Source organism: Pseudochaenichthys georgianus, chromosome 22, assembly GCF_902827115.2.
Source record: "Pseudochaenichthys georgianus chromosome 22, fPseGeo1.2, whole genome shotgun sequence".
Lineage (NCBI taxonomy): Eukaryota > Metazoa > Chordata > Actinopteri > Perciformes > Channichthyidae > Pseudochaenichthys > Pseudochaenichthys georgianus.
The window spans coordinates 16,694,270-16,766,358 of record NC_047524.1 but is presented as its reverse complement, the minus strand read 5'-3'; the positions used below and the strand labels follow the sequence as shown (position 1 = coordinate 16,766,358).

The 72,089-nt window shown below is 43.1% G+C and overlaps 1 protein-coding gene across 7 annotated transcripts; it reads right to left on the bottom strand.

Annotated features, from left to right (window-relative positions):
- Positions 1–12,898: 12,898 nt before the first annotated feature.
- esrrb (estrogen-related receptor beta) lies at positions 12,899–58,063 on the bottom strand. Of its 7 annotated transcripts, none has more exons than XM_034112160.1 (8): positions 57,884–58,063; positions 56,000–56,264; positions 41,204–41,625; positions 34,545–34,670; positions 28,577–28,687; positions 27,927–28,088; positions 18,980–19,249; positions 12,899–16,005 (listed from the first exon to the last, which is right to left on the bottom strand). In XM_034112160.1, the coding sequence occupies exons 3-8, from the start codon at positions 41,610–41,612 to the stop codon at positions 15,761–15,763; spliced, it is 1,323 nt and encodes a 440-aa protein (XP_033968051.1). In that variant the 5' UTR covers positions 41,613–41,625; positions 56,000–56,264; positions 57,884–58,063; the 3' UTR covers positions 12,899–15,760. The 7 variants fall into 7 exon arrangements, with proteins under 7 accessions (XP_033968051.1, XP_033968047.1, XP_033968048.1 ...); XM_034112156.1 differs by lacking the exons at positions 56,000–56,264; positions 57,884–58,063 and adding exons at positions 50,839–50,907; positions 54,491–54,889; XM_034112157.1 differs by lacking the exons at positions 56,000–56,264; positions 57,884–58,063 and adding exons at positions 50,839–50,907; positions 54,491–54,889 and having other exon boundaries at positions 34,554–34,670.
- Between the last annotated feature and the right edge of the window lie 14,026 nt (positions 58,064–72,089).

The following is a 72,089-nucleotide window of genomic DNA, read 5'->3' as shown; positions in this document are numbered from 1 at the left end:
TCAAAGAACCGGAATCGAGAACCAAAAATAACCGGAATCGAAAAGCAGAACCGGAATCGTTAAAATCCAAACGATACCCAAGCCTATGTGTGATGCAGTAAAATCTTACCGCTCACTTACGTTGAGCGGTGTCGTATAAACCGTGGGAAAATGTAAAATACGATGACGAAGAAGAAGATTCCAGTGGCCCCAATTTTTGGCCATTCTGGACAAGTGAAAAATGTATTCGGACAAGTAAATTGCCAAACTCACTTGTCCATGGACAAGTACTCTCTAAACACTTTTTCTCACACTGAATACAGGGCTTGTATAAACAATAGCATTTTCATTTGTTTCCTACAATCGGATTTAAAGGTTTAATTCCCCATCTTAGTATTGTTATCGCTGCCAATAAGGATAGAAAATAATAACCTGTATGTGGATATCTATTGAGGAACATCCCACCTCGGGCAAAGACAGACACGCAGTTATTCTGTTGCTTAATAAGCAGCGAGGACCTGGCTCTCCACGCGTAGGCTAAGTGTGTTTCCTTGTGTACGACTCAAGCTCAAGTGTTGAGATGTTATCTCATAAAGAGGCTTATAAATGTACAACTATCTCATGTCACATAAAGGGGCCCACTGATTTATTCCTATTGATCAACTGCCGGGGGCCGCAACAGCCTTGTAACGGAAATCAACACTCCCTCACAGCCAAGGCAGTCTGGCTGCACGCAGACATATGCACACAAGTCGTCTGCCTGACTATTCGGATTAAAATGGAAATTATGCATGATTTAACACGCTTCACTCGAAAATAACTCCATGAAAGGAAACAAAACGTGTGTTGCAGAAAGATGGCGGACACGCGGGAACGCAAGTGCTCCATCCCCAACTTTGGCAAGCTTTTAAAAAAAACAAGTGCGGTAAACTGACACCCAAGTTTACTAAGTGTTTAGGTGACATCACAGCTGACCAGTGCTAGACAATGACCCTCAACCTGTCTCTGTATGGTGCCCCGGAGGTGTCATAAAACCTGGGCAGGGAGCTTTGCTTGGGATGACAGAGTGCCAGGCGCTCTCCCACCAGGACCTAATTTCCCCCTGTGAAAATGGATGGCACGTCCATAGCGTAGCTTAGTTTAAAATGCAAAATGTGGACATTATCTGGCATGGAGATTCAGCGGCATCCATCACGCTATGCTAATGCAGCCCAGTGGTTAAGATATTCTAATGTAAGCCACCCTGGAGATGTAGAGGAATTAACACAAACAGAGCAGGGCGGCGGGAACACAGAGGGGTCAGGAGATAGGACAGGGGAGCTACTCCTGAGACAGGCGCTGCCACACACACACACACACACACACACACACACACACACACACACACACACACACACACACACACACACACACACACACACACACACACGCTTAAACATAATGAAACACACCACAATGCTACTGAGCTCTACTTATGTACGCACCTCAATAATACACATGCATTTACTGGTAGGGATGCACAATATGGATTTCTTCAGCCAATAATCTATACTTACCTGCTTCTGACGGCTGATCCCGATAAGATTACAGATAATCTTCAATTTTTGTAAAAAAATAAGTTCATAACATGTAGTTTATGCACACCCCAAGGGTACCAATAGCTGTGTGAGCAAAGTGAACATAGATGGATGATTTAACACAAACACAATTTATGACTTCTTGAACGTTATTTCATGTTTTCTAGGAAAGTACACCAAGACAATTGTAATTGCAGTCATGTGGTTTTCCTTTTTAAAACTGTCAACACGTCCACATCGGCAATCAGATCTTTGGCTCTCGAGTCTAATCCTTTTGCACCCTATTTGCAAGCATGCTAACATATTATTCCAAAACTATAATCAGTCAAATTGATTGCATGAATATTCAAAGAGACTTTTCTTCTTGTGTGATCCCATAGTAGCTCTGCAGCAATTAATCAGTCTTTAATATCCGCCATTTTCAGAATTCAGATGCACAGCACACACATATTAATCGTCTGACAGCATCGACTACTTGCTACCATATCCGATTCCCTCTCCATTCAGACTTGTTCTCCCTGGCTGGAGTAATGTTTCCATTCACGGTGCAGCAGCAGGAGCAGGGAGCTTGTCTTTCACGTCCTGCGCGCTGTTTGGGGCTTCAGCAGAGTCCCAGCAGAGCTCCTCTCCTCAGTTTAGCGGTGCTTACGAAAGCGCCGTCCCAGTCCCAGTCGCCTGCTCTGCCTGCCAGAGCTGTACGGGAAGGCATTATTATCATTATATTAATGTGACATTAATTGCTTTTACTTTTTCACTCCATTAAGTGTGCTCTATCTCTTTGGGAGCCTGGCCAGATGGTTTATCACTTCCCGTGCTGTTGCTAGCACCATTAATGGGCTAAGACACTGGGCTATAAAATAATTGCGCCGCAGTGTTGGAAATGTTCATCGCGCTAATTGAAAAGTAATTGTGGAGGTATAGTGCAACTGTCACGTCATAAAAGCCTGTCATAGGGGAGGAGGAGGGCTTTCTAGTAAAAAGGCTATTGTTTGCAGTCATACCGTACAGCAAGTGGTCAAAGCCTTTATGCTCAAATGCTAACCGCACATATTCATGTAATAAATACATCACAGCAACACACTTTTATATTGTAGTGATTGTAGTGCTTTGTTATGTATGTAAACCCTGTCTACATATTGTAAAATTAACACTGTGCGCAGGAGTATATATGAGTCAATTAAAATTGTGAAATGACAATGCAGGTCCTTTGATGTGACATCTGAGTGCTGGTAATGTCTCTACAATCTACATCAATAATTGGGGGAAAGAAATGCATAGCAGGGAGGTTTTTATTCCATTTGAGAGTGACATAAGAGTCATATTTAAACTATCTGTTAAAAACAGCAGCATGTCGAGCAGTGAGAAGGACTATTTTAGCTTTTTCTGCTGATTGTACTGACATACAGCCGGAGGCAGGAAGGATGAGGGAGCACACACAAAACACAGCACTGACTTTGACTTTGGAGACGAACAACCTCATGTGCAGTCACCTCAGATAAAACATTTAGTGCATCCCTGATTTTCCCCGATAATACATAATCTTGTTGAGATATAAATCAGAATTACACTTTCAATAACCACAGCGCCATCAGTAATGTGATCTGATTTACTTCTAATGAACTTTGAATATTGCATTGCAGAACCAAGAGTATTAAATCGTTAATGTGTTAATGTAACATTATAAAATGCCATTAAGCTGGCAATTAATCAGCTTGCAAAATAGAAACGGGGAAGTTTTACTGCTCCAAAACCTATAGATTTCTAATTTCTACATAATGCTGAGAAATAAAACCCTGCAGAGGCTCAATGCTAAAAGTGTCCTGTAAAGTTCTACACGGCATAGTCAACATTCACCACCAACATTTTAAAAGTATTTTTTCGCATCATCCACTGCTCTGCGTGAGGGTCCATACTCTGTGCCTGTCCCTTTTTATTGATGAGAGCGTGTTGTTTGAGGTGAGGCTGTGGGTTAACGGAAGGGCCGGTGGGCGTTAGTTTAAGCCGTCATTACTAAAACAAAGCAGCCTCGCGCTGCTTATCAGCCCCTCATCGACTCCCCTTCTAGCCCCTGTCGTCCGGCGTATTGATACCAATTGACTGGGACTTGAGGAAGAACAGGATGGTGAACTTGTCTAACACAGATCAGGGTCAGGGGGTGGGGATGTGTGTGTGTGTGTGTGTGTGTGTGTGGCTTTCTGCCGCATGGATCCAATAGTGCTGTGTGTGCTCCAAATCAATGACATGGGGCGAAAATCAGGCCTGAAATTGGAGTGATTGATTCCAGCAGTTATGATGCCACATTCATTGATGCATTTTGATTAACGCCACTCTCCTTTTTTTCGATCCTTCCTACTTCCAAAATGGCCACAAAACAGTATAAATACTGTAAACTGTGTGTGTGTGAGGAAGGAATAAATTCTCTGTAGGTCAACGAACCGGCGTGAACTGTGAGCCACCTCAACCCCTTACCCGATTTCCCCTCCCTCCCCTCGTTCTCTCCTCCTTCCCAAGGTCAATATCCTGAACAATTAGTCCGAAGAGGAGGAGGAGGATTTGAAGCATGGTCGCACCCTCTCCAAATGCCCCCTCAAGGGCTTTGGGGGGCAGCAACGGTATGTCAGACTAAAGTGAAAAGTGTACCCATTCCCTCTTTATGTCTCCATTTTCTACCCTCATTAGGGCCATTCATGAGCACTTAGGGGCCCTCCACACATCCACACATCACCCGGTCAGGTCGGCCCTCTCCTCGATGCACCTTTCCCAATCAAATAACTATCATTAAGTGCCCCATGTTTCTGTGTGTGGGACAGAGACACAGAGCTAGTTGTATCCATATAGCACGATCATACTAATGTAATATTGATTGGTTCCAGTCACCATGGCACCAGGACAATAGTCCAGTCCTTCTGGCCACTGGTCAGTCTCCCAGCAGCCTCTGTTGTCTTTCTCCTCCCCCCCTTTGGCTGGCTGGATGATCCATACTGCAGCAGATTAAAAAAGGCATGGCTCTCTGTGTCTTTGCGTAGAGTGCTGTAACCTATAGCACACAGCAGCGTCAGAGGACAAAATCTCAATGTATTCATAAACTCCATCCTCAAAGTGGCAGGACCATACAGTCGTAAATCTCCGGCTCATCCTCCGCTCCTCTCTTTTTTCTCTCTTTCTCCCCGCCAACGCCCGCTGGCCTGTCAAGCCTCAGAGGAAGAGAAAACAAGAGCGGGGCGGTCGTCAGGGAGGAAGAAGAGTGTGAAAATACTGCGAGGTGAAGCAAGTACAAATGTTGAGCTCAAAGAAACTAGTCCCCAGTGAGTCCTTGTGCAGCGCTACAAAAAAGAAACCGTATCATTACATTCAGCTCAGGATTTGCCGTTTGTTCTCACAGCTGACTATACCATAGAACAGAGCAACTTCTGACTTTTGTTCAAAAACTGACGTCATTCTGAATTCCTTCGGTTGTTTTGTCTGGACAGCTGTGCCCTTCAATCCACCGGACCACACACACACACTGAGAATACACTGAAACTTTTATGCAGCAGGAGTGTTTGATGACAAGGAATACAGAAGCAGGCAGCTGATTTTCTTGACGCCTCAGCTGCCTAAAAACAAAGAGCACAGGACTCATTTTTGATTCCAGTGAGTGATTTGCATAGAAAAGTTCATAAGCACGGGACATAAGGATATGGTCATAAAAGACGGCAATAAAAAATGTAACTATGACAGAATATTAAAAGTGGCAGTAAATTGAAGGCAGGCTGCAGAATGACCCTTCCTCGGTTGGGACTTCTAATCTCGGCGTATGAAAGGGGCACTCACTGTACACAGAGAATAAAACATCTCCTGCCGACCCCTGACAGATAGGGTTGTCTCTCACACTTCCATCCTGCTGGATAGTTAAGATTTAAGATAATGACACAACGACTTTCACGTTGATGCCGACATTGAATCTTTTTAAGAGGCCTCCGGCTGCCGTGCCGGGACGGCCTGTCAGCCACTGGCAGTGAAAGAGTTGAATGTCTTGCGCATACTCGTTTCCCGATGTCAGGAAGAAATTGTTCGTAACACCGGCCCCTCACACTTGTCTCAACTCATTTATTTCAGCCAAGGTCTGCGGATATAAATAAAAGGAAATGTTACTGGAGCATTCAAACTCGGCGCCAGCCTTGAGACCAGTAATGTAACCACATATCATCAAAAGTGCTGAATCTTCCTTTGTCACCACACATGACATGCAATTCCTCCAAACATATTCACGTTTTGTTGCCATTCATACAAATAAATAATCACAGGAAGCCAGGACAGCCCTTTAAATCTGACCTCTACAGTTATACTGAGCGTCCATCCTGTGGCTACTAAAAATAGATATTATTTACCACCTACCAGCATTTTCTTCAACACACAGGAGCTTCCTCTCAGCTCATGGTTTTCATCATGAATGCAGTTCAACAGGTGGTCTATAGATGGAGCTCTTCTCATTAGAATATACATAACATTACATTACACGCCTGTCCTCGGGTAACTGTGTGCTGTCCTTCATTCTTCAACAGCAACAGAGCTGAGCTGCAGAATGGGCTCTACCTCTACCTGCCCTCTGTGCAAGCAGAACAAAAAGGCAGCTGGAAAACAAACAAGCCGCCTTGTTGAGGGAGACATTTTTATTTATGACCAACTTTCTCTTAAAAAGGACATAGTGACCATTTTAATTTTGTGTTTCTCTGCCTTACTTAACACACCGGACCCCTTGTGAGCGAGTGTCAAACCACCAACCACCGGGTCCCCGGAGCAGTATGACTTAATTGAGCTATCCTGGGAAATCTAATTACAATAATGCACAGAGGATTGTGTAATATTCCCTCTGCTACTGCTCCAACACCTATCCCTCTCTCACACACACACACACACTCACACACACACACACACACACACACACACACACACACACACACACACACACACACACACACACACACACACACACACACACACACACACACACACACACACACCACACACACACACACACACACACACACACACACACACACACACACACACACACACACACACACACACACACACACACACACACACACACACACACACACACACACACACACAGATGAAATGAGTAGGGAGGGCGAGAGGAGACATGCAGACACGGATGTGTTAGAGGGTTGGGGATGGCACAAACTGCAACAACCGTAAAACATTTTCACAGGAGATGTTTTAATCACGATTCATGGGCCAGTAAACCTTTAAACAGCCGACAGGCAGACCGCTGGACGGTGCGGACAAAACAATGGCAGTGTTATATGATCAAAGAGTGCAGCATGTGGACGATAAAAAAAGTAGCTCCTTCTTTGTTTTTCAAAATGATTACATTTTTTATAGTTCCTCAAAGTTTGTGAGAAGGGTCTGCATGAACAGTTCAGCTGAAGGTGGGCGGGCGACACGGGAAAACAATATTAGAACAAAGGCACGCCTAATTTGCTCATTTGATGTTACACCGTACAGCTGGGCAATGATCATAGCCATATCACTGTAGAGAGTTATTGAGCAAATCACAGCCATTCAAACGACCCCATATGCAGTGTTTCTCAACGCTGCTGGGGCTCCAGGGACGAGCTATAGCACACACGTACACACACTCAGACACACACTCAGACACACACACACACACACACACACACACACACACACACACACACACACACACACACACACACACACACACACACACACACACACACACACACACACACACACACACACACACACACACACACACACACACACACACACACACACACACACACACACACACACACACACACACACCGGGTGTTGTTATTGGGATTTCTGCAATAATCCATCCTGACTGCGCTCATGGACAGTGCTGATCCTAAAATGCCTGCCGATATGTGAGCTTTTACCGCACAAAGACAATAGAAGAGTCCTGCTGCCGCTGACACTGAAGGTATTGATGCTCGTCAGGCATCGACACAGGCTACCTGTGTGTCTGCCTGAACTGACAATGTGAGAGCCACCAGTGACACAACAAAAGGGATATGACGGGGTACCAAAATGAATATATTTGGATGATTTGGGTAAGATAAAATGAATCGGAGAGTTCTCCTGGGTGTGTGTGTTTATGAAGGGCTGGAAAGCAGATGTGATTTGTGTTTAGTTTCTTATGGAGTCAATATGTGTGTATGTGTGTTTGTGATTGAGTGCAAGGTCAAAGGGACACAGGGGAGAGACGAGCATGTGGGGGGGGGAGACTAAGAGGGGGGTTGCTACTGTGCCCAAGGCCATACCCACACAGACGGACACCATATGAAATTAGCAAATGGACTGCATAGTGTCGCTTGCTGCCCCATTTGTGGTCCCTTCTTCTCTGGGTGATATACAGATGCATCCGGTGATGGGACATCACTGTTTCAAAAGGGGTAGGGGGGGGGGGCTGGCTAACCTCCCCCATGTCCTAAAATGAAATGGGTCGACTCTTATTTATTTACAGCATGTTTTGCACTCATCCCATAACACTGTAAATTACCTGCATGGTCAAGGCTCCTTTCTCAGGCAAGGAGAGATGAGAGCAAAGGACATAAAACATGTGATCTATACAATATTTAATTCAGGAATCACATATGATCTGTCAATTTCCATATATCATGCTTTATGAGTCATATTTTAAATACAAAATCACGTTTGTGAATATAAATGTGTGAATTACGAGCAGTCATATGTGTTATATGATGTACAATACGTCTATAGGACCCAGACAGAGTGTCTTGCCAATATTTATGAGATTTCTACAGTATATCTCGTAAGAGGATAAGGGATGGGTGATTTCCTCGCCGGGGTCTTACGTGGTTGATCACGGATCTATTTCTCCCAGCATGCGGTCTCATCGCGCTGTTGACTGTTTGACTCCCAGTTCATCTCTCTGAAATGCAAATGGCATCACAATAAAGAAGATGATGCATTGTGTTTTATGACCTGAAATGCGCCATTTATTGTTATAAAACATGTCGGAGTTTGGTTTGTTTGATACAAGAAAGCCTGACACTTACTTGAACTTAATTATACGACAAAGCAGCGATGGAGACAGAGGTGTGTGTGTGTGTGTGTGTGTGTGTGTGGCCTAGCATTACTATACTTGTGGGGACCTAAATCTGTTTACACAGTCATGTGTGGGGACTCGCCTCCCTTATGGGGACAAATTGGAGGTCCCCATGAGGGGAATCATTAATTTTAATCATTCATTTTAAGACTTGGTTAGGTTTAGGGTTAGGCATGTGTTGGTTATGGTTAAGGTTAGGATAAGTCTCCAGGAAATGCATGTAAGTCAATATAATGTCCCCTGAAGTGATGTATACATGGTGTGTGTGTGTGTGTGTGTGTGTGTGTGTGTGTGTGTGTGTGTGTGTGTGTGTGTGTGTGTGTGTGTGTGTGTGTGTGTGGAATTCCATCAGAGGGAACTCTCTTGGGACCAGACCTGGTCTCTAGCTGAAAAAAGGCAGGGGCCTCCTCCATTATGGCAAACAAGTGCATTTGCTTTAAGGCCAGTGGAGATTTCTAACCTTTGCTTGACATGCCGAAAAGGTCAGGCCCATCCGTGGTTTCCCTCTGGAGTTGAGCCTGACCATTTCCTCGCTGCTCTTTTGGACCCCAGGAAATCCCCGGATCCACGGTACCATCGAGATACTGTATAGTGCAGAAGGATAGTTGGCAAATGACATGTGACAAAGTGTCTTTCTGGTTAAATCACGGCTCATTCATGTTTTAGACTAGTAAGATTAGCAAGAAAAAACAAGGACGATTAATCATGTAAAATAGCAAATCTAAAGAAATATCAGATATCAAAATATTGTATTATCTGTGTTCTGATTTTAAAGATCCAAACATGCCCAGAAAATATGAGCAATCACACCTGTACACTTAGATGAAGCAAATGTCTTAATATAACTCAAAACACAGGCCCGACCCTCCGTAATGACAGGGTAATTGTGTTAAACGCCTGTGAAGTGAGCACACACACAGCACCCTGTGTGAGTTTTTCTCCATTTGATGGACGTATCCATGCTTATCAATGTTCCTTATCTACCTTCATTATTTCCAAACCAGTGGTTAAATTGGAAAAGCCCATAAGGACGCGTGAATACATGGCAGAGGCAATAAAACAGTAGGGGAAGAAGAGTCCCCCCAACATCCCACAGCAGTGTTTTCCTTGGGTGGAGGGAGATACATTCAGCTGATAGTTGGAAATATTTCCCCCCCCATCGCTTCATATCAGTGAGCAGCACAGATAAAGATACAGTTGGGCAAATAAATCTGGAATGAAGGAAGAAAACCCTTCACATGCAGTTATCGTGTGTGTGTGTGTGTGTGTGTGTGTGTGTGTGTGTGTGTGTGTGTGTGTGTGTGTGTGTGTGTGTGTGTGTGTGTGTGTGTGTGTCACAGTTTATTACCAGCTTTCTCACAGTGCTTCTGTTCTTACAATGTTCAAGTGTAATGGAACAAGTGATTTTAGCTAAAAGGAGTATTTTCTCCGCAGTGTTGTGTGGTCTCACCCTCTCAGCCATTCTGTGTGGTATGCTTTTTGGGTTTGCTTCATTTAATATCAGCTGAATCAACTCTTCTGAAGGACCAGTACCACAGTTTGGCCCAGAATTGTCTCATTGAATCCTTTTTTTAGCTCCAGAATTTAGTTTGACAATATAAAAAGTGGGTGTTTAATCTACACTTATACCAGAAGTCTTGTCTTTCAATGTGTGATTGTGTAATGGTCTGATAAAAAATGTAACCATAGTCAATTGACAAACTGGAACAAAGGTCCACTGTAGCCACTTGTTTTTTTTAGGACAGCAGCTCAGTCGTGCATTAAGTGGTGAGCAGAGCAGGCGTGTAACCTGATAAATGCACTTAAAACAGTGAAGATGGACAATGAGAGGGCGAAATCTCAGATGGCCCCGGCCTGTGTGCCTGCTAGGCACTTTGACAGCCTATTGATCAGCCAAAGAGAGTCTTGGGCAGGGTCAAAGGTGTGAGGATCCATGGCTCTGATACCGCCACTGGGACAGGTACAGGACGGCAGTAACCAGGATCTGTTAGGAAATAGATCTACTCTTGAGCCGGTTGCATTGTCCTTTTGTTGAAGATGGGACTCGTTGTTGACTGCTGGCACTCGCAGTGTTCTCTGTGGACACGGGTGACATTTCCCCTCCAATATAATACACACAACAACAATAACATAGCAATCTGTCGGTTTTTTCAAATTGACGTGACGTAATGTTTCTGTCTGGGACATTGATAGCCCACGGTTGTGAAAATGCCCAGCTCCTGTTATTGAATAGTAATAGGCTTGTCGGCCGGTGCCTCCAATTTCACAAATGGAGCAATAAATACACATAACGGAATCAGTGGAACAATAAGAATGCCCATAAAGGATGGTTGTGCCTCAAAAACAAGGAGGAGGGCGTGGGGAGGGGGAGGCAAAAGGAGGAGGGGTCCAAAGAAAATTTGACAAAGGAAAGAGATGAAAAGTTTGTGTGTGTAAGGGAGAGAGAGAGGGAAAGAGAGAGAGAAAGAGAGAGAGAGATGGTGGCCCACTCTTCATTTCTGTGCCACAAGCTCTCCTGGGCTTTTGCGTGCTCCGTTTTCAACCTAAGTGTAATTTGAGCCCTGGGTTGATACAAAGTGTATGCAGCAGCTCTGCTCAAACCCAATCACTCACCCTGACGTGTAATCCTTTCCCTCACCATCATCAACGTTGCTTTGGGAATAATGAAACACACTTAAGCAATACACAGCAGTCATACAGCTGCGCGAGGGGCCGCATCTTGATGAGATGCCTCGTAACTCTAATGAAAGGTGTTTTGACCTGCCAATGGAGGTAAATGATTGCCTTGCTACTGTATCTGTGGGAAACGTATTGATGGCAATATCGGGTCCAAATGGAGGATTTGAATGGAAAACGAGTCGCCCTTTACTTTTAAAAACACAGACCGGGCTCTACATGTTATTTGTGTGGGACCTCTTTTTTCCTCCCCTTTCCCCTCCCCTTTTCATCCTCCAGTCATCTTGTCTTGTGATGCCATTGTTTCCACAAAGAGGATTATTACAATTAATTGGTTAGCAAGACATTATTTCAAAAAGGGAAATTGGTTCTTATAATTATATAGAGAAGGGAATACTTTAACTCCCTGGAATATCAGCTTCCTGAAATAATGGAGCTACAGCCCCTCGCTTCTCCCCCACCTCCACCAGCGTGTCTGTCTGCCTGTTTCCTGTGACGGATCCATTTTCAACAGCTCCTGGACCTGCAGTAGCTGGGGGGGGGCTGGATGGTTGGATGGTTGGAGGCCTGCGTGAATCTTCCACTGGTGTGCCTAGCTTACTACCACCCATCTGGGGTCTGTTGGGAGCACTGGTCTGCTCTTTGTTCTTTCTCATTGCTAAACTCCCTGTGTTGTGTGTGTGTGGGAATGGCCATAGTACAATGGGTACATAAATATGCTAAGCCGAGGGAAGGGTTAGAGTAAAGGTTGCTCGTAGTTTTAGTAAACGTTCTCCTATTTACTTATACGGTAAATAATGTAATGCCAAGAGATGATAATATAGATGTATTCAGCTGTCGGTCCATCACTCTGGTCCAGAATGGAATATCTCAAAAGCAATAAGATGGATTTCCTTGAAATGTTGTACATGGTACCCAGACAATGTGTCAAAATGGCGTGAATGGTGATCCTTGCCTTTTCCTGGAGCTCCATAAGCAGGTAAAATGTTCACTTATCAGTTGAAATAAATGTAAAGGATATGTTTTGTAGACATTCATGGTTACCAGATGATTTATCCAAAGGACTTTGGTGATCCTCTGACTTTCTCCACTGCCACTATGAAGTTGACATTTTGTGTTTTTTTTATGTCTAAATCATTTTTGATGAATTGCCAGGACATTTGGTTTGCTACAGACATTCATTCTGTAATAACAAAAAGCTTCCTTAAACTTCCTTCTAGCACTCTCATCATGTAAACATGTAAACAACGTGTTCAATTCTTTGGTTGGTGACCAAATACTTTCAAAACGAATGCCCTTCCCATCAGCCTTATGTGCTAATTAGCATTTGAAACATTGCTTGTATCTACTGTTAGCTTAAACATTGTTTGCTTGTACTGGTTGAATCTGTTTGAAATAACTTTTCATTTGAGTAGCTGGCTTTAAAACTTGTTTTTAAGTCCAAACACAAAAAAAATCACAGAGTTCAGGTAGTATTTAATTCATTTATCCTTTACCTTTTTGAAAATCAAAACGTAAAAGTTACACAGATATTGGTGATTCAACGATCAGAGATATCAATGTACATCATTGCCAAATGATATATTTCACACCATAAATACTCAAAGCACAGAAGCAGGAAATCAGTCCCCTGCCCCTGTCTGCAATTTGTCATCAAGGGACCAATTCTGACACATAAAAACACATACCCGCTTAGTAGCCAACATGGGTGTCCAACCCACTGATGGCCAAGTTGTGTGGTCAACGTGAAGCATGCTTTACCTTTACAAACAGATCTATTAAGAATGAGTGGGAAAAGAAGATCAGTAAATACATTACAAATATTTTGGCAGGAGCACTGAGGGGAACAGGTTTTGGATGGAAACATGGGTGGCTCAGTTATGTCACAGACGTGTGAGTGTTGAATCAGAGAAATATTGACAATATGATAATGAGGTAGTAGTCAGCAGAGCGCTGCATACTTTATTTTCAATGGTATTTCGGCAACCTACTGTACTGACGCTGATATATTTACACACTTAGACACAGTTTGTAATGTAAGACATGTTCTTTTTTTACTTAACACAGTGCCATATTGCAAGGTAAAAAGAAAGAAAGGGAGATGAGAGAACTCCCGTTAAAATTATTCTTTTGGCTGATCATCTTGGGCCACTACAAAATTCTAGTTGTAAAGATTTTCTGCAAAAGTTTTCATTTATATTGCACTTTTATTGAAACAAGCACAAAAGTATTTTATCAGTGGAGCAAATCAAATATAGTTCTTCTGCTGTACAGTTTACATGTTTCTGATCTGAGGGATTTAGAATGTCACTTAATAAGCAACAGATTCTGCCAAGTCCAAGTAAAAGCATGCTTGTAGCTTTTAGCATGGTTCCAGTCAGAATTGGTCCCCGTTGCATTGCACAACAGTAACATCAGGTTATATTGCCACCCTCTACTGTGGAGCTTTTGAGCTGGACGGCAGCTGGTTCAAGTTGGGGTGATTGGGTGCTGGAGTGGGTCTTCTTCCTGCATTACGTGGCCAATCAGGCTGCTATATAAAAGGCATGCCGGCCACTAGATCAGTGCTGGCCATTGATATCGCAAGCATGGCGGCAACTCTACCCTACTGCAATGTCAGGCATTCCTTTGATCACAGTATCATATTATTGTGACGGTGCCACAATTTATCACATAAAATCCTTCAGTAGTATAAGCATTCACCTCCAGCACCTTCTCTCTCATATTGAGACGAGAGGCATGGCCCTGCTGGACTGGACTCCAGCATTACTCACACCCAGTGGAACGGACTAAACACAGGGAGAAGGGAGGCCCAGATCTCACACCTTGTACTGACACACTGTTGGGTTGCTGTTACCCTTAGGAGCGTGCTGACACTTTGTTTTCTTGCATAGCTATTCCCATGTGCGTGCTCAGGCATCCAGACGTCTCCTCGCAGATGCCTGCCTGCCTCTTGGCCGGGTGGAGGAGTGTTACTCTGCACTGGCTGGTGTGTCAACATGAGGTCAAGAAGAAGTGTGTCTACAGTACGGCCGCGCAGACAGCAACCTCCCGCTGGGGTTAAAAATAAACCCAGTGTGAAGTGCCACCACTCCCGCTCTGCACCTGCCATTTACCTCTGTTTGGTCGGAGCTCTATAAATGCTGGCACAGGTATTAAAAGACGAGAGGTGTCTAAAATGGTGAGAACAGATGCTGGGCACCTTGCTCCTTGTGTGTGGGATGACTCTGCCACGGGCTTAAAGGGGCCCAAAATAGAGCGGTTGACATATGGGCCTCTGATTGTTTGAACAAGGAATCTCCTGGACTTCTGCCACTCGGCATAAATCCTTTGATACTGCCACACCAAACACGCTGATCATCTTTCACCTAGCCCGAATCAGGTCATCTATTTGCATGCCAAGTGGCAATTTCCATGGGCTTAAACAATGACCAAATTTGGGGTTCAATGGGTTACGTGACACAAGCCGCTACAAGGGTAGGAGGAACACTAGTGTGCAGCGGGGTGTCCCACTGGTGGGACTGAGATACACAGGCATGGTATAGGAACAGCAGCATTGAAAAGCACGTGAACACATGAAAGATAGGAGGTTAAGCCTGACTTCTCCACAGCTCCCTTTATTGCTGAGTTAATACAGAATAAGACGACTAATTGTACCTGCCTATGCTAGTTAGGTTAAACATGGGACCAGCAAGTCTTCCAGTATGAGACAGATCCACACGGATCACTCGGCTCTGGAGAGGTATATCCAAGGACATTTAAACTGATAAGAGTTCACATTTAGGTAACCATTTTCATTCTTTTTTTTAATCCCAGGAGAACTAGAGAGAATGGCCACCAAGTTCACCAGACTTTAAACTGTACACTCAGTCTTCCATTAATAAATATATACACGTCCTGGTCAAGTCCAGGAAAGAAAATCACAACTGAGACAAGTGAGTCTGTTTATGGTTGTTGACGCCTCCGCTGTCTTCAGATCAACTTAAGGAACTTTTAGTTCTCCGGAAAGAAAACGTTCTTGTTCTCAAGAACTGGCAACTACTTTTTCTGAAGATTCTGAGGGGCAGAGGGGTCCTTCATCATATACAGTATGACCACTGACAATTAACGAAAACCAACAAAAAGTATTACTGTACATAGTATTTCTTATATATTTTAAATTAATCTGCATCATTTTTATATTTATACTAATAACCAAGTTTTGCATTTTTTTCTTTAGTGTCCCAGGGTTCCAGGGGGAGGGATGAGAGAAGGTCAGTCTCTCTGCTGCTGAGCACAGTCAGTGTGGGTCTCCTTCTCCTGGGGACCCTCAGCCTTGGTTCAAGTCACTTTCTGTATCGCTAACGCAGCCCTCTGCTGTCGCCGTGGCCCACCAGCCTCCCTCCGATCAGACCTTGGCCTCCGATCAGACCTTGGCCTCCAGCATCTCCAGGAACAGTTTGTGCATGGGCACCTTCCCCTGCACCTTGATGCTGTAAAAGTGCTGCACCGCCTTGGTGGCCGTCTGCCGCAGCAGAGGGAGGGTCATGAGCAGTTTGCCGGCCCGCCGAGGGTCCTCCGGGTGCTGGGCTCCCTCGTAGTCCTGCAGGGCCTCGTGCAGGGCGTCCTGCAGCTTCTGCACCGCCTCCATGTCCTCTATGTGCATGGAGTCTGACGGGACAAGAAGAGAAAGGAGCATGAAGATTGATGGCATTTTTTGAAATTTGACAAGAGGAGAAAAGTAACTTGTAGTGTTGTTTGCACTTGGAGACACTGGTAATATAACAAGAATGATAGTAAATGGATTTTTCTAAAAATTAAATCTCATGATTGATCTTTACTGCTCTGTCCGAAGCAGTAAGGTAGGGAACACATTATCAGTATAACTCACACCGTGACAAGATAAAGAATAGATCATAAAAAAGAATTTAACAACATCTGCTTTATTTCTTTATTTAGTCTTGGGAGGACTGGGTGGGATATTCATACGGCCCTTGACCAGCGAGACTGAAAATCAATGTTATCCTGCAGTAACAATGGCATGAATAGCACCCAATCTGTTCTGAGCGAGTACACATTAAACACCTCACTGTTCCAAAGGACAGATTGTTTACGGACAAAAAACAACAAGGAAAAGAAAGGGGCTCCATTAGAGAATTGGACGCTATAAACAAGCGTGCGATGAATGCAACACTTCCTTTCAATTAATTTCCTTTCCTTTCCCTCAAAGGACTTTCGGACCATCAGAGTAGAGGGAAAACAAATACTAATGGGTTTGTTTCGCAGCTAGATGCAAGAACAAAACCAGCCATCTAAATATAGCACTGAAGAAATTGCAAATATTGGTTTCCCTGTAGATGCTTCTTTATTATTTGTCTATATTATGTCTAGCTTCTACTGAACAAAGACTGTGCCTCTGATATTTAGACAGGCCCAGAACCCCCTCACCTCGAGGCCAGTTTTAGAGCGGTCTACAGTTTCAGTCTGGCTTCTCTCCGGTGTTCTTTGCTCCTATAACGTTTCGCTACACTGCCACTGTTTTTTACTGATCCTACTGTACATCATGTTACAGCTCTCCTCTCATTCTCGCCTTTGTCTTTCCATCTCGCAGCCTCTCTCAGGGACAGTCAGGGGTCGCACTTTCTCTCACTGGTTAACCGGTGTCTGGCACTCCGGTGGCGGCATGTCATTGGCTGCCTGACTCGTCTCACCTTGGCGGTGCATATTTTACCACACGGGACAATAAAAAGGCAAAACAGATTTCAGACTTCGCCCCAAATTCATTGACTGGAACAACTGTATTCCCAAGACCTTGAGACATTTCTCACCCTGACAGTTTTCAAATCCACAGTGGTAAAATGAAGTAGGTCGTTTTGTAAAGTGAATGCGGGAGGGGAGGGGAGGGCGGGGGGAAGCTGGAAGAACAAAAGGCAAAATAGAAAAAAAAAATCTCCGATGAGGATGTGGTGTGACATAATTATCTCTTGTTCCTGTCACAGAGGCTGGATTCACAACCTAACAAGCTGCATTTTTTACAAATCAAACTCCTCTATTTTCCACACGCACACACTCGTTTGAGCAATAAACCTGATTTGAACCTATTATAATTGAATGTTTTGCAGCGAGGGGGAAATAAAAAGGAGAAAATAAAAAGAGTGATAGAGACATCTCAACAGATGGGCAGGAAAGGAGGGCAGGAGACATGCCTTGGAGGAGGGGCAGACTTTAAAAAACAAACAACTTTGAAGAAACAATTTCCTCGCAATCCATCAGTGAGCCCACGTCGATCCGATTGATAAACTGCTAATTACAAAATCAATCGCTATGAATTTTCACAGCTGTCAGAGCAGGGGGGCTCCCGGGAGAGCGATTTCCCAGAGACCTTGTTCTAACATTCGGGACACCCTCCTCCTCCTCCTCCTCCTCCTCCTCCTCCTCCTCCTCCTCCTCGACCCCCTCCTCGACCCCCATCTCTCCTCTCTCGCACACCCCACCTCCCCACTAAAGCTCTGTTGTCTGAAAGCAAAGGCTCACCATCAGCATTTTCATTTTTCTGCCCCGGACAAAACAAGGGGAAGCGGCCCAGTGACCGAGCGTGCATTGATCAGAGCGGGACAGGTCCTGCCTCCTCAAAAGGAGCCTGTCAATAGCGCTGTGCCGTCCTCGCATTCGAACAAACGAGACCCATCACTGCCTGATACTCATTCCATTCGACTTAACACATTTTATTGACAGCCCCTGTGCTCCTAATGAAATGCTAAATGTATCTCCCGTGGCTGCTGTGCCCTGCAGCTACTGTTATGGAGATAGAAAAAGAGAGGGGCGAGGGAGTGCTCGAGAAATACCACGACATGGAGGGTGTTCAATTAAAAAAAAAATCCCTTCTCCATCCCTCTTTCCCGTACAATACCCTTATCTGCTCTCCATCTCTCCATCTCATGCTCTAAACTAAAGGTTACCCTGAAAAACTCCTGAAAAACTAAGAAATGCCTTTTCTGAATCTGTGTCAGACAATACTTTAGCGTTCCTGGATATTACACTGAGTGTGCCTTACTCAAAGGTCCAGTCAGGAAAAATGTGAATGCATGTGGCTAGATGTTATTAAGTTATTATTAGATATCGATTAGAAAATGATACACATGCATATTAATTATACTGTTATTTCAGAGTAAGCGTTTTCATTTATTTATTTGCATTTATCTTTATTTTCAGATAAAGAAAATCTACAACATTGTAATCTTCCCCAGTTTTGTGTTATATTCAACCTAAGGCAATAATGCTTTTGCAATGTGATTTTAAAAAATCAAGCAGGAATAATAAGATATTTTAAAAACAAAATGATGTTAATCCTCTAAAAGTAATTTTAAATCATGAATGTTATACATTATAATCACATTTATTTATATAGAGCATATGGTTGTAAGATGATTTCCTATTTTAAAACAATTATTTTTTTATTATGATTTACTATCATGCTTTGAAATAATAATTGTTATAATGCAAGTGCTTTATAAATGAAATTGAACAAATAATACCTATTTGTATTAAGATCACCCACTCATTTTGGTAATGCTTGTTTCAAATGTAGTTTTAATTCAAAGAAGAATCCTGACGCCTAAGTGGGTGCGCGCAGAAGGCCCCTCACCTGAGTTGGCGAGAGCGATTGCCTTGAGGGTGACAAACTCCTCCTTCTCCACTTTGAGCTTCTTGTATTTGCGCACGAGCTGCAGGATGGAGACGTAGAGGTCGAGCAGCCCCGTCAGCCGCGAGTGCTCCTCGTCCATGATGTAGTCCTCCGCGTACACCAGCTCGTCCTCGTACGGCAGCGAGCGGAACACGATGCTGAGGATGAGGATCTCCATCCAGGCGCTCTGCAGCAAACTCATCTGGTCTCCCAGAGAGAGGGAGGAGAAGCCTGGAGGGACGGAGAAGGACACTGTGTGAGGGACAGGAGGACATCATGGGAAATACAAGTCGAGAGTTGGAAGAAAGTATTTCAAAGTTGACACTTGATCAGTAAACCAGACACGACTTGTCAAGCCCTGGTAGCTTGGAGTACATGGCGAGGCACATGTTAGCGAGCGGTGTTTAATTTTAAATGCACGGTGGAAGGTCCTCTTTGAAGCCGGTGTCAGAGCACTTGAGAGGGCTTTACTGTAAGTGAGGACAGTAAATCGGTGCAAAGGTCCAGGAGACACAAAGCCAGGTGGTTACCCCTTGTATCCTGTCACACCTCTATTGGTGTGTGGGGGATTAGCACTGAGACACATTCTCATTGGAGGGGTTGAGGACATGACATGCACTGTGTCGCAGGAGGAGGTGTCGAGGGGGACAGACACACAAACTTGTGTCAACGAGGAAAACAAAACTGACACATGTGCACCCGCGGATCATGACACCCATACGTATGCACATAAATCCATACGCGTAGAAGTACACACACATACCCAGAGCACAGGGGTCGCATGGTTCAAGCCCGACCTGAAGACCTACTTTAAACCCAGAGCCTCATTCTCCAACGGCAGCTGGATGAGCTGAAATTGGCTCGGCCGCATCAAACCACTGTCATTTCCCCTTCAACACCTCTACATATGCTCAGAATAGAACATTAAATACAACGGCTAGATCCCCGAAAGATGAGCTGTGAGAAACTCAAACAAATTAAAACGGGTGAAGGCAAAAAGAGAAAGGAAGCGAGAGTGAGGAGCAGATAGCCAGATAACCATCTCATCCCTTTTTCCTTCGTACTTCCCTTCAGCTGTCAATAAACCCTGCACTCTCTCCCCTCCATCTCCCCTCTCCCCTCCTCCTGCACCTCCTGCCTGCAGGCGGCTCATTCTGACAGCATATTAGGCTCTTCAGCTCCGCCCCTGATTAATATGATTGCTTTTACAAGTTGCTGTTGCCACGCTACCTGCCAGTGTGATTAAGAGGCGATAGATTACAGTATTGACCAGGGCTTCACCGCACCTATTCCCCAAGTTTTCTCTTAAATATAAATGATCTCACTGGGGGTGCAGCCACCAGCCTGATGTGTATCTGCTGCTGCCAGGACACACACACACACACACACACACACACACACACACACACACACACACACACACACACACACACACACACACACACACACACACACACACACACACACACACACACACACACACACACACACACACACACACACACACACACACACACACACACACACACACACACACACACACACACACACACACACACACACACACACACACACACACACACACACACACACACACACACACACACACACACACACGATGAGGAAGCGTGAGAGAAAAAGAAACGGGACGGGAAGAGAGAAAGAGACAGGTGGAGAGAAAAGAAGAGCCAGGGAGAGTAGTACCTGAGTGTTCAATTTCCCTTATCGTGGTGATGACCACTGCAGGGGAAGAGCTGGAGGATACATTAATTAACAGATTGTGATCAGAATGTGAGGGCCTTCACATTTTGAAGGGGAATCAATAGTCAGTAGAATAGAGTGCTAACAGAAAGGTGCTGCTGCCTGACCGCTCTGGTCAGAGGTCTGAAGAGCCCAAATTAGACCCAACAAAGCAAACTGCCGAAAGCACTCAAAACACTCGGCTATTATCGTCGGAGGCAATAAGCCATATTTTGAAAAGGCCTGTGCCATTACACGTATCCGGTCTGCCTCTTACAATCTTTTGTTGTGTTATTTCCTTGTCTGCATACGTAGCCATTAAGTTGTACAGACGGTGGACTGGCCGGAGGGAGATTGTCATGCAAGCGTGGACGTGGTCTTGATTGCCGCATCAGGTTGGCATCACAATCACAGACGAGGCTTTGTCGAGCCTTTTAATGCCAAGGAGGGCTGAAGCGGAACTAAAGCGCTGCTCCCAATGTGACAGCCCGTGTGAAGGCCTTGTTCAGGGTTTGTCGGAGAGGCTTTAGAGTTGTTCTGATACAGCAGACACCTCTCAGCCACATGCACACATGCAGCCCAGCAGCCTGCAATTACCTTTGACGCTAAAAGTCCTTGAATTTAATCCAGTGTTGTGAGATGGAGAGGTGGTGTTTTCCCCCTGCTCCATCCCCTCTCTTCAGAGCCTAAATTATCGCTCCAAATGGGATCTTGTGTCGTTGCCTCGCCTTTTTCCACTCAATTTAATCGAGTAATGAAGTGACTTCCCGACTCCGCAGGTCACACGGCGCTCCGGCCGCCGCACTCTGAAGGTGGCCCGGTTAAGTGCCGTCGGAGTGGGTGATTTCCTCTAATGAAATATCAATATTTACATCTTCATTTCCAGCCCACTGCCTTGGCGGGGTTTGACCAAACATGACACAATATTGACCAAATCAGAGAGGCCTGTCTGCGCGCTTGAAGGGCCTTTTCCACTCCACTGCTGAGTGCTCCCGCAGATTTCTGTCTGGAAATCTTTTTGGCAGGTATACAGAGATAATGACCATGCAGCGCTTTTCTTTGTTCACTTTGACTTAAGCACCCTGCTCATATAGCGATCATATGCGTCAAATGGATTTTCACTTTCAAAATGGTTAGATGTGACACATTTTATCCTGCATGGCCACGGCTGGAAGTCAGCTCAATCTACAAAAAGGGGACAAATATAAATGTAGGCAAAAGAAACTACACTACAAAGCAGCCCACATGACCACTAACTCCATCAATCATAGCTCAAAGGCTGAAACAAGCCCGCTAAAGACCAACAAGCCAAAACCATCACCTCTCCCTTTATCTCCCCAAAAGCACTCTGCTGCGGGCGGGAGGGGGCAGCCCAAACCCGCAGACGGCTGCTTGAAACCCCCCCGCAGAGATTAATCTGAGCACCGTTTCATCTGCCAGAGCACAGGACGGTCCAAAATGAAATGCTGTAGATTTCTGTTGAGCTGGAGTTCATATTCTATTAATTTATTATTGTTTCCCTCTCCCCGAGGGCCATTAGCGCGGGTAATAAAAAGAGATGTAATTACGAGCCACGGTGGCCCCCTCCAGCTGCAGCCCCCTCGTAACTCACCCTCAATCAGACAACAGAGCAGAAAGAGGGAGGGAGAGAAAAGGAAGGGGAAAAAATGGTGAGAGAAATGGAGGATAAAAGAGAGGAGAAGATATGGGCCAGAGAGGAGGGAGATAAGGGAGAGGGAAAGAAAGCAGCAGCAGCAGGCGGCGAAAAGGACCGGGCATGAGAGGGAGAGGAAGAGGAAGATAGAATGGGAGTCATTCTGAGCAGCAGCTGATCTATCATGGCGAGCTATCAGAAGGACAAGCAGGCCCTGAAGACTTCTGCCCAGCGGCAAGCTCACCTCAGCCAAGTCAAGTGCTCTCTGGGCTCCAGTCGGAGTCAAACTGCCCCTAACAGGGCCCCAGAGGTCCAGCACAGCTTTTTTTTATCAAACCTCAAAACTCTGAGCTGAATGATCATGCTGCCATAAGCTCATTCGATATAAAAGTGTTTTAAAAAAAAAGAGGACAAAGAGAAAATGTATGCACCTTTTGATTGTTATAGATTCATCTGATGTGGCAGAGTGTACGGTGTACGATGTGTCACCAATGCAGGATTGAGGGGCAATTTTGAGCAGCTTTATAATGATGTGTGTGTGCAGGCTGGTGTGAGGATCTGTGTGTGTGTGTGTTGTGTGTGTGACTGCCAACCATGATTCTTCTTGAATTTACATGACAGCGTCAGGAGAACCCAATCAATAGCAGCTTGGTAGTAAATTGCTGTGCTTGACATAAATAATTTGACCTGCAGTCCAGCCACATGTACAACACAAACAGCTCAGCTTGCCGCGAGCCTCCCTGGACACTGATTTGATGACTCAAAGGCTGTTTTTATACAGAAGAGATCATGTCGATACACACTAAAAAAAGAAGTGGATGACTGAACATGTATCTTGTCTTTTTTTCTTAGCAGCTCGAGCCCTGACTTTCAGGAGCGTCCGCTATCTGCCTTCTTTCAGAGTGATAACCAGCCCATTATCCCGTGGTAAGTAGCTGGGGAATGGGCGATTTGACCAGTAGCCTGTGAACGTTATGAGGTTGAAGAACGTTAAATACAGTAATCCCCTTGTTTTAATCTTCACCCCATGACCTGCTGACCCTAACCGAGAGGTCCTTAGCCCTCCCTAGGGTCCCACTGCCCAACACTGACGTTACATATCTCTGTTAAGCCCCAAAGACCAGGACGAATCAGGCTTTAATCATTGCTATAATTACACATAATTTATCTCCTCCGCCGTCAAGCAACATTGCTTAATGAGGGATGGCGCTCTGCAGACAATCACTTAAAGGCACCAGTAAAGAAGATTTCATACAAAGCATTATGTAGAACATTTTACCTACAGTTCTACAGTTTCAGATTTGACGCAGATTCAACTTGGTGACATTGTGTGCGCACACATAATTGGGATGCTGGATGTACCTGCTCATGTGTCACAGTAGCTAAACAAATCCCTCCCCCACCCTGCCTGGCAGATGTCCCTTTCCTGGCCCTGCAGACTCCTGACTGCCTGTCTGCCTCCAAAACGCCCCCATCTCAATCTCCCCGCAGCTTTTCCGCCTTCCTCCCGCTCTCCTGCCGGGGTTCAGGCCTCAGCATCCACCTGATTGCTCAATCTATCTTTATCTCTTGTGTTGAAGCCTACGTCAGAGGGTAAATTGAATATACTAAGAGCTGTCTGTTGGTGTCTATATTTAATAAAGTGCACTGATGAGGTGCTGATTTATTGCCGGGCAGTATTCACACTCTATTACAAGGAGATTACGCAGCTTGAGTGGGATCAGGCTGGCAACACAGTAAGTAGATTTCACAATTTAATGGCAAAGAGAAAACAGGAGCCCAGAGGGGGCTGGAGTAGGGTGGGCTGATGGGTGGGTGGGTGATTACGGTGGAGGGTTGAGCTGACACAAACACGACAACATACAAGAGGCGCGATCCCTTTTTAACATCGCTGCCTCCATGCTAACAACTAACCCGCCAGGCGGCTGTCTGTCAAATCAGAGCTGATGAGCTGCAATCCAATAGAGGCCAGATGATGAATATTCCCAAAACACCAGTAATGAAAAGAACAATGCCAACAAGACAATTCCATTAGATTAATCTGGTCTGAATCTAATACCGAAAAATGCACACAACGAAGATGCTTATTATTTTAAAAGTAGCATTCAAGAGAATCGAATGAATGTTAAGCCTTTAAACGCTGTTTTAATATTTTACATGTTAGGGGTACATGCCAGTGCAAACATTTGTTTTTATTGTGTATGAGCAAAGCAGCAGCAGCAGCAGCAGAAAGTCAATGTTTGCTTCGCCCTTTAGCCTTCTGAGAATTCCCCACTGAAAACACTGCGGCCTGGGAAGCACCAAACAACCAGTACCTGTTGTATAATCAGAATGCAGGGCCGTTTTTACATATAAACACATGACATTCCCACTGCGGGTGGGAAGCAATGTGGGGTGGCATGAGGGGTCAAGCTGGTATTCCGTCACTCCTGAAGAAGGCAACAATGTCAAGGTGATAAACAGGTCCACGTGTACTGAAGCTGTCAGTATACATCCCTAAACCTCGGGTACGGAGTGAAATGGCGCTTTACGGTATGGAAGGGGGCCGGGGGGGTGGACCGCTATGTGTGTCAAAGGTTGTTAGCACCTTAGGAGCAACAAGCCATCTGTCAGCATCCCCCTAACACTGCTCCTAATGACCCTACCCCCCCCCAGGCAACAGCCGTGTTAGACTCTGCTTCATGCGGCTATTTGGAGCAGTGACACTAGTGTCCAAAAGCTCCGCAGTGATTATCAATTAATCAAAGGCAGATTCAGAATGAGGGCAAGACTGCAGTCTGGCACTGGCAGACCGGTGAAAAGACTCTAGATATGTGACACCAGCCTTTCAATATCTCCCTTATTGAACTGAGATAACAAGTCCACCTGATCGGATTGATTGTTTCATCTGAAATCGTAGACTAAAAACCTGTAAAACCTGAAAGCACGTCATGTATGCCAATGGACCTTTCATGGTGTGCTAAATAGAGCAGGGATGACATTGGACCCCGTCAGGCAAAGATACCATCTACACTAATGATGGCGCTTTGATATCCTCCGATTGCCCTCCAATTAAAACTCAATAGGCCCACTCTACTCCACATTATGCCACTTTTCAAACGCCTTTTCAAATGTTAGCCTGAGAATAGAAGGAATTAAAAATCAATCGAGAGAAGGTAAGTGCCAATTTTCGCGACATTTAAATTGTTACATTTGGACTTTAGTTATTGGCCCATCTGTCAATGGCCTAATCAATGTGGTCTACTTCATAATGAACTGTTAATCTTTTTAATTCCATTGCCTTAGGCTGCAAAAATCTATCAGAATGCAATCAGCACTTTCTTCCCCTCTTGTTCCTTTCTTGTCCCGGAGCAGAGGGAGGGAGAGATGTGGTAGGAGCCGAGCATGGTAGGCTGCCCTGGGGTGCCGTTGTTGCGTGGAGTGTTAGTGCATGGAGTCTCACTCAACCAGTGAACCGTCTCTGATCAGGTTCAGCCATGTACAACTCAATTATCCAGCCATTTCATGGCCAGAGGACACCCACTGTCCTAATACAGATGCCACCAGAGGGACGGACACAGGACGAGCACTCGGCTAAAGTCTTTATTTAGTCAAATAGATATATATTTTATTATCTAAAAATACCTTTGATTTTTCAATAAAAGATAATAAATATATCTGAAAAAAACGACAACATAACAATTCATTTGGCTGTATGTATTTATACAGAGGCAGATCATCTACTTAAAATCTCCCATCTCCCAGGTGCTGCACGCCCTGTCCCAGGTGCCCGCTCAGACACTGAGGATTACTGCGTCAGGTTTTGGGTTAAATGATCATCATTGACGCAGTTGGACTGACAAATCCTCTGAAACAATCTGTGCGGCAAATCCCATTACCATTCAGAATCTATCCTCTGTACAATATGTGCTGGTGTAATCTGATTAGCAGAGCTTCAACACTGTGACTCAAAAATCCCAGATAGACTGCCCTCATATGCACTTTAAAACCTGAGTGAAAGTACTTATTGTATTTCTATTATTATGAAGTACAACCACGTTTTTCTGTGGACGCTATATTAAGTACACCTTGGCCTCAAATAACCTGTGAAAAATGTAGTATTTTTTTCCACAATATAATATAAACGACCCTCTCAATGTGTGTCTTACTGCGTGAAGCCACCATGCTGCAGTGTCTGTACTCCGCAGCCAGCACAGGAATGTTGATGTTTCTGTGCTTTGTCTATGACGTTGGTGTACGTTTTTGGTCATGACGATGAGTGTGTTATCGGGTCAGTTGTGATCCAGTCCTGTCTAAGCTCCTTGTTAAACTCTCAGTGTGCTGACCATGCAGGGCCCGTCGGGAGTGATCCAAACAGTTTAGAAGTGTAAGGGGCCGGGGCTGAGGCCATGGGCTGGCAGCATATCCATCTCTAATCTCCTTACTATCAGATGTGTACCTGATTAATACCTCTCCTTCTGAGAAGATCTCTAATACCTTTTCAGTACAAAATGAACCTGCCCGAGGTCAGCTGGAGTCCACTTCACATCACTGAAACTAAATGAACCGTCTTAATCTATGAATTGGGATTTAAATGTATCTGCTGAATTAACTGATATGATTCAATCCACACACTTTTATGTGTGAGGCAGACCGTGTGTGTGTCAGTGCTGTAGTGATGTCACACATTTCCTGCATGCTGACAGCTCCGTGCCTGTCCAAGTTATGCTGATGAGAAGAAGAGGTTATGGAGGTGCCCCTGAGGGACACATTCATTTAGTTTGTTACCCCTCCATGCCTACAGCGCTATAATGTTATAGAGTTATGGGGGTCAAGCTCAAGATCAAGGAGAATCTGCCTCGGTTGCAAAAAAAAAATAGAGCGGCTAAACTATGTGTTCTCTGTCAAAATCAGAGGAAAACTCTCGAAGGAAGCAAAATCTCTGCTGACGTGAGGTGCTGTATCCTTAATTCAATGGCCTCTTATAACCTAACACCTCGTCTATCAGAATGTCTATGGGGCAAGGAAGAAACATGATTATGCCCATCAATAATTCAATGCGTGTGTGCTTGCACTTGTGTGCATCCGTGTGCGTGTGTGCGATATCATGTCTTGTTTGGTTGGGCAGGTCCCCAAATTTGTTATAAATCTCCCTGGTGATTACAACATGCATTGGCTGGCTGTGTGTGTGTGTGTGTGTGTGTGTGTGTGTGTGTGTGTGTGTGTGTGTGTGTGTGTGTGTGTGTGTGTGTGTGTGTGTGGTGTGTGTGTGTGTGTGTGTGTGTGTGTGTGTGTGTGTGTGTGTGTGTGTGTGTCCCTCACCGTTCAAAGCAGTGGTTTTAGATGCACTCTATTTATTTGTTTCTTGCGCAGCTTTGTCCGTTTTGCAGCCGCTCCGTCCTCCACACACCCGGAGGCTGTGTGAGCTGCTGCCATTAATTATCTCCGTGTGTGGGTAAACATGTTTATTCATACAGAGATAGTTAAAAGTGGGAAAATAAGATAAAAAGGAAGCAGAAATCATTTGTTTTATACCTGGGATGTGCTTGGCCCAGCCGATGATGACCACCAGCTCACGGTCAGCCAGGTCGCACAGCGTGGTCAGAGCCTTGATGTCGCTCTCCGGCATGGTGGGGTCAGGCATGGCATAGATCTTCTCTGGCTCCGCCACCAACAGGTGAGACACTATCTTTGTGACTGAGGATAGAGGAGGGGGGGATGTCAAAGCAAGGCAGAAGTCAAAGGTTGTATTACTGTAAAGCTCAGCGAGGCATGAAGATGCACTGCCCTGATAAACATCTGTGAAAATGTAACAGGCAGTCGAATGGCGGTCTCACTTTCACAGATTCTTTCTCTGTCCCATTATGCAAACTAATGGATGGAGCTTGAATGTGAAAAGTAAAATGTAAGGCACTATAAGCTCTTATCCCTGCAGAATGCATGCGAGTGGATGAAAATGTATATGTGAAAATGTAAGAGTCCTCTAGCACTCTGTTCTTAAATATCCTCTACTCCAGAGATTAATCAAAAAACAGAACGGAAATATACCTGGCCTATTTTTATGACCAATGATTCCTTAATTGCCCGAACATGGCAGAAACAGGAACTTGAAACTGGGCTAGAATATCAGATTTACATGCAGGTGCAGGACGGAGACAATGGGAAAGTGATGGATCAGTACTCACGAGGCTTTTTGGTGGGAGGGGGCAGCGTCAAGCCCAGGTAGGGGTTGTTTTCTGCATCCAACCTCCGCTTGTACTTCTGTCTTCCCCCGCGCACGCGGTCCAGACGAACCCCTTGGGTCAGAAACAACAAAAGGGACATGAGATTAAGAGAGTGTCCTTTTTCCACAATGCATTTTAGGGGAATTCAAATACATGATAATCAAATAGGTCAAAAATGGGTAATACATGCATTGGCTAAATCCATGTTTTACAACAAAGAACAAAAGTGTAGAGTGATGATCAGAGAGGACACCCTAACATAGTCTGTATTAGATCATGTGTTAAAGTGGTACTGTAAAAGGACTGCATAGTTGTGTGTGTGTGTGTGTGTGTGTGTGTGTGTGTGTGTGTGTGTGTGTGTGTGTGTGTGTGTGTGTGTGTGTGTGTGTGTGTGTGTGTGTGTGTGTGTGTGTGTGTGTGTGTGTGTGTGTGTGTGTGTGTGTGTGTGTGTGTGTGTGTGTGTGAGAGAGGCACGGCTGCCTTCCCATATGTGGTCCATGCCTGGCTGGTCTACTGTGACACAGCTGAGCCCAGAGCAGGTCTAAACATATGAATATTTAACGCAGGGTCAATGATCTCACAGACTGGCCCTCTAATTATTTAGCTTTTGGGGTGAGGCAGACTGCATACTAATTAGCTGCCAGCTAACATGCTCGCGTGGGTGTGTGTGAGCTCAGGTGTGCGCTCTTTGGTATCCAGAAAAAGAAACTTAAACCAGCCTACAAGCAATGACACGTTCCCGCACACACTGTACAAAACATCCGCTGTCATACTGCAGATAGATAACTAGGTATTGCCTTCCCATAAAAGACCCTTATTTCACCCCTCTTTCACTGGAGCAGCTCTGAGGCCTTATCACCCCCAGCCACACCTAGGGGGCCAGGTTGCACACTGATACTGTAAATGTCAAGCCGGCCTCATCATAACATAAGTTATTTATTATCTCATTATTTGATAAGAATGTTTCCATTTGGATGTATTTTCTATTCTATTAATTTTCAACATAGTTAAAATATTTCATCTATGCTGTTGTATTTATTTGATACCACCGGGCAGGTATTTGGTTATTTAATGCGAGTGCATGCAAACATTTATATCCTGCATCCCTATATTGGGAGCAGCGTGTCACGCAGACTAAATATCCCTGATATCTTAATCCTGTCAAGAGGGAGAATCCCTTCAATTTACGTTGTGTGCATAATGTAACCAACCCCCAAACAAATGTAATACTAAAGGGTGGATGAGAGAAGGCTCAATGAAATGCTTGCGGTGGAGGAGGAGTTAATTTGTCAGTCGCCCGCGTCCTCTGAGCGAACAACACCCGCAGCCAGAGCACTTCCTTGATGATTTCATCACTTTATAACATGGAGGACGGTGTCAAACCTGGGCATTGTGTGGCCCCTGCAAATGAGCCTAATACAATTTGCCCATCAGCAAGTGCTCTTGGAGGGGATGAGTTTGGATGTGTCCCATGCACGGTGATTGGAGGTCGGGTGGAAAATCAGATAATGCAAGATAGAAGGTGGCCTTCATTTAACAAAGAGGAATTCAACGGTGGATTTATGCAAAAATATCTTCTTGATTTTTGCCGCTTATCTTTTGTGGCCATAGCCTCGTCACACTCACATTGAACGCATGGCGAGGGGTCCAGTAAACGGTAATATCATGCGACTGTAGAATAGAGATTTCTTCTACTTATATAAATTATTTGATTCCCTAGAAACACAAATCTGATTAGAATTGTCTTTCAATTTCCTGACACTGACAACCCACTAACCTAATTACCCCAATTCCCAACAGAGCCTCTTACTTCCCAGCAAGCACCAGGGAATCATCTGCTGGCAACTACCTGCGCTTTACACACACCCGTACACATTTTCCTTTTTATGTGCAACATATAAAGAACGTTTGTGTTTTTTCTGTGAAGGTGTCTTGAGAAACGTCTTCAAAGACCCTCTACTTGCAGCTCAAATTGTTCAGACTTTCTAGTTTCTACAGTTTCCTCCGGCTCCACCAATGAGCTGAGCAATGAGTTGGCTGCTGATCCTCTCTGCCGGTTGAGTCATGTGGCTGTGTAAAGCCAGCCATGGAGGTAGATGGGTGCCTCTTTTAATTAGAACAGTCCTGGCCATAATTAACAGATGCTGACAGGAATTAAAGCTCGGCAATAACCTGTCTCATTTTACTGTCCAACAGGGTCAGATACAGTCCGAGAGGAAGACCGAGTGATTAAAAGCAGCTAGACGGATTCATTCACTGTGGTCGGGACTTTATTGGGGCCTTCGTGAGGTTCATATGTCCCTTTTGTGGCACCAGCAGCTTCAGTCTCTGACCGCTCTGTTGTGTTCCCTCCAAAGTAAACAGTAGGAGTGTTATAAATGTGTGAAAAGAGTTGCCTCATCCAGAGACATCACTGTTTTATGGCCCACCGCAGTGCAGTGAGGGTAGCAGCGGGTGATCTCGGGTATCATCTCTTCAAAGCAGGGTGCCGGGTGCAGGGGGAGAGGGCTTTTGGCCGAGGCGGCTGGCATTTGTGCACGGATTAGCGCAGGCCTCCGGGGTGGGGGCTGAGGCCAGCTGACCTGGGGCTCTTCTTTCTCTCCAAAAACAATAATAATCCCCTTCCGAGTACACTCCTACAAAAGGGCCTGTCTTCACTCACTTTGTGCGGCCGGCCGTGCTAGGGGCCCTTATTTTGAGTCCCTCACCTGTTCCGAGTGTCTCTCCCTGGGGACAGTGTCAGGATGTCTGGGATGGTTGGCAATGCCAAGGGGGGCTTAGGCGGACTCTATTTTAGCTGGGAAAATCAGAAGGCCACATGGAAAGGCATGGTGAACCTTGCCTTTCAAGGAAGCCGCCGCACTAAACTACTGTCAGCACTATTTCAAAGGACCCCTGTTGCCAGCTTTGCATGCTTGTAAGTGTGTTGCAGCATTTTTAATCACGAGTGGTGATGAGCAAGGGTAGCGGACAAATTGTCACGCATTGCCCTCCTCCCCTTCTGCTGACCCCGGGGGCTGCCATACTGACACCCCTTGTCACAGAGTCCATTTACAGGTTAGCTTCAACATCCCCAGTGAGCTGACATCCCTGCTCGCTCTGCTAATTGAAAACTCTAAATGGTACTTAAACTACATTTTAGATTAATCTGAATTACAGCATTGAAAACAAATTGAATACAAAAAAAATTTGGTGAGCTTTCTCCCTCGCTCTTTTTTCTTCTGTTGCTTACTTTAGTATGCCAATAATACATATTGGACGCAGACTGCATTTGTCTTACTAGTCTTGAACACATGGGGACATTTACGAGTCTTGTATTTCAGGCACTATACATGTGAGGTGGTTTGTGTGTATGTTCTGTATGTTGCTATGACGGGGCTATTGTGGGATGTGGTTGTCCTTTGCGTGCCAGTCTGCTGAACAATGAGAGGTGTATATAGTATATCAGCAGAGCCACACTTTGGTCCTTTGTTCGGCCAATGTTCACGACTGTCCTCTTACAGTGAGACAGGATACTTCTACTTTAAAGCTTAAAGGATAGAGGACTATGTAACAAGTACTATTGTCTTGGCTCAACGCTGCAGATACAAATATATAGAACTTCACATAATTATTTTCTCTGCACTTGTGTGTATGTGTGGAGGGATCTGTCAGTTTAAAGGATGGAGAAAGGAAGTCAGTGAAGAGAGCAACTGCCACTGAATGATGTCAATGTAATCTCTCAATAGCATCTCGTCTTCTCTCTCGCTCTAAGCTCTGATCCGTTTCCATTGATCAGAGGAAAAACCTGTTGCCACTGACATTTGATTATTCTATTGATCACTTCCTCCTTTATACAGTCAAGGGAAAGTACAGCGACACAGGGTTTAAGCAGCTCTCCTGTAATCGGACTTCTGATCGTCAAAGACCATTTCGCCAACACCTATCACCACTTTGAGATATGAATGCTACAGCTTATACGCTTATACGCTTGTGCGGTGGATATTAAAGAACTTTTACTACTGAGAATATAAACAGAAATATCTAACTTTCTAAGAAGACTTCTAGTGTCTTACTTATCCAGAGACAGTGATGGATTTAAACGTCTGTTCTCATTGGGTGGCAGCAGTGTACTTTGTTGGAGCTGTAAAGTTATAATTAGTAGATTTTCCATTGAGACACAATGTGACCTTTCTGCAGTAATGAAAGTAAGTGGCAACCTCAGTCACATGAGCGGTGACCATCTCCACACCCCGGGCATGGCGTTGAGCTGATGGCTTCATAGAGCTTACAGTGGACAGAGACCCTCTGCCTCTTTCCATTTCGTCTTAGTGACGCTTTTAAGTGCCTGGCCTCAAGGCAGAGCTATCGTGGAAAAAAATGCACCCCACATCTCTCTGCTAATCATGATAGATGTGTTGTTTTTGTGATAATATTTTGAAGGAAAACGTTTTTTATGGCTTTTTATTTGACTATCTATGACGATAACACCTGAGCAAGACTTCAATCAGCCTGTGATCATAGTTGCCGTGTGGTGATGACATCCACTGTTTAAAAGATGAGGGTCATTCTTATTCTGGGAATGTGCTGAATACACAGAAGTGTGCAGCATTAGAAGCTCGGGCTTAGCCGAAGTCTGCATATTTGAGTTTTACACTCTTTTTACTCCGACTTGACACTGGTCATTCATTTATAGCCACGGCTACATATTTGTGTAGTCTCTTATTCTCCAAGATGATATATTGGCATACATTTTTCATCAGATAGTAATGCGATTACTCTGTCTTTCTGGCACTGAGGCTTTATCTGGCTGCATGCAGTCCAGGGGATTCTGTTACTATGTGGAGATCCATACGGGCTACGACTCTGGCTTCAGGTGGCGACCGGATGCATCTATAAATCCTGCTCTCCGATGAATAATGGAATGAATAATGGTGTGATATATATACACTGCACAGAGTCTGACAGAGGACTTAAAAGTGGAAGTTTGCACAGTTTCATTCATCAGAGCGACTATCTGGCAGTATTTATACCACTGTATAAACATGAGGGACAGTCGTACTTAAGTGCTACCTGACCCGCACTCATCAGCACCCGAAGAAAACATGTTTCCTTACAGAGCTCCTGAGCTACTCCCAGAGGAGGCTTGAATAAATATAACACCGCCACTTCACCCCGAGCCACATATCTTTCATTATTCATTTGTCTGGCTCTTTTGGACCAACAAGTGAGAAAGAGAGAGGCAGGTGAGAATGCATCGGCTAATGTCAATGCAAGGGGGAGATCGGATAGGTGCCTCCCCAAGGAAGAGCAACCAAGTCAAGTCCTGGGGTCTCAGGGGGATCACTCAGGGCCACAGAGGAAGGGGGGGGGGGGGGGAAACCCAGCCAGACAAATCCATCGGAAGCATGTTTAATCGTCACTGAATTCCCTGCTGGCGTGACTTTAAAAAGCCATCCGCAGGAAGAGAGCTGAGATGTTCGGAAAACATTTAGTGGATCAATAAGCCGGGGAGAGCTGAGGCTGTGCCCAGTGTGTGCTCAGGGACCCGGCCAGAGCGGAATACTGTTACATTTCTATTACTCAGACGGCAGGATCAACCTATTCAGCATATTTCTGTCCCCGGCTCAACTGCACATTATTTACTGCTGTGTAGGTAGGGGGAGGACAGGGGGAGGCTGGGAACTGTTGTCCAATCCTGACTGTTGTATGCAGCTCCCGCTCTGGGCTTGTAGATGAGAAATACTGTGGGACTCATTGCTGAAGCATTCTGGGACTTCATTAAACACGTACCATGAGAGCTAATATGTGATAATGTAATGTTCCACTAGCAGCTCCTTTATCAGATCAATGGTGGTTTCTTTATTTGCATGAATCTTATGTAAACATTATAAACTAAGATAGCTGGAGTGTGTATTTGTGGGTGTAAGAATAATAAAAATGCTCTTACTCTTCTTACCTTCTTTGAGCATCCCCACTTTGAGGCATTTCATGAAGCGACAAGCCTGACATGACTTGCGTCTCCGTTTTGTGATCTCGCACTCATTTGTGGCAGGACAGCTGTATTCTATGTTACCTGAGGAGAACGAGGAGAAGACCATGTTAACACAAACACAATCAGGGTTTATACAGGGCCTATGAATTCTCATTTTTAACTTAATGATTGTGAACAAATTAACAGAATGGGTAGAATATGAGGCGAGCAGTAATGTACACAAATGTCCTGGTTGTTTTATAACAAGACAACATAATAGTTTTTTATGTTTTCTGAAATGTTATATGCTCATCTGAATACAGATCTGGGGAAAAAAACGTGAACATTGGATGAAGCCTGGTTCAAAGTGATTGATTTTGTTGATATAGTAGAGTTAAAGTACATTTTATAAGGGTAAGTTTGACTAAATTATTTAAAAAACAGTAAAACAATTGATTTTCAACATGTTTTTAGGAATACATATTGCATGGCTATGAATGACATTATAATATAGATAAGAATGGAACTGGAATGTTTGGTGTATGTTAGTGCTATTGAAGTGGAGATTTCTGGCTCTGATAATTAGAAAAAAAGAAACTTAAAAGACATGCATTGTAAAATGCCAAACATTTTGCAAGACACTTTAGAAAAATAGGGTTAAGATTCAAATAAAAGATATGATCAGGAATCTTCAACAGTTGATTACTTACACAAAGGCAAACACCATTTTTTAATTACAAGTTCTCTGAAATGTTATGTTCAAACAAATGAGGCATGATCTAACGTTAACTTAGTTCATTAAAAAATGAAATGTGTAATTTTGATTTTTTTTTTCCCACTGTAATGGAAGCAAAATAGCCTCACAAAATGGACCAGTGTATACAAAGTGTAGTGTGTCGCACCTAATGGTAAACAGGTTTCTGCTACTGATGTAATAAACACCAGTGTGGACTCTATGCTCTACAATAAATCATCTTTTGCCAACCAGGCATGGGCACTTGTTACCATATGGATTCCTATAGGATCCGTTTCTGTGGTGCAGGTGGCTCAGGTGTTCTCCTGTGAGGGCAGAGCCTTGCAGCACTGAGGGTCCCGGCAGCAGGAGGAGCTGGAGTAAGAGGTAAAGGGGTGATGTGGGGGTGGAGGTAAAGCTACAACAGTCCTTTAGGACCCATCAGTAGACGCCACCCAGGTCCAACACTAAATTGGCCTCATTAATTCTGTTCGTGTCCCCTCTGGGCCCCGGGCCGTGTCCCCCGCGCTCAGAGGGGCCTGCCACCGCCTCAATAGCAGGCAAGAGAGCCAGACACGCTGCCCCTGACCACTTTACATAATACTCCAGCAGACCCAAACCTGTTGTTACCACTGTTGCCATTGTTGACTATTTACATAGTGTACAGGCAAGAGGCCTTATGCATTATTCAACTGCAGCGTCTGATTCCAGGACGGAGCAATGAAAAAGAGTTTCACTGCTGCACAATAAAGGAGCCGGCTCTGCTCTACTCTAGCATTAGCGATAGGAAGGGCAGCATATACGAGGCAATGCCTGCGCTTCTGTCTGATTCCCTACATTTTACTGTATTCAGGGGTTTTCAATAAAGGGTTTCAATATAATGGTTGCCTCAGCCGAGGAATTTGAATTATCCTCGTTTTGAATGGGCTTTCAGCTTTAAAGCGTTTGACATTGGGATTTTTCTAAACTTTTCTTTTAACCTGGGGTTTATGTCTTTGTCAGTATAGTAAAATAAATGGTTGAGTAAAAATCTAATTTAATTATCATGATAACCTTTCTTATCCACTAAAATACATGCCAGTAACAATGTCAGCAAATACACTTTCAGTTACAAGTAGTAAATATACTCATGTTGTACAGCAACGCTTTTACAGATGAAGCTTTTTTAAATTGGGCAGGGGCCGATCAGGATTGCAGCTGCTCTCAGCTCTGACCCTCATTCTGTATTTCCTGTACAGAGTAACAGAAAGCTGTGTAATATTCCACAGGCGTTCCTCCACTAGCCCCTCCAACATCCTTTGACAACTTATGCAATTATGTTAACATTATTGGACAGATCAAGTGGAGGGTCCCAAGATGTTATAAATAATTAGAAATTCCTCCTTATATCTGGGTTAGAAATCATTATGCTAATTCTCCTCATCTCTTTGGGATTGGGGTAAATAAAGGTGTGAGGGAAGGCGGCTGATGAGCTCTGATTGTCTTTCCTCTGTCTGTTTTCTCTGTTGTCATAGCAGACCCAGACCATAATAATCCTATCCATTTCCCATATGCTGGGAGGAGGCAATCAGTGCCACCCTGCGCTGGAAGCAACTCTTGGAGGTCTTTTTAGTTTGCGTTCCCATTATACACTAACCAATCAGCAATTTGCAGGGACTAAATGCATAAAAGAAACATTTTGATTGCAAATCTGAAAAATCTTTACTTCTCACTTCGCTGTGTCGCAGGTTTGCTTTCGCTGCCTAACCCGGCACAGTTAACCCCGAGTGTCCCCGAGGACTCTTTGTTTATGGGGGTATTTTTCTCCCCCTCTCTCCTCCCCACCCAGTCTCAGGGACACGTGCTGAAACCACACCTGGCGGTTAACTAAGAGTTAGCGCTTTATTATCTCACACTCCCACTCCACTTTTATCCATGTATTTTTCCTTTTAATGTTTATTTTATTTTTAATGCTTAATGTCTTTCATTTTTTGTAAAGCACTTTGAATTGCCTTGCGTTGAAAAGTGCTATATACATAAACTTGCCTTGCCTTGCCTCCAGAAACAAAAACAAACACACGCTCACACACTGCTGTGCTACCGTGTCCACCTGTCCTGTAAGGTCTCCGTGCGCCAGATGCTCTGTGAGAGGGGGCTTCTCGTAGCTCAATGCAGAGCGAAGGCTGGATTAACTCATTTCTCATCCCTACGTTGGGTTTATATTTAGGAGAGGTTTCAGTATCAGTATTTGAAGTCCCATTTCAAAACCAGCCTGACGTCTTTTAGCTGAGCTAAATTACAATAAGCTCCGACCCCTTTGGGAATACTTATTTAATTTCATAGTGATATAAGTCAAATATAAAGTCAAATGTTTATATTGAAATGGATAGGGAATTCTTTATAGATCAGAACGTGTTAAGAATATATTTGATTTAAGAAATGATTGAATCTCTCATGCTGGTAAATGTTTGTTTTTATCAGTAATGTTTGTAACCAGTGGTAAGCCTTTTAATTCAAATTCATTATGCTAAAATATTCATTTACACTATTTGTAAAAATATACCTATAATTTAGGGTTTAGATTTTGTCTTGATTATAACTGACATAACAAATGCAAATATAGATATTTATGTTCAAACATTTCACTTTTACTTTACCAACATAATTGGCATTATTACTGTAAGATAGACGTTATTGTGTCTTTCTTGTATTTGTGTCGATTAATGTTTCTTTTTTCATAGCAATCTTTAGTTTGTTGATCAAAATGTTCCACTCAAGGAATGATTAAACCTTTTTACCTGAATACAACTGAAGCGATGAATGTAACATAAAGGTTACAGGATTGACCAGAATGACTGAATACGAACAGTAGTTAAACAAAGTGTCTGATTCAGTTGGGAATTTGTGTTTTCAGTAGTTTAAAAAAAATCAAATGCTTTGCAATAACCTTGTCAGTCAGACATGATGTCTGGAAATCGTGGCTTTAGAGTAAAAGCATGGCCAGTTTCACTTTCAGAAATGAAGCATACTGGCGGGAACCCCTTTAACCCCGGGGCTATGCTCTGGTTTATCTGTCTTTAGAGAGGTTATGGTATGGTTACCAATAACATTACAGAGTGAAGGGAGAAGAAAAGATTTCCCCCCTTCTTCTCTTGATAAGTATCTGTCTCAATCTATTTTATGGCTTTTCAGGACCCATGCCAGGGCACAGAGGGGAAAGTCAGGTCTTGTAAGCAAATTACAGTAAAATGGCAGGTATTTCTCATCAAAATCTAAACTGACTTTTACAGGCTTACTGTCAAGGTCTATTACTTCATATAAAAAGGGGGCCACTGAGTTCAGTCGGTTTTCAAGCAATTTTACACTTGGGTTCAAAATGGGAAGAAAACAGGGTTCAATAAGAGATTTATGCTTTTGATCGGTGGGGCACGTGGGGTTCAGAAATGGCGGGATGATTAGGGAGCAATGAAAACAGCCGTATTTCTGGGATGGATGGAGATTTAGGTTGACATTAATTTGGACCTGGCCTTGACTAATGTAACTATCTGCACATAAGAGTTCAAGGGGCTTTTCACTGGATGAATAGGTGACAGAAGATGGATTCTTCTTCCGCTCTTGTAAGGAAAAGTAAAGGCATAAGCTAAAGAAGTTAAGCTGGATCAAGAAATTGAGCAAGAATAGTAAGCTACTCGGTGTATACTGTAAATGCCTTCATTTGCAAAATAATATTTTAAACAACTAAAATGAAAGAGTATATACACAGAGCTGCAAGGTGAGCACAAGGTGATAAAGAAACTGTCATGTACATGGTGAATGTTAACTTAGCTTGTTGTTTGCCCTAAGTGCTATAGAACAATGTGATAAAGGGCTGGAAACGACAGCTCCTTTGTTTCGCTCTCATTAGAGAGGGCCGTCTCACACTCCATCCTTGACTGCCTCGTTATTCCTTTAATTAATCAGTTCTCATCAACGGCACCCTATCATTCTTTCAAGGGCTCTACATCCCGCTTTCTACCGCCTCCATTTTCCTCCGGCAGTCCTGCATGTGTTTCTTTTATCATTTCGGAAAGGCTTACTCCTCCCCCAAAAAGTCCCTGCGTCCTCCTGCCTCCTCTGCCTGGGACCCCTGTCTGATTATTATGCCATTAAGCCTCTCCTCCTCTCCTCTGAAAGAGCAGCAGGGTCCCTCTCCAATCTAAAGAAGTCCTGGGTTTTCCCCCCCCTCCTTTCCCTGAAATTACCCGGCGACGCGTGCCTGAGTTTCTAATTGGCATGCCCGTCCCTGGAGACGGCCCCCTCCCTTCTTCCTAATGAAAAGCCTCGGCCTTAATTACACTTTCCAAACGCTGATTGTTATTGACAAAACTCCTGTGGCTCGGACAAACGACGGCAGATTAGCTCCATTACAGGCAGCCCTCCAAGAAGAGAAAGAGAGGGATTTCAAATCGACAATGCAAAGTGAGCAGGGAAAAAAGAGGAGCTTTCAATTTTTGTCCATGTACCTTCCTCTTAATTGTTTGGGCCGTTGCTCCACTTAAGACGTCTCTTTCTTCCCCGATGCCTTTTTCTGTTCCATTGTGTTGCCGTCTATGTACTTTTAGTGAGGGGACAAAAGCCTAGTTATGTTACTTGAGAAAAAATGTTCATCTTTTGTCAATAGACAGGATTGCTGATGGCAGCATGGGTAAACATGAGGATTTGGCGTAATGCTTTTGTTTGCCTGCTAAAGGTACATAGACTGTCTAAAGCTGATAGGGCTGTAAGGTCCAAAATCAACAACCAGACAGGCATCCGGATTCTCATAGTGCCGGCAATCATTTTATTGTTGAAAATGAATAGAAAGCCATAGATATACCATGTCATTTAGTTTAGAGATCAGACTATTCCACTCTTAATTATTTCATTTCACCATACTCCAACCGTTTGGCTCATTTTACCTATTTCCTGCACTATATCTGTTGCTCTACTGAGCCGGCAGGGCTTAGACCTGGACAGCTGTGCCTGTTGTGCACATGTTTTCCAGGCTCAACAATATCTCCGTCTTCCTGATTAATCTGGAGCGGAGCGCACAGATTCACAGTGGGGGGGCCTTTCATTGCCTCTCTAATGAGAAGCTGTATACATCATGCCTTGCAGTTAGCCAATCCCACCCTAGTCCCCAGGCACACACACACACACACACACACACACACACACACACACACACAAACAAACAAACAAACAAACAAATACACACACTCATACACACAAACACAAAACAGGAATAATAAAGCACGTTCTGTAAGGCATCTGCGCAAACAAAACCTACACGCCACCAAATCTGACCAGATGCTGTAATCATATACTCCTGTCCCAGGTCAAATACTCTTATCATCTCAGTTTCTGAGAAGTCTGTACACGGCAAGGGATATTTTCATTATATATTATTCTATCGATTATTCAATTGATCTATAGAAATGATAAAAATAGGATAAAAAGAAATCAATCTCAGATTCTTAAAGTACAGGAAGCTGTTATACAAATAGTGAAGGCACAAAATGCATAGGAGAATTTTCTAAAAGAAATTCAATAAAAAAAATCATCGATTCTCTAACTGATAAATAATCATTTAACAACAGTTAATAAGTTTGCAGGGTTTGTAATGTTATCATATAGTAGTTATGTACTGTATTGTACAGTTAAGCAACACATATTTGTTATGGAGGTTGCTGGTCTCAGGGGTGGGGGGGAAAACATCTTTCACACTCCAGTGATTTTTCCTTTTTTTTTTTACATAGTGAATTGCGTGGACTGAGTATGTTTCAGTGTTGTTGTGAGGGCAAAGGTGTCTTGTTAGGAGGGTGTTTTTATGTGCTGTGATGCAGCGACATGGGATGAAAAAACTTGTGCTGAGTTAAGGGGGGAGGTGAGAGGAGAAAAATACCTTGTATTGTCCTTTTAAAAAAGGCTTTGCAGGCCTCACAAGAGGCCACCCCATAGTGATACCCCGAGGCTATATCTCCACAGACCAGGCACAGCCTCTTGGGGAGGGAGTTCAACATGTATTCGCACTTTATGGACGAGTCCTCCATGATGGTGCTGGAGCAGTCGTCGTAGCGCTTGCGGCAGGTGCCTGCCCCGAGCCCGCCGGGGGTGAACATAGGTGGAGAGTCCAGGCCGTTGGAGTGGCTGTTGGAGTGGCTGTTCATCGTGCTGACATAGCCGCCACTGGCGTCTGAGTTCCCGCTGGGGCTGTGGTGACTGACCGTGTCAATGACTGAGGAGGGACTGGATGGCTCCGTCTTGATGTAGGACCCACAACTGGAGGGTAGGTGCCGGTCATCAGCGGCCATTCTATTCAGCAGCCTGAAGGGAGGGTGAGGGGAGGAGGGTTGGTGGGAAAGAGAGGAGGAGAAGAGATTATTAGCAGAGGTCTACGGAGAGCATACATTTATCTAATCAACCAGTGGAGTGACATAAATAACTAAACAGGTAAATACTTGATTGACATTTAGTATCATGATTCTGTGGACACATGACAACTACAACACAAATGCTCTTTTGCTTTAACTAGAAGTTATGTCAAGTTTATAGTTAATCAATCACACTGCTTGTAACTCTACTACACAGTGCCACTGCTTTAACGGGAGGCAGAAAAGGTGGGAGATGACACGTTATGTCGATTTTATGTGATGAAACAGTTGGTGTTTTTTTGTCATTTAAATAAATCAACTATAGTCATTTTTCCCCAGTATTTCCAATGTTCTTCACTGTATGTTGTAAACTGGAGAACCAAATGGGGGATTCTAAGTGCTTCATTAGCCAAACAAAACGGCAGCTGAAAAAGTGCTGCAGCGTAAAACTACAGTCTTTACATCCGCACACAGTGGCACACATGCCCACACAACACAAACACACAGAAAGGAAAGTGAAAGAGGGACACAGGGAGGATGAAAAAGAGGGAGAGATGGAGCACTCAAATAACTTCACACACACACACACACACACACACACACACACACACACACACACACACACACACACACACACACACACACACACACACACACACACACACACACACACACACACACACACACACACACACACACACACACACACACACACACACACACACACACACACACACACACACACACACACACACACACACACACAGTGTGGGGCATCTCCATAGTTTAGAGAGCACAGTGGACCTTGGCTTGTCTCCTTGAGTCAGCAGTCAACCAAAAGGAAACATGATGGCAAGATATTGACTTTTTCACTGTCTACCTAATAACTGTATTTTGGAGTACACGCAATATGATGCTGTAACGTGTGCAGGCTAAAGTGCAGCCTTTTGGCTGTGGCCACAAAATGCACGCTGAAGCCTTCCTTGCCCATATAAATCTATTTCAGTCTCGCTCTATAACCTTTAACTTGAAATTGCACTGGGAGAACAATGGGGGAACAAACTTAGCCGGAACATGTTCAACTCGTCTTTCCCTCCGCAAATGGAGTGAACTGAAGGGGTGGACCGGTGGAGGAGATGGATAACTCAATGTATTGGGGATGCTGTGTAGACATAGTGACCTCTTAGGGTCAAGGCGAGGTCACACACTTACATACACACACACCCCTTTGCATTAGGAACCACGGAAGGGGTGAGAGGTCACCTGCACTTGCCTGCATTAACAAAATTGAGCCTTGCATGGCTTATGCAAATTCAGACACAGGGGTTCCTAGTGAGTGGCAGATAGACAGCCCGAAGTTGTGCCTTGGCACATTAGTACCATTAGCATATTGCCAACTAATGGCAATGTTTACATATTTGACATGTCAGTTTACCATCAGCACGGGGTGAGGAGAGGGGGGGGCTCTATCAGCCTGATTGGACGATAGCTGTCTGTCTCAGAGTGCTTCAGAGGAAACAGGAAACGAGAAGGCCTCCGCTGTGTCCCCTATCGGTCCGCCAGACTGCCTCTTGCTCTCTGAGGCTGATTTAATTGTGAGGGTGGGTGACGGAGGGGTTCAGGCCCGGGGGTCAGTGGGTCAACCTTATTTTCTCACCCTGGCTTCCTGGGCCCGTGGAGATGGGGGTCAGTGTGTCAAATTAAATCTCATTCCCAGGTTTTTCTCCCTGCTGTCATGTATATTCATCGGAGCTCCAGGTGCCTACCACTTCTGTAAATTCACAAAAAGGTTAACTGCTAAAATAAATAATAAAAAATGCCCCCTGTTAAAACCGTTGACCTTGTGGAATAAGCCCTTTGCTTGAGTACTCCTGGAATTCTTCTTGCAATATAAAGCCTTAGCTATATAAAACTGATACACAACTACCATTCTGCTGAAGAACACGTGCACAATGCACCTTTTTTCCTTGAACTACTCTTAGTATAAAAAAAAATACATTTAATACTGCTGATGGCATGCGGGGCAGTTATTCAGATTTGCCGTTTAAAAAATTACCCACTTGTACTCTTTAATGTCCTTGCAGGAAGACATTGAAAAAGTGAATCCATTTCATGCCTTTCTAAAATAGAACTTGCCGCTCTTGATAATAAATGCAGATTGCATCCCCATAAATTAATGCACGGCTCTGTGTTCATCTGCTTTATGTTCTCTGTTTCAGATGGATATGTGCACCTGCGCGATAGGGCACCTGCACTTGGCTTATTAAAGGCTATATATTAAAACGCAGGAGCACAAGATGGCTCCATTTAACTTTTATTTCACAAATTCAGAGTAAGCTTAACCCCGGTTCAAAGGCCATCTTCAGGGTGACACTTAGCATAATTGCATAAGTGTCTTAACTGTTTCCCCTCCAGCTCAATGTGGTCATTTATAATAAATGTGCTGGCTAGAATCCCCTTAACTCATTCTGCTATGACACATTATACCACTGCAATGCTTATGTTTTTAACAAGCCTGCATATATTGATTAATGATACTGAGGGAATACTAACCACTTGAACCTGGCGTATTAATCAAATAGTCTAAAATATTTCTATAAATATTCGTAATCTCTAATGGGACAGGACCAATTTAAATCTATAAATACCATTGTATGGAAAAATGAATTATGAGGTTTAAATAGTTTGACAGCAGCAATAGTTGTGATAAATAATGCAATATGTGTGACAGGTGCTAATTAGCTTGTGTGCTACACAGACAGGGCAGACAGGAAAGGGTCTGCTGAACTCACTGAGACTTGATGCTGTAAAATCTATAGTTCTGGCTTCCTTCCTTCCTCAAGGTAAGAGCATTTCAAATTCTGCTGCCTGGCTGCCCAAAGGAGCAGCGCTCGTCTAAAATACAGTATCTCTCCCCCTCTCTTTTTCTCTCTCTGTTCCTCCTCCTTTTGTTCCCTTTGTACTGATCAAAATTCATGCTGAGTAGTGGGTTATGAGCCCGCAAACGCACACTGCGCAGTTTGGTTTTAATCTGATTCCACCTGGCCCTCCTAACAGTATTTCAGATCCCTAATATCATTCCACTGGTGCTGCTGTGACCAGGATTAGCTGGCCTAATGATCTGGCGGCTCATCTCGCACTCTCTGTTCCCCGACTTCCGAGAGGAGAACAGAAGAGCGCTCATTTTCTCACGTCTCGACACTTCCCTCGCCCGAAAGCGACACTCTGAACGTCGGCTGACACTGTCGTAAGAACGCAGAACATTCGGGATCTAATTGAGCCAATTTGTAAGTATTCCTGCTGAGAGCTTCCTGCTCACATATGGAAGACACTGACATCCTCCACTGTTCTCGGGGCGATTCAAGCTCTGTCCCCGTTTCATGTGTAAATCACAAGCACACAGTACGAACCTAGAGGCTCTACTCAAACATTGAATATATTCCTGATGTCCTTTTTCACTCCCAAGGCCACCAGATGCCAAAAACACCATTCCATAACATTTGCTAACCTCATCCCAAAGTGTCACATCCTTGCTACCTGATCAGACTGGGTAAGTGGAGGGGAAGGGGTGTGTGTGGTAGAGGAGGCGGGGGTTGACATGTGCAGGCAGGGTGATGGTGATATCAGATGCCCTGGTAGGGGCAGATCTGTCTGGAGGGCCCTAGGCGATGTGGCCTGATAAGCCACTGGCCCCAGAGTCGGCGCTGGTAGGACAAACTCAATTAGCTCCTGACAGACCCCCTCTCAGCCCGGCTCAGCCTCCCACCACCCCCAGAACCCACTGGCAGCTGCCACGCTGACCTCTCCTCCAGGGGCTACTGCCACCTTTTACCGCTCTAACACACAGCCAGGGATTCATTTCTGAGAGAGCGGACACCACGCTGAAATTCTGCACAGCCTGACTAAAATCACAGAAATGTGCGGAGAGGTGTGAATGCCACCAAGTGTGCTCGGTGTGTGTTCTCGCTGGGCAAAAATGGAAATAGAAAAAAGGGCCTAGGGACGGGTTAGGGCGGCCCTTTGGGAGAAAGGAAGGGAATGGAGATTCAAAAACACACTTAGTTGAAATATTGAGGATGCCTCCCTGTCTGGTTCCAGGTTAAGGACCATCAGGGGAGTCAGGGGCCAAAAGACTCTAGGGGTGTCGGTACCACCATTGCATGGGCCCATGTGCTCATAGGTCTGAGTGTGTTTCTGTTGCAGACAGAATATGAAAAATAGGGAGTGGGGGAGGTGGACTGCTGTGGTTTGGTTGGAGGCTAGCCCGACACTCCACAGGGACACATTCTAATCTACGGGGGAGAGGCCCCTAATTTTGGAGTTTCTCATTCATTAGTCCTGCACTGGCAGGGAGGAGGAGGGAGCGCAGGGGGAGGACCTGAAGGGAGGGGAGGGGCCTCTTTATTAACGGATATGTCAGACACTCTGGAGAAGCTGACAGAGATTTATGATGTGCAGATCTATGGAGGCAAACAAAAGGGAAGTGGAGGAGACGGAAAAACAGGAAAAGAGAAAGTAAGCGATACGTGAGGGGAAGAGGCAGAGATGGAGAGAGAGCGGTGTTTATGGTACCGATGGAGAGCGAGCCCTGGATCAATAGTCCGTAGGCTGGGGGCTCGTGCAGGGTTACCGCTGGGGGGTGGGGGGGACCATGCTGCTCTGTGGCCCGGGCAATTAAGTTTTTCAGTCTCCAGCAGAGGATTATATTTAGCTGCTCCACAGCGATGTCACTGTAGTCTTTATAGAGCTATGAGCTCACTCCACTACGACAACATGAGCCCCATGCTCCAGCGGCACCACAAGATAGCGCTGGCCAAGAAGCAGATCACATCTATTGATTCCCCCCTCTCGCTGCTTCCTGTTCTAAAGATGCTGCTGGCAGGAAAGAGAGGGCCTCTTGTGATACAGGCGCTGCTGTTTGTCTGACGTAAACTGTCTGGGCCGCACTGGGCAGATCTGGTTCTTATAAGGGGCTGAGTTCAGGATGTTGAGAGAAGCAAATGGATAATGACAGAGCTACTGTCAGTGGGGGATGTGAGGGAGTTGTCTGAACTCCCCACTGTGGGGAGCGAAGAGTTAACAGACTTCCATGCGGACCCAGTGGGGAAGCTCCCTGCTGAATTGAACAGCTCATCATACTGTATGTAAAAAAAGAAGTTCATGATAAGTCTAGTCTGCCATGCAGTACATTTGGGATCAAATTTCTAATTCGGCCTTTTCATTAGAAAAGATTAGTTTCCATTACATCCATTAAGTGGCATGGCCATGGTATAATTTAACAACATAAATGTACAATGGCTCGTGATAACTAGAAAAAGTAATTATAGTCCACTACTGGTAAAAATCCCCCTTAAAAACAGCTTCTATAATAACGTTGGGTATATTGAAAGACTCCAAAGCTGGTGTGGGTAGTGACGTCAGACTAAACACACTGATACCAATACCACCATACACTCTTTGTAATACTGAGGCATAGGTAGATCATTCCTTTACAACATGTGTATTAACTGTGAGCTATTCTGTTTTACAGCAGTACAGCTCTTTGTCTTTCATGACTGTGTAAAACTGAATGATGAAATATATTGCTAAAAATCTAAAGTCAAAAATAGAGCTTTTTTATTTTCTTGACATTTAAGTGGAACAGTGTTTCTCCTCTTCAGTGACGGAAATGCTGTGATAAACTGTAAATTGTGGTTTTGCAAGTTATTGTTTTCTCACATAACCTCTTGATGGTACCAACCAAATAGGTTCAGCAGATCCTAATATTACAACTGTATAGTATAATTAATCGATAAAGTCAGAGAAAAAGATGAAGTACAATCAAAATGTAAACACTCTTAAAATAAAAAAGGCATATGGTAATGGTAATATGCTGCTACTAATAATAATAATAACTAAATAATAATAAACAAGTCATACAAATTCAGTTTCAAAAAGCCTTTTAAGGCCAGGTTTTGTTTAACTGCCATAAATGATGTGGAAAGCCAGCCGGTATCACCTCTCACGTACGCTCAGTAGGGTTTCTTATGTCAAATAAAGAGGGGGGATTATAAAATATGAATGATGGAAATTTGAGCAAAAGCTCCAATCGAAGAGACTGGTTCACTTTATCCTAGAGGTAAAGGATATGTCTCATTTGGTTGAATGTTTTTTTGCACTGTGTTTGTGTGCATGTGTCACAAACAGAAATAAATATTATTCTAAAGGGTTAAGGCTATTTAACACAGTCCAGTGTAAATCACAGGTTTAGACACAGTGACTGTGCGTACAGGAGGACGGAGGCATAGAGCCATGCATGAAATTACTTCATTAATCTTCTTCTGATAGGCCGTCCTTGTTTAGGGGGGACCTCTACCTGCTTAAAACAAAGAACCTGACGCCATCATAAATGGTCCTCTTCATAAGAAGAAGAGACAAATACTAACAGACAAACACACATACATACACATGCAAGGCTAAATGAATACTAGAAAATTAGTAGGTTTATCAGGTATGCAGGAAGATTTAAGTCAAATAAAATATGTAAATGTTTGCTCAGATCTTCCCAGTTAAATGTGTGATCCTGTCCATGGTAAAATAACAGCCCAACAGGAATTTAACTTCTCATATTGAAATGGTGGTTTGTAGCACACACTTCCACCAGAGCCACAATGAATTGATGCAGCTTTAAACACTACTGCTGTGAGTGTCTGCCACCGCAGCAGACATAGTCATAGCAATAGCCTCTAGCTTTTTACAGGCTCATCTCTACCAGCTGCCACACATTCCCCATAAATAGTGCTGGTAATAAAAAGACGGGCGGGCCTAACTGATTTATACGGTAAAGTCCACCACCACACCATTCAGGAATAATTAAACTTTGGGGATATTTCCTGAATTAATGCGTCTCCTCTGGGGGGCAATCTAAACATTTCAGCGCTCACCACGTCTGGTGTCAGCGGATGTACTGCGAGGGAGGGGCTCTGCGAGTGGCAGGTTCAACAACCAGCCTCTCAATGCGGCCATTCGATTGCACTTAGCACTGTGGGGGTGGTCTCATAAGGAGGCGTTTTAATGTGAACATGTTTTGTGACCAGCAGGGAAAAAGACACACAGTTGTATAATTCGAGGAAGAATACACACTGAGAGGCGCGCACACACACACACACACACACACACACACACACACACACACACACACACACATTTTTACACGAACAAATGTGTCAGTGATCAGATGAATAATAGTGTTACGATAGTGACGTTGTAAACAAGGGGTTTTACGAGACATGAGACAAACAAATGCAACCTGTAATGAATAACGTTTTGTGGGACGGAGAGGCAGAACCCGGCCTGATAATCAGATTGACCTAAATTAAATACGAAGCATCTCTTTAAAAAGTTAAAAATAATAATAATATAAAGTATGAATGTATTTGTAAATAATTATGAATTATGTTTAGTTCTGAAAACTATCCAATTTATAGAAACAGGATATTATAGAATATTTAAATTTCAGAAAAAAAGGGTCCTTGTTATTTCCTGTAATATAAGCAAATGCGTATTTGACATGGGTCAAAAGAATCAGATACGTCAATAGAATTTCTTGTTCAGCACAGAGAAACTAGGCCTGTAGTGGCTGGCCTTTTTGCACACTGCCCTGTTAATGGCTGGTTATTGGTCCCATCTTCTTCCCTGGGGCAAATCAGGGATGAGTGATAGTAGTACTCTCTGTCTCTGGATGACACACCCATAACATAGCTGCTATAGGTACTGTGCACACTGCTTCAGTCTTTTTTATTTAACGGATGGTGATGCCAAGTCACACAGTTTTTCCTTCAAACGACAGACTGCGTGTTTTAACATAAGCCTGAACGTTAAATCATAGCTTTACATAGAGTGAGAGAAAAAAAGAGGTCGGCCTAAGAGCTGTAATGGGTGCAAGGCTCGCCCCGACCATGAAGAGGAGACTTGGTGAAGCTGTCAGAGAGAATCAGAGCGGCTACCGTGACGGACGGTTTCAATATTGATTTCATAAATAAACAAAGCTAACCATCGATCCTAATGTTATTTTGCATTTCAATTACTGCTCTGAAACATAACCTTCAAACAACTGGCCGTTCAATACCAATAGCCTTCACTGATAAACACCCATATAGTTATGCACCTTACATCACATTTCCTTACCAAGTACGAATTAGTGGACATAGAAAAGCAGAAGCGTTTTAGTCGGCTTTCATATCTAAAACACTACTAATGGTGAATACCGTAGGAAACATGGCAAACACAGAAATCTTCAAATTAGGATTCTCTGTATTTTCAAGTGTATTGCAGAAAAATTGCACTTATTTTTTCTGAACTTCTGCATTCTAGATGTTTTGTGTGTGTAAGTGTTTGCTCCATACTGCATGGTGTAGATGAAGAGGAGCCCTTCAGTGTTGGAGCAACAGGAAGAAGTGCTGACAAACCGTGTCAGTGATAGCACTCTGCTGCCACAAGGGCATGAGAGCCCACGTAGGCAAGCATTATGCTTCTCGACTAATGGACCTAGTTATTTTAAAACAGATTCTCACACTGCGGTGGAGGTGTCCAAGGTTACCATGGATCAGAAATCAGGAGGGACGCGTGCGGTGACGGCTGGTGGTTTTCTGTGCAGGTTAATGTTGTGAAATAGCCAAAGATGCATGGTGGCTAATCACTGAGAGGTGTAAAGGCCAAATATCAGATGGGGTCTCAGAGGACAGCATGTTAGAATAACATTAACTGAAAAAAACAATTTGATACTTTCTGTAGTCTTCCTTTTATGTGTACACTGAAAAAGTGTACTCCCTGTAGCGGATTTTGGCCGCTACACTCCCGATATGACCAATTTGACAGATTTGTATGCATGGTATTGAAAACAAATTATCATATCTTAGAACAGAATAAGTTTGGATGCATGCTCTTTCTATAATTTTCCTCAATTACCTACATACTAGATCACCCAAAAATAAGACACATCTACTACAAATAATTTAAAAGACAGTGAAAGCACTAAGAAGTATGAAGCTACAGAACAGTGAACATCCAGAGGGTCAATATACTCTGCATCCCCATTTGGCCTGGAGAGGGACAACATGCTCCACCCTCCCCCCACTCAGCCTGAGCTGAGTGACATATTTACAGTGAAAGTAATGATACTAGATACCAGAAATGAGAGGGCTCCAGCGTGGCCAGTGGACTCAGGAATCTCTCTAATGAATTGGACAACAAAGCCCTGTTGGTACAAGGAAGAAGTATTTAGAATGGGGTGACAAACGGAATTTTTAAAACATTACTTTAAACAGGCACACATCCCCACAACCCCTAAAAGTACTGGGAGAGGAGGAGGAGGGTGGGAGAGGGACAGGTGGGTTGGTTGGTCAGCTGCAGCTACAGAGGCCACGGCTCCTGGCTCATAGCGCGGTGGCCATTCTCGGCCAGGAGCCTCTTCTGGTAATGTATTCTGAAACCAAATTACCGTAAGCTGATCCCATCTGGATAGTGTCTGTGCACGGCTGCTTTGGTTACCCACCACTGCCTCTAGCCTGCGATAGCATCTCCATGAAGACAGCAACAATCTGATTAACCCAATAACAATGAAACACTTGGTCAAAGAGCAAAGAGCTTTTAACTTAAGATACACTAATGCAATTCCCTCGCCTTGTTTTCCGAAACCTAATAAGAATCAAGCAGACGGACTGCTGGAGATGTTTGCAGGCTCTAATGCAGCAAGCTGGGAATTAAGTCAAATAAATTGAAATCTAATTCATCATTGTGTGCCAACTTGTTTTTGCTTTCTCTAAAAAATACATTAAAAAGCTCTTATTTCATGAAAGGAAATTCGATAGCCTAGTTGGTTTTTTAGCAGTGGCAATGCCCTTAAGGAAAGCCAGGGTGTTGATGGAACATTTAGAAGCAGAGCGGAGTCACATCTCAATTCACTGCCGCTCAGACCGCGTGTGTGTGATTTCTAGCGAGCACAGAGAAACTCAAACTGACAATCCTCAGCATTGGCTGATTTCTGAGTGGCGCGAACTGCCACTGCAATACAACATCAACAATAAGCCTGTCAGACTCTAACAGTAAATGACTCATCTCTCTGCAGGGGCCATGACATATGTTGACTCAAGCTAATGTACATAACAGGGGGAGTGTGTACCAGCAGCAATGTAAGAATACCATTTTGAGGTAATTACATATTATAGAGTATTTAACTTTTAGTAAAATATGTGAATCTAAAAACAATATATCTCCAGTGTGCTGAATAGCGTGTCACTCTCTTCTGAAGGCTAAACTCTGTTTCCATGTTATTCCCAGGCAGTGCCCTCGGGTCAATCTATAGAGTATACTACAGTGATTCCACAACAGTGCCGTGCTAATTACATGGAGCACATACGTCCCACTAATCCTCTCACCCAAGCATCACGGACACACAGCCCACAGTGAGGGGTGCAAATACCGCTGCACAATTAGCAGAGAGACACACACTGCTGGAACAAAATGACCAGCAACACTCAGGCCAACGCTGGGGAGAGCCCACAAATAACTAACTGTTGGTGGGGAAAATGTTGATTTACTCTCATCATTTCTTCAGAAGTCACTGTGACAGATTTTTAAGCTGAGGAGTTACAAGGGATAATAAATGGCATCCCCATTTTACCACCAACAATTTCCAAACACGTCTTCACTAAAGTTATTTATACATCAAACACCTGTTCGCTACTCAGCTTTGCTCGGTTCACTGTTCATTTGAATGTATCCATTAATCAAATGTTTTAACATGGCACACAGAAATGCAACTCCTTTCTTCTGCAGTGTCATTGAATATTAATCAGTACTTTCTTTTATTAAATACACAATATCTAAATCAATAACCCTCCTACTACATGTTTTATGTTTTTAGGAAGAAAACAAATTAAATGTAAAGATTAATTGCACGTGCTAGCGTGTTCAAATGAAGGGACTTATTGTTTTACTTTTGATAAATTGACTATAACAATTAAGAGTCAATTGAAACACATTTCTTAATTGTGTCTGATAAACCTAAAAAAGAGATAAGGTCAATTAAAGTCACTGATACTAAAAACATTCTAAACTAATTATTTCCAAAATGATTGAATACTTTTTTTGATGTATTAAGGTTTAGTTTTGATATGGTTTCTCCTTGTTGCAATGAATATGATCCAAATGTGTTGGGAAGTGCATTTGTAGAAATAATATTTGCAAATGAAAACCTCCTCAGATTTCAGAATCATCATTTATTGAAAATATAAAAATATTGTATTGTGGGGTGTTGTGAAGACCTGCTTTCAAATATTAATATTAGTTTTGCTTTCCAATTTAGGAAATACATGCAGGGAAAGCTACAATACAAATATAAATACACTTCAATATTTGATACAAATCTGTTACTGCTGGTGTCATTTTTAAAAGGTGTAGCAATACGTTGAAATAATTAGTTTTAGAGGAAAAACCAAGGCAATTATTTAATGTATGTTTAAGATAATCTTTTTGAAATAACTACTTGACTTAAAGTCCAAAAAACACCAGTGAACAAATAGGTCAAGTGAAGCAATGTGTCTTTTTACTTTACATTTACACATTATGTTCAGTATTTTCATTGCTTTAACATATCATTTAAAAAGACTAAACTCCTCAATCATGATATCAATAAATCATGTTCAGTACATTGAAAGATCAGTTACAAAATACTGAATTTAAGAATGTAAGCTGAAATGTTTAGGACAACTGACAAGAAACCGAATGAAATGTAAATTGTCTCAATATGCTCAGTTAAAAGGAAACTGTGAATTAAACGTCTTTAAACATCTGGTCTTCCACAATACCCCACTTTTGCACATATGCTACTTCATCAATAATATCTATCAAACATTGTATATCATATAATAACGATAGATTACATTATCTATTAATCTTAACAAATCTCAACACACACCTAATGCCTGAATTTGGTTGAGACATTAACAGGGATATGTTGAAGTTATTTCATTAAATTCCATGACATTTTTTGAAATTGACAAATAAATATGTTCCCTACCTTGAGATTGACTTTGTTTAAAATGTAAGCTATGGATGGATTTGCAAAGTTAAGAGTGTGAAGGAGCTGTCCCAGCAGGAGCAGTCCACACGCAGCGCGCCTCGTGCCGCTGGCTGGGACACGCTGAGGTTAAAGGGTCCTTTCATTTCTTTCTCTGGCAACAAATATTAAACTGTGTAATTTATCCTCGCCGATTCCACGGCTTCACGTTAATCGCATGTCCTTAAAATATTACTCCCCCTGGACGGCCCGATGCAGGAACAAAGCCATCAGCAAACAACCTCCTAACCCAACCGGACAGGTACCCCAAATTCTTTAAGAAGAAAACACACACTTTGCTGAAGGGCACGCTAAATCAATCAGCGATGCTCGGGGTGACATTTATAAAGACTGACATACATGATGTGCTCACACAATAAATCTACACACTCGCACACACACACACTGCGCACCTGCCCTGTTGCTCTACACTGTCAAGTCCTACATGATTTAGGAGCCCTTAAAACAATGAACAAGAGAAAGTGAATTTTTAAGAGTGTGAGTAGAAATGAAAGGGAATACAGCAAGAAGAAGGAATTCAGGAACAACTAAATCACTGCTAAAGAAAGGAAAAAGTTCAGGGCTGAAACTGGTGGGGTTTAGGAAACAAAACTAGAGCAGGCACTGTTACAAATGAGAAGTTAAAAAAGACAGAAAATAAATAAAAACTGCATTACAACAAAGAGGTTAAAAGTGAAGGAAGGAAAGAAGGTGCACCTACTGGTTATGATAGCTGAGAGGGTCGGGAAGGCAAAGTTCTGAAATGTCCATCAGTCCAGTTTTAGCATTCCAGGAATGAGAGGAAGAGGAAAGAGAAAACAATTGAGACCCGCTTCTTCCCCAAATGATGGCACAGCACCCTCAGAGACAACGCTGCAGAAAAGCCCCCTCCAGCACGCTCCCCCCAGCCTGCACAGGTATGTTGGAGCGGCGTGTGTGTGGAGTGAGTGCGTGATTATGTGTTGTAGAGAGTGTGTCTGAGTGTATGTAAGTGAAAGTGTGTGTGTGTGTCAGAAAGAGAGAGAGCGTGTGCAGGGGGAGGGACAGATAGACGGAGAGGTAAAGGGGGGTGAGACAGAGAGAGAAGCGCAGGCAGCAGCGGGATGAGCGCTAAGATGGAGAGAGCATGAGAGCGCGAGCGAGGGGAATGACTCTTTGCCTGCTCGGGATAGGGCTCTTTAAGACTCAAGGGCTTGATGAATATGGAACAGCTGCTGTTGGCTGGCTCCGAGGGGCAGGACTTAAAGCGACAGAGGGGCCGGCGGAGCACTGGGGAGGAGGGATCCAAACGCTCACTCACACACACTCTGCTCGGATACAACACACACATAGACAACCGATCACACAACAGAGACGCAAAGTAAACATGCAACGTTTTTATCTGAATTTAGTAAACAATTCTGGATGTCCTACTGTATACTCACATTGAAATATGAATGGAGATATTCAATGGAAGTCTGGGTCAGTGCATGCAGCAAGCATTTGTGGAATATCTAATAGAAAAAGCTTTCTTTCTGTACTCGTACAATTTCAACAATTATTGTATTTTATAGTAAAGCATCTCCATTTTTTTGTAATTCATATTTGATGAATTTGAAATGAAAAGCATTTTTTCTCACTGTCCATATTTCTTTATACAGTATGCCATCAATTATATATAATTATAATATTCATTACGATGAGATCACACAAAGGCAAAAAGAAAGCCAAAGCACAATGACTTCACTCACTTCAGCTATGATGTCTCAACTTAATTAAAAAAATAGTTTTCGTGTATTTTGTAAGATTTTAAAAGTAGGCTGTACTGTTATACAACACATAATAAAGTCAAAGCTGACAGCAGCCTAAACCACAGCATAGAAGCTCCAGCAGTGGAGTGCATCTGCACTTCACTTTCATAAAGCAATAGCTTTCAACCCACTAAGGACAGTAAATGTATTTATTGAGCTGTGTCGCTAGCTCCATTTGCGAGTGTTACATGTGAGGTACCATTGTGAAACCTTTCACCGCCTGTGAGAGATGATCTCAAGCCATAACTCATATTCTGGAAGCCCATCAACTTCTAACGCAGCGGAAAATCCAGCTCTGTCTTCTCTAACCCCAGCTTTAGGAGCGCCTGTGTTTCACTGTTGATCAAGCTCCGTAAGAATGCAGAGAATGCAGATACCATTTCACAGTCGGTGAGGGTCTCCATGTTACTGTATCCCCACTTTATAAGAGCAGAGCTTACCATGGCGTCTTTTTGGGAGAAATGAGCAGTCCGGCAATGGCTGACACTTGGATGAGTCGAGCAGAAAAGAAGCAGCACTTCTCAAGAACTCACGAGGTGTCTGACAACAGTCCTCAGCTACCTCAGAGTGAGTGAGGAGGAGTCGAGATCTACCAGCAGATTCATGCGAAAAGGTGCGTTAGGTCGCTCTGCTGCGTTGTCTCTCCTGAACAGGACCGGTGTAACCCATGGAGAGGAATCCAGTTCCATTCATCGGCTCACGTTTCTATAATCAATGCAAAAATAACACGCAATCCCTATTGATCATCACAGGCCTATTGATGTGCAGCAAGAGTGCCTCCATAGTGGCACAGATCACACAGCATCTGCTCTCTTTTTGTAACAAAAACAAATGACTAAATAAATGAAAACCCAATTAAGATTGATTACCAAATCAAACACCTGTCAGTTTCTTAAAGAGGAATACAATCACCATCAAACTGTTCTTCAATAAGACAATGTGCTTATAATGAAAAGAACAAAATGAAAATAACTGTTCTCCTTACAAAGCACAAACAAGATACACAATGATCAACTAAAACTAGCATTTTCATTTGAAAAGTTGTGGCATTCTAATCCATCTCTTTTGGATTGTAAAAACTATTTGTATATATTGTATGCCACCAAAACTGTCATAACATCCTTGATTTTGAGTCAAATCACGAGAACACAACATCATTCTAGTAGAGCAAATAGCTGATCCTGCAACATTTTAAATTGAGAGACTTAGTAACTACTCAAAAGAGGTGGTCCTTTCTTATGACTGACAGCAACATTATCCTGGCATCTATCCTGCGTTTGTCTTTCAAGTTGATAAAAGCCTTCACTTGATAAATCATATTTCTGCATATTTTCCTCTGGCCTCCCAAGCCTTTCCACTGACTTTTGTCACGCAGTGTGAGCTATGAAAGCCCTGCTGCTGCTATCGTTGCCTCTTATCAGCTGTTATGAAAAAAAAGTCATGGCATGTGACAGTTGATTTGACAAGAAGGGATCTGATACACATAAAGAATAGAGCTGCGCAAACACTCCATCCCACATGGCATGACAAAGTTAGTGCAGTACGACAACCAGGAGCAGAGTTAATAATCTAGATATTTATTTGTTTAGTTTAAATGATTTTGACTTTCATTTTTTGTAATCATTTTTATAAAATCTGAGATATCTGCATGTATTCACTGTTTAGCTCATGCTTGCTTGTGTATATATGTTGTATTACATGTTGATATAAGGTGCAATAGATAAACAGTAAATTAACTTTGTCAGATTTACTGGACAATAGGTAACATTAGAAAATAAAGTAACTAAGCAGTCTTGCCAGCTAATGTAATTTGATAAAGTCACAAATTAATGACTTTATTTCGTTTTTTATACAGAAGTAAGTCATTAAAGTCTGTGGATATTAACTCGTTTCTGCTGTGAGACAGGGCATAATACTACATAATATAAATTAGCATGTATACAAATAAATTTGCAAAAACTAGTATATAAATCTGCATTGATAATGGTTTGCATTTAACACTGTACCTCCGAATTTCAGCTAGGCCTCGCAAAGTCTCCATATGTAACCTTTTCATGCATAGAGTAATGGTAAAATCAATAACGTAACTCTGTCACCATTCCCAGAGGAAAAGGTACAGTGTGCGGACTACACACGTTTCAATTAGAGCTAACCCGCGTGCACACTAATGTAATTTAGCTACAGGTGCGTCGATGCTAACATTTAAAATGCATACACATGTTTACTTTCTTTTAATTAAAAAACTACTCGGAACTGGGAAAAAACAAAACGCTGTGGTGCGAATGTGAAACAGGAAAATAAACGTTGATGAATGTATAGTGTACCTTACTCGGACAAGTCATGTTGTCACCTCCCCGGCTGAGCACTGCGCACCGTGGCTCCAGGTTGTGGTTGTGCTGGTGGTTGTCTCTGCGTGTCTGAGCGCTCCGTGTAACTGTCACACACCGCAGCTTCACTATCAACCCCTCCTCCGGCGCGCACCCTGTGGCTAAACAAACACCTTCACCGGCTGCAGCCCCGGGGTGAGCGGGGTCAAATGTGATTCAGAGAACAAGGAAATGTAACCGTTCCGCCTGATTGTCTCGTGACTTCAACTCCCACTTTTTGTACTATTGTAGAAGTTAAAAAAACACCGCAGAATTTTGATAATATTGACCGTTTTAATTGTATTTCACCGTTTCGTGAATTCCTTTGCACCCAGCAGGTAAGGGAAAGTCATTTTAGTCACTTGGCATAGTTCCCAAACAGCTAATTCAAGTTTTGAATTATGTCAAATGTGTATATTTCGCCTCTCTAGTACTCATAACCCCTGTGGTGGGCTGGATACATTTTCACCTGAGCAAAAGTCAGATGACAGCAAACACCACAGCAGTCGTTTTTTTCGTTCCTATTGATGAATAAATAAGAGGATAATAGCAGTGTCTGTTGCAGGGATCACAGCTGTATCACATATCCCAGGTATTCACAAACTCTTCTATGGGGGGTGGATATAAATATGTATGTTTTTCAGTGTAGTTTGGTATGAAAATGTGTTGTAGGTTCAAACTGTGAAGGCCACAATTTGAAAGAACAATGAATGCATACATTATAGTAAATGTAAGCTAATTACCACTAGCCCACATAGTACCCCATGACTGCATCTGGTCCTCGAGTCCTATTTTTTGGTTCCCACCCATCGTCAGTATTATATCAAAACTCAATATATACCAGAAACATCAATATGTAAAACATATTTAAAATACATTTTACAATTCAGTATATCTAACTGTACAACCTCTGTATCGTTTTGATTTGAATTGTGATTTTTTATTTCTCTATGAAATGATTGATATCGGTTTTTTTTTATATTTCCCTGTCTCATGAAAGGTTTTTCCTCCACACGTTTTACATTGTTCATCACTGCCTGACTGCCTCAGCTGTGGAGCAGAGCATGAAGCCAGCTGACAGCACTAACCAACTCTATCATCTCCACTAGAGGGAGGGCTATCTCACAACAAGGCCACCATGGAGCTGCAGCAGAGGTACCCTTTATTTATTTATTTATTTTCCCAGGGTGATAGTGTAATTCATAAACTGAATGACAGTCAGGATAGTGCCAACAACCAGGCGCACAATGGAGACTCGACTGCATTTACTTCTGAGCACAAAAACCTATCCGTTACAAACGTGTAATTATTGTCCTTAATAGATTAATTCATGCTGAAAGATAGAAATGGGTTCCAGGCTATTGATGTAATCATTTCGCTGAGGAAATTAAGTGACATTAAAAGAATGATATTGTCACCGTGAAAGTATCATTGATTCTTTTCGAATGCAATTAACTGTATTTGAAAATGGGACCTGCACATTGAGCTGTGCAAGGAGCACTGAGGATCACTTCATTTGTGAGAGATATAAAGACCAAATTATCCCATCAAAGAGAAAATCTATAAATGTAATGGCACAGCGCTTCAGCACTAAGGAATGACAACAGCGGTCCTGTTCAGTTCCCTCTGTTAGGCATATTAACTACCAGTGAGCGGCTCTCAACCACCCATAGACAGATCATCCAGACTGTGAAGCAGAATATCGCTTAATTTATGAATTCATGTGTGGTTTTATTTTTTTAATAGCCAACATAAACAGTCAAAATTTAAAGTAGGAGCCACAAGATAGATGGCTGTAATATGTATTGTCATTGAGATATCGCCAGGATCTATCATTCCTAATAAAAAGAAGATTGATTTTATGAAGTCGTACAATATTTTATTCAGTTTATATAACAAAGGTTTTTATAATGGTTAATGTGAAACTGTTTAAATTATTGATTCGCCTTTTAATCCAACATTTAATTTTGTTGGCTTTCTTTGCTTTGTATCATTCCAAACTGGATAACTTTTGGTTAGGACGTTAATTTGTGGTTTTGGAAGACATTGTGACAACAGTATTGTCTGACATGTTATAGGCTTAACAATATGTTGATTAACCATGAATATAAGTGGCAGATTAATTAAAAAAAAACATTCTTAGTTATACTTTATCAATGCTGGTTTATGTACAGAAGAGCTGGTCCTTTCTGCCTTTGCAATATTATCCACAAATGTGATTTCATGGGGTTTTCTTATGGTTTTCTGAATGTCGGCTTCGAAAGAATTATGATCATGGCGAACATTACTGTTGCCTATGATAAGGGCACATTTCTCCTGCCTTCTCTTGCACTTTAATGTGCAATTGGAATGGCACGTTTAAATAAGGAAGAATGAAAGCTTTAAACGATTCACATTTGTGTTCTTCTAGGCTTTAGAATCTCAGCACTTGCATAGTTGTGTACATGCACCCTACATCTTTGTAATACAATTTCTGCGCGTGTGGTTTTGTTGACTACCCATAGTTCTGCGGTGAGTTTTTATGGATTCCAACAAAAGCACGCTTGTGCGGCGGTTACTGGTCCACACAGCTCCTTAACTCAATTACAGTGTTGGTAATCCAGTGAAAAGAAATTCAGCCAAGAGGCAGAAAGGCAGGCTGGGAGAGAAAAACATGAAACATATCAGACCCAACTACTTATATGATGTCCAAGCATCAGATGAATCAGGCATCAATCTCCAGCCATGGTCAAAACGGCTGCATAATTCAAACCCAAACATTTTTATCTGCGCGATTCAAACCAAATCAGAGAGTCCAAAGCCTCTTTCCCTCCACCTGCTGTCGGCCACCCTCCATCCCACCCTCGCCTAAATTTCATTTGGGAGACATCTATCTCCCTTTCCCCCTCTCTCTCATGCTCTCCACATCGCCGTTTCTTCTCTCTCTTTGAATTCAGTGCGCCGTAGCCCTTAGATTTACTTGCTTAACAAATATGGACAGGGGGCCTAAGTGGTTTTTGAAATCTTCGAATGGACTTTGGAGTGCCTGTGCTCTGCTGGGTGACAACAGTCTCTCTCTCCCTCTAACCCGTGTGTGTGTAACCGTGTCCTGTTTTCTGTCTGTTTATGTTTATATCTGCATGTGTCTGTGTGTGTGTGCACGCACGTCCATGGCTTCCCCACGCTCCCCCAGACTCCCTGGCTGGGAGAAGGCAGTGCTGGGTGGAGCGGCAGTCTGGAAATGAGATAAGGATGTCTGATTCATAGGATCTGACAGGAAATCTATACTCTGCAATGTTTATAATCCAGCCATTACTACACAGCCAAATGAAAGAACAATAATCCAATCATTTACTCCATATTTACCTGAGGCAGATTCTCGGCTTTAAAGGCAGAGTGCATTGCGCAGTGACGGAGGCTGTAAAGCGGCCGATACGGGCTTAGGGTGCGTAGGGTGTTGGGGCGGGGGGGGCAGTTTCTAGCTTAGAGAGAAGGGAGGAGGGTGAGGATGGACTGTCCTCAGGGGAGATGTGTGTCTACAGGAGGCAGGATGGGTCACCTGTGTGCACTCGGCGGGGTTAAGGGTCACTCATTACTCCTCATTAAGACTCCATTGATTTATGAGAAACTTGCACAATAAAAGGGAGTAACTAAAGTTTATGGGGTTTAAGGTTACTAAGATGAAAGACATCCTCAGCACACATGTACTGTATTAGCAAAAGGCTTCTACTATTACAAAGCCCATGCACTTTAAAGTAGAGGTGTAATGTGGCTCCCTCACACTGATCCTGTGTCATCTATAACAGAGAAGTCCATAGAGGTAATGTCTCTGCATAAGCATAGAGGAATTCTCCGGTGGGGGTTTACTTATCATAGTCTTTCATGGACAGTATGAGCTGCTCTTCATTGTGTATGAGGGGGAGGTTTATCTTATTTGGAAAAAGTGAAGGGGGCCTGCCCTTATCTGTCAATAAACAGTAATTAGATTTTGTGGCCGATAGCGTCGATTGGTTTCTAATCTAGCTGTCGCCCTAGACGTGTGTAATTAAAATCCTGATTGATAAAGGGGCACAAGCCCGCCCACCCCACCACTTTACCAGACCCTACCCCCGACCCCTTTAAAACACAAACAAGAGAGAGATATGAAAGAACGCCCGGGGAGAAAACTGCACTACTTATTGATCAGTTATATCTGCCTTCCTATCAATGCCCTTTTCCCACAATGGAGGGGCTAGTACAAAGGTTCCCTACGTAAAACTTCACAGCTAATCTTCATCCGGCAGATTTTATCCTCCCTGAAAATTAAAACCTAAACAATGAACATTTTACTCAGGAAAACATACAAATTTGCTTGCACTCACAAGAAAGATACAAATATTAGCGTGCATTTTCTGGAGTCTCCTGTCTATAATAAGACATTTAAATATTCTTACCACTAATGAGGGAAAGCTTACTTGTAATGCAATCAAGGAAAAACACCCCTTAGGCGATACAGAGATGAAAAAGAAATACATTTTATATATTTAACTAATGGGCCTGTGAACGAGGTCCACACCAACACACATGCAAACACACACACACACACACACACACACACACACACACACACACACACACACACACACACACACACACACACACACACACACACACACACGCACACACACACACACACACACACACACACACACACACACACACACACACACACACACACACACACACACACACACACACACAGGTGAATGTCAAATGTGCGTCAAACATTAGACAAATAAGGTAGTACCTTCAAGTCAGAGGACTCCCACTCAGAGAAGCAAGGCTGAAAGTGGTTCAAAAACACTGCCTCCAGACTTCACTGTCATCAGGGTCCGTGCAGACAGACGAGCCTGGAAGAAAGGCTACGTGTCGTCTAAGTTCTGAGAAAAAAGTGAAATAGTGACAGGAGAGCAGGACAGAGAAAACACATCAGGCAAAAGACATCCAGCTATGTGAGCTTGTACGTTTAGCTGCTTAGCCAATAGATACCAAACGATGACCCAAAACTCAGACGATACCTTGACGGCGTGGTAGGAAGAGGATTTGTTTTCAAATGTTGAATGGATTTCTGCAGGATTTTTAAGCTGTGGAAACTGTGAGAGTGGTGACTGCAGGCCTGTGACCTTTCCTGTCTGACACTGGTCACCTGCTGTCACGTGTGAGGGCTGACCTGCAGCAGTGAGTGATGGCCGCACACTCTGCCTCACCCCCCTCCGTGACACACATGCACTGGTAAATGCACATGAATGTGTGCACACACACATACTGTAGACATTCTGGAGCGGATAAGCCGCCACTCATTCAACAGAAAACCAATGCTCCTAACACATCAAGAACATAATAAATCACAAATTAGAAGTGTGTGTATTTGGAGCGGTTGGTCTTTTCAGAAAGCACTGGTCCAGTGCTTAATTTAATTCTTAATGGAAAGCAAAATTTCCAAAGGAAAACTTTCATTGGGCACAAAATGACTTTCCTTAGTTTTCACTTTCTCCGCCTGTGAGAGAGATTGAGATTGATAAATGCTGGCAGTGCAGAGCCAGCCCGTGCATGCTATACCTCATTTAACTGATTTCTGTAATTTCCTCACTAAACAGTGATTAATAAATGGTTACCTAAACAAATGGGACATAGACTGAAAAAAATATTGCTAAGAAAGCTTTTTAACTTCTAGAGCAAAACTTTAGTGCATTGCTTGTCTTATTAACTTCTCATTTTATAGAATAACGGTTCATGCCTTCACCGAACACAATTCAGTTGGAAGCTATCCTCGATGACGTCTTAATGATCTATGCTATTTTGAATAAAGTATAAAATTAGTAAAATAATATATAATTTTTTTTAAACAGAAATTTAAATATATTTGGATTCTGTTAAAGATAGTTTATTAATAATTAGTACATTTTTACCCTTGAAAAACTTCCAAAGAAAGCTCCTGGATATAAAAAACCTTGTCCTGCATGGATACATGTGATTGGAGATCATATCGCTTTAGATTCTTCTTAAGGATGTCTTCTCTCCTGATAATAAGGCCCCCTGTGGTGCCACAACAGTAGAGTGACCTTGTCACCAGGGTGCCATGTGTCACAGTGGGGGGACCCAGAGGGAGAGGGTCGGGTGAACAGATCATCTCCCTGCATGCCTGGTACCCCCGCCCTACCCTCCTGCTTCACCACAGGCCCAGCAGCAGAGAGGCTGGAGCAGGGAGAGGAGCAGCTCCAGGCTCTGGAGAACATGACTCCAATTAAGCTGTGGACGTCCGACTCACGCTCCACTGCCTCGGCCCAGTTGTCCTACACAGGATGACACACAGTCGACCCAGGGAAGTCAACTCTGTCAGCATAGTCAAGATAGAGAGTCATATTCTGCTTCACAAACAATTTGCACGAGAAAAAGACTCAATTAAGAAAGGGCAGAATGAAATTGAGTCTAAAATCATCATCTTTGAGGAATGTATAAATGTTAAAACCAATAACCTCAAGAAAAGAGCAATGACAATGACGGCTAGTATCTGTTTTGAGAGCCTTGGAGAAAAAGAAATGCAGAGAGTTAAGCACACAGTAATAGATGAGAGCGATTGAGAGGCCTCGTTTTCCCCTGTGATTAAAAATGTATGTTGCCACACGCAGCCTTTGGTGTGGAACTCTCCTGGAAAAGGAGCTGGTTAATATTCAGGCCCATGTCTGGCTAATGTCTTAAAGTGATAAATAGGAGGGGGTTGCTGCCGTTTGATTGTTCTTCACAGGCAGTCTGGGAGCAGCAGCACAGGGGGATTTAAGGTGGAGGAATCCTCTCAAAGCTCCTCATTCATTCACTCTCAGACGCCCATCATTAATTGGGCCTGTCGACATGACTCCTCTGTATCCAGGGCCACTGGCAGCTACTATGGTGGATGAGCTTTTTAAGACAGTTCAAAAGAGTCCTTGCCTCATGAAAGGCATTCAAATTACACGAAATTGCATTCATGTTGAGCCTTGCAGGCATATTCATACAGTACACTGGCATAATGTCTTGTTTTGTGCCTTGCATATTGGTGTGACTATATAATAGTCCTCTTGGGAGCAAATTGCACTATAAAGAGTATGCTTTAAACTATTAACACAATGTTTATTTTTTCAAACGACTATATACATATATACAGTAAATACAGCACTGTGTGATTTCATTGAAATGCAATTCAGTTCACTGTAAGGTAAATATAGACGTCTTTGCTAATTAAAATTAGTGGCATACCCAAGAGAAACTGACATTATGGAATATTTCCATAACAAACTAAATGTTGTTTCTTCTTCAGGACTTAATATTCCTTCTGAAAACCACAATTATCCACAAGTCAATGGTAATCCTTGCATATAAAGACAACATGTGCCGTACAAGGAGAAGACTTCACAAGCAAATGATCAAATAATTAAAATGTAAACCAGATACATCTGCCAATATTTACCACTAGTGGAAAGAAAGAGACTTATCAAGTATATAAATGGCTCTTTCACATGGGATTTGTAACTGAAATGCACAAGAAAGATCTTAATGTGTAGCTGAACTTTAATATGTGTAGCAGTTATCCCTTTGGCACAGTTTCCACTTTGACACTTTAGAAATCTCCCTGCTCTCTATAAGTGGAGCTATACAGGACAAGGTGAGTCCAGCCTTCAAAACTTTGTGATTTCTACTGGTGTGGATTTGGAAGGTGATCGCAGAAGGTGGCCAGATTTGGTTCATGATGTCAACTGTGTGATGCTTTAGTATTTATAACCATTATGGGCTGTATATAAGTCATGAAGTACAGCAGGCTCTTTTTCAGGGTGGCCATTGGCCTACTTCACTTCCAAACCTGTATGACAAGAACACTCCCACTTTGAGGTGATCTTCAATAGTTTTTTACAATTATTAAAAAAATGTTGATTTATAGAATGCTTTCTAAGATCACAGTTTGGTCCTTGAATTGCCATCCTGTAAAACATATCTTATGCAGGTGTAATTGATGAAGGAAGGCGCTGATTCTACAGAACCAGCTCTACTGGACCTGGCCTTGCACAATAAAGCCATCAATTGTTTAGCAGAGAACACAACAATGTGCAGGGAATTCACACAGCTCTCAGTTCGGGCCACCATTGTTTCCTGACATTTCTGTATCAGTCAAACTAGCTCTTGCGTTGTCATTCTTTGCATTTTTCTTTCTACTTAAACTATTAGCAGCCTTACTTTTCCTCACTCTTTACATGTTTCATTATCTTTTGCAATCCTACTCATTCAGTGTATCCTCCTTGTATTTTCCCCCTCTTCCCCTCCCTGTCGTGGAAGTGGTTTCTGTTATGGCAGTGGGAAGGCTACCCGCAGCGGGAGAGATCCTAATTAACAGCCTATTCATTTGTGTGGAGCGGAGGGCTCCTGCTTTCCGAGCACTTGTTTTATGGTGGCGCTAGGGAGCCCTGTCCAGGGATTTGAAGGGGGATAATTGCCTTTGCCGCAGGCTGCAGTAATCTGGTCGGCTAATTCATTATTTTAATAAGTTAGCTTCTCCTCGGGGTGTGCTAGCTACGCTGCGCCTCAAACCTTGGTGGTGCACCTCGTTATTGTGGCGCTCTTTTACACTGCCGCCTGCACGGGGTTAATAACTGTTATTAGCCTCTCTCCTCAGCCTGCAATTTCTCGTTTAACTGGGGCGATTCAAACGAAACCTTTGCGAGCGTCTAATAATCAACCTCTCTGGATCCAGGGGTAATCCCTATGAAGGGGTCCATATACTGTAGAGGAGAGAGGGGTAATGGATGCAATCGCCTGAGTGCCTTTGCCTGCACTCCTTTCATTATGGCTCTTGATGTTGTTTTTGTTGTTGATGCTGCTGTTGTTTTTACTCAATTGCTACAAAATCATTTGAGAGGAAGCAATACTTGACTTGAGCAAGGGGAAAATGGATCTGACTCATACACACAAATAAGATGATCATTAGGTTTGCGTAACTAATTGCTTCATTTAGGCCATAATCTTCCATCTCTCTAATAGTCTATGCAGACAGTGGGATGTGTGCATGTGTCTGTGTAGAGGCAGGTTTAATGACTCCAGTGCAGTCAGACATTGCATTGGCTGATTAGAAATCATGTCATTTCAACAGGAAGGGAATAAAGAGAGGGCTTCATGAATAGAAATATTAGAAAAATCCAAGATGGTGATGGCTAGATGTTTGAAGGAACTTGCAGTTAAAACCAATTATGAAAACAGAAGGAAATGGTTCAATGGTTTTGAATGCACCTATAGGATACATTATTTCTCTTTGTGACGAAAAAAGATATCCTAATTCACTTTTGAGAGAAAATACAATGTAGACAAGGCAATCCTATTATCTGTCCCTAGATATCCCTGCTTTGCATCTGCCAATGACAAAGTCTATCACTGCTGGTAAGAAACAGAAAACATTCTGTCCTTGAAGATTAAGTTATATGTGGAGAATCTCATTGTTCTGGCTGGTGGACTCCAAAAACTGAATTCTTTGCAAATTGATGTATTTGATCATTCAGACATACTTACAAGAGGAAATTACAAATGCATGTATGCTTTCACCACTAACTGTATCTTAACAACAGTCCATCTTGAGTGTTTGGTATCCACTGTACAGGCCACAGTCCACATGCCCTGTGTGGCTTGTGTTCCAGTCTGTAGCCTGGCTTGTTTAGCTGTCATCGTGCTGTGACCTGCCAGCCACTGTGAAATGAGCTCCTGGATATTAAAGAGGCTATCTCTTCATCTATACTTAACCATAGTGGAGTGACACATCACATGGCCATAGGCCCCGTAAAGGAGAGGGGGCCATAACATCTAGGGTGGAAAATGTTGAAATGCGCAAGGCCATATTCTGTGGTCAGTCATATGACTGAAAGAACAACATGGGCACTCATTTTCTTTTTCATAAACCCCACAACAAGCCAATAAATGACCTGAAGTATTGCACAATGTTTATCCAGGAACGTGACATGAACACGTGACATGAACATTTAGCACTTTCATCTGCATCTAAAAGTTAAACCTTCTCTTAGCCACAGCCCCTTCTGCACACAGTAGTGGTGGTTTTGCTCGATAAAGTACGCACATGATAGTAAATGACCTGGTTCGCTATTAACTATTATCCACTTAATGTCCTTCCTGGATGGCCACATGTGGAGCTTTGGCTGAGTGCTGGCCTCTGGGGCTGCCTGGGGCTCGTTCAGGGCCACGGCTTTTCAAAGCCCACAATGCCATCTGCTAGTGCAGCGGCCCTACTCCCCTTCCCCGGGTGGTGTGGCTGCAGCTGGGACAGCAGAGGCCCACGACTATCCCACACCCAGGTGTTCACCCCAGCTTCATGCATATGGATTCAGATTGCTATAGATCTCTGGTAACATATGTGGACGCTGACACACAACTAATAAAAGCTCTGCTATGTGGACAGTATTGCTTAATGCTATTTGTGCACAGGGAGGAGTTTGCCTATTGATTTTGTTCCTCTTATGGATATTTCTCATTTGACACACTTCTGCGTGAGGCGGTATTGATCAATGATATCAGCTGACGTTTTTGTTGAAGAATTGCTGGAGTGGCATAGCTCAGCCCTGCAGTCCTGCCCACCTTAAAGCCGTTCAATTTAGCATGACTGGCTTCTAATGAGCGGTCCCTCCTCTCATCACACAATCCTGAGTCCCTCCCTCCCGCATTCATCAATTCTCATTAGGGAAAATCATCATGTGGAATACCAACTTTTGGCCAATATTCATCACTGTCAGCCCTCATCCATAGCAGCACAATGACAGACGCTGGATCTGGGAGTGCCTAAGTAGCACTGACTTAGCTCTTTTATTCCCTAATCTCAGCCTCTGTGCTTGTCGAGCCCAAGCAACTCTCTGCAGTGCACACTCCCTGACAGCAATTACTTTATGCAAAAAGGGTGGAGGAGTTCAGTGAGTGGCGTGAGTGAGAATAAGCTTCCTCTGAACTCTGGCTGTTGGCAGGCTGCAGCATTCCAATAGGACCAGCTCACTTCCCATGAGCGCTAAAGGGTGGTGAGGAGGGAGGCCAGGTGGCAGAGGACAGCGTTGTTGACAGGGATCTTGTTATGACATCGCCCATCTAGCCATCGTTCATTTACAGAACTGCTGCTGTAAAATATTACATAATTACATAGACTCATTGTTATTTTTCTCATGCTAAATGGTGAGCCCCAGTGTGAGCACATTTTACACTTAATGATCGAAAAGAATGACATATTGTGGTTTTTACACAAATGTATGTGCTAGACTAGTATGTCTTGGCTGCAAGAGCAACCACCAGTATATAATACTGTCGGTGATGATGTATTTTTGTATGCTAAACCAAAAGTAAGCATTGCAATGGCTCGCTCGACAAAATCAATGGGATTTTCCATTGGATTTCAGTATAGTGTTGAAAATAAGGTCTGTGGCCAACACACATTTATATTACTTACCACATATCAGCAGGATAATCTCTCTCGTACTAGTGGGGTATTAACAAAAATATAGTATAGTAAAAGTATTTTTATTTTTACTCTTCAGCTTTTAAACAGAAACAATACTGCGATATACCGTAATGTGTTGATACATTTGCTTCAGAGCCAGGCTAGCTGTTTCCAGTCTTTGTGTTAAGATAAGCTAATGGTTCTAGCTTTATCTTTACCTTATATGGGAACAGAATTGATCTTGGACCCTTAACCTCTTGGTAAGAAATGAAAGGTATATTTCCTAAAACGGCAAAGTGTTCCCTTACATCAAGCCTGTATCGTTCGTACGCCCATTGGTACCATCTATCTTTTTTAAGCTTATCTACGTCACCGACAGATTGCCTTCGCCAGCAATGTGTTCCCCCTCCTGTAAAAATAGCTTGTGTGTGTCATTCTCATAGTGGCAGCAGGATCAATACATTCATTCCCATTTTAGCTGCTCTGCCCCTTTGCCCACCCACGCCCAAGAATAGGACAGCTTGCAAAACCCAGCCGCCATGTCAGCTAATCACAGCCCTATTGCTTCAGTCATTCGTGCCCTATCGTTGGCCCACACCGGCTGCCTGCCCAGCGCAGCTAGAGATTTTACCCAGAGGTCAGTGGGCTAGCCAGCCTGTCTCAATCCAAACTCCCCTCCTGCCAGGTGGATCAGAGGGAGGCTAGCAGTTCGCTTCACCGCTGAGAAAATGAGATCACACCGCCACAATAGGGGGGCTGCCTTTGGAAGACCTTCATTCCAGGATACAAGATAATACTGGAAAACCATTTGCATCAACCAAGGGGACATTATAATAAATCAAACACTGTGATAAATTATATTATTGCTGCATACTAACAGGTGTTAACTTGTAACTTTAATGCATGTCATTTACCAGCAGCTACAGAGCTATAAAATAACTGTTTTGTTGTGAAAATCTAAATTAGTGGCTACTCTCAGCTGCTCCAGGCATACACTATCCTTGAAATCGGACACTTTTTGAAATATACAACACTTTTAGCAATTGTTGGCTCTGTCGGAATGTTGTGCCTTGATACAATGTATACTTGTACCTGATTTGTGACTGCTACATTAGTAATTAAAGCCACATTATGCAGGCTTTGTGTACCTGTATATGTTTTTCTCTGTCAAAAATATTAGCCACCTCTATATTAATGGATAGATATAAAAACGTAAACACACACATACACACACACTAGCAGATAAAGATTGCATCGGGGAACCTTGGCGGGCAGCATATGATGGCCTGAGGCGCTGTCTCAGTGGTTGAGCCATGAGTCACTTTCCTCAGGGCAGCCAGTGAAAACATAAACAACAGCATTCCTCTCCTGGGAAGCATTCATGAAAACTCATTCAATACAAAATGTTCACACTAATAAAACAGGCATTATCTTTAAGGTTATTTAACATTATGTAACTGTGGGGTGGATCTTTAAGCATTGCAGGGGGCTTAGTTACCGGCAATCACATTTGTAGTAAAGTTAAATGGAAGTAATTCATGGGAAATCCTACAAAAACAACCAGGTGAAGCTGATCATGTAAACTTATGAGTCATAAACCAAATGAATGAAGAAGCTTGGCCTTCAATGGTTTTACTTTGAGACTGAGCCGTGTGTTTCAAAAAATAAATATAAACATGAAGTCGCCTATTCAGCAAGGTGTTACCAGTAGCTTAACAAGTACAATTCTCAACTTTTGCTAATAGGTAACTAACCACACAAAAGGAAGTTGAGTCGAGTAGAGCCATGCTGTATAACTGTGCGGCATCAGTGAAGTTTAGACATACTGATATCTATCATTTATATATTTGGAAAGAGTATGGGGAAGCTTGTTTCCTTGTCTTAATGCTAAGATTAGCTAATCATCTATAGCTGTTGATTCAAAAAAGCTTCTTTTTTTTTTGTGCTGAACTATTTATTTAAGTCCTGAGCTGATCTGCTATCCTTATTGTGGAGGAAATTCCACTTTAAAAACAGAAACAACCTGGTTGGCAAGAAATGAACAAATAATAGAAGTTTAAAGCGAAGTTGTGTTATTTAATAAAGTCAATAAAAGTAAAAAAGCATTTCACAGAGTTAACCTATTTCAGCCGAAAGGACAGAGTCTCGCACCAAGAAGCCAGCACCAGACCTCCTCATCCAAAGAAAATACCAGTACTTTATACACTCCAGAAGGAGGGAAGGGGAAGGTCTTCAGCAAGCAAATTTACATTACAAGAAGTGTTGACCAGACGGTTGAAACTTAAATACATGTTAATTACAAACCAATAGTTGGAGAGACAGACTTTGGTTTGTTCTAAGGAAGATGAAATTAGAGGTTAGATGTGAGTGGGAATCAAACAGATAATTAAGTTACAGTAATACTTATCATTAAATTAGACTTAATGAAAAATAGCTACAACACTTATAGCGTCTTATTTATTCACATTACACATGACAATGCTTTAAACGATCTCATATGCATCTCAGAGAAGTCAGTGTGCAGACACATAAAGTAGATACACAACCCTGACCCAAGCTCTTTATCCCTCAGCAATATAGAGCACCTGAAGTTTTTCTCGGTGTGATAGATGGATGGCAGAATATCCCTGAGGGAGTGGTGATTAAACAGGAAGTAGAGAGAGTCACTGAGCAGACCAGGAGCCGGCTGACCCCTCCTTC

What these genes read in the sequence shown, in the direction of transcription:
- esrrb (XM_034112156.1), bottom strand. Translation starts at nt 54,540, where the DNA reads ATGGACATTTCAGAACTTTGCCTTCCCGACCCTCTCAGCTATCATAAC. An exon ending in CTGGAGCCCTCTCATTTCTG is followed by an intron (nt 41,626 to 50,838) that starts GTATCTAGTATC and finishes CCCTCCCTTCAG; the next exon opens with GCTGCTGAATAGAATGGCCG. An exon ending in GCTCAAAGAAGGTAAGAAGA is followed by an intron (nt 28,688 to 34,544) that starts GTAAGAGCATTT and finishes TTCTGACCCAAG; the next exon opens with GGGTTCGTCTGGACCGCGTG.